Source organism: Dipodomys spectabilis, unplaced genomic scaffold (assembly GCF_019054845.1).
Source record: "Dipodomys spectabilis isolate Male_0828 unplaced genomic scaffold, ASM1905484v1 ptg000307l, whole genome shotgun sequence".
Lineage (NCBI taxonomy): Eukaryota > Metazoa > Chordata > Mammalia > Rodentia > Heteromyidae > Dipodomys > Dipodomys spectabilis.
In genome coordinates, this window is record NW_024870984.1 from 1,229,506 (window position 1) to 1,301,594 (window position 72,089).

The window sequence follows — 72,089 nt, forward strand, 5'->3', positions numbered from 1 at the left end:
ATTTTCGCTTGGACTCTCTTGCCTTCTCAGAATATGTTTTTCTTTGTGTTTGGAGTCTCCATGAATTATTTTGCTGATCTTTGCTTGTTCTCATCTTGTTCACAAATTTCCTTGTAGAGATTTTGTATCTTTTCATTAATCACGTTTTTCAGCAGAATTTGTAATGTATTTTGAAAACTATCTTCTAGGTAATTGATTGTTCTAATGCCTGTTTATTTACTGTGTGAATTATATTAACTTGGCATGAGTTTTCTCATATTTTTCTGATTTGTTCTGTCCATTTGAAGTACTTCTTGGCTTTCATTTGGTGAAATTTATGATCTTAATAGGTGACTATCTATTTTCTTGGATGATTTGCCAGGTGTTGCATTGGTCTTCTGTTGTGATTTGTTTTTCTGGTATTAAGTTTTTGTCTAGACCATTAAGTGTAGGAGAAGTGATCAGTTGTGAGAGATGTTGTCAAATTAATACTAGTGGTTCCAACGACAGTTCCGACTATTCAGTGATAAGGTGAATTATGTCTGTGTTTATATGTGACTGTCTCTTGTTCATGATTTTTTTTCCCATGTGGCCCTTTCATTTCCACACTGCAGTTGTGTTTTTTAATATGTTGGCCAACACAGTCACAGCAGTCTCCTTCCTGGCTGGGTAACTTTTCATAGACTTCGGTTTTCTTGTGAAGACAGTATAATATCATCTTTTGAATTGTATATCTATATATAATTATACCTAAATTGGTGTGACACTCTAGAATGGAATACCTTCTAAGACTCTAAATCTCTGTTTCATTAGAGAAATCTAGGATAATTTTCTGTTGTTATTGTGCTACTGTTTTCCCTATTCCTCTGGGTCATTTTTTATATTGTGGATTTTTTCACATAATTGAGGATTTGTGATGGTTGTATCAAGTAATTTTTGTTTTTCTGTTTGTGTTACTTTGAAATAGTGATTTCAAAGTATGTATGATGAGACAGTAATAATATGAAATGTGAAGACCTTAAAGCTTAAAGAGGCACAATGAAGGCCTAAGTAACTCCATTACAGGCTAGCAACCATCTTGTGAGGTATGAATTATGAAAATAACCATGGGTTGGACCCAGAAATGACACAAAAAGTAAAACAATTCCTGTACAACTGAGACATAAACACTCCTTGGGAAAGCCACAGGAATTTTCTCCAAATGCATTGACCAAACATTGGGTGGACATGCAGGACACTGTGACGCACTGGCCAGACACTTCCTGTCAATAACACCTCAATAATATTAGCCAATCACCTATGTATAGCTTACCTTGCTTAAAATGTTAATCAATCATGTAATTTCTCATGTACAACTTCATTCAAGTTGTTTGCTCAATACTATAAAAACTGTGCTGTTTCTATGCTTGGGGTCTCTTAATGTCATGGGTTACCGATTGCACAGAGTACCAGCCTGGAGCTTGCAAATAAAAGATGCCTTTGTTATTTCCATTGGTCTAGGTCTCTGGTGGTCTTCGCGGGGTCTTGAGTCTATGTAAAACAAATGTAAGTTATTACATTGAAAGAAAGAGTGCAGACATTTTAAGCTATTCGCTACAAGTAAATTAATATTAAGCAAAGCTAATTAACTCTGATTTACTCTTCAGAGGATGAGTATAGTACTCTTGCACATCTTGGAGAAAAAGACTTTAGACTGATTACAACTGATGCCTTTCACTGAAATTACTGGCTAAACATTCTTCTTCAGAAAGGCAAATGCTCCATTTTTTCAAATTAGTATTATAAAATCATAACATCTGCATGTTGAATTGTTTTCCTCTGCTATTTTCAATACCATTGTTCATCCATTAGGTATCTAGGGCTTAGAATGACCCATTCCTTAATATACCTATATTGCTTATATTGTGATATAAATCTCAGTAATATTAATATGAATTTATCTCTGAATCTCATCTTGAGCTACATTCATATGTAATTGATTCAGTCTCAAGCAAGAAACCTATTTTACTCTTTTCTATTCTTTAAACAATAAATCTATTATCTTTAGAAATATGTTCTAAAGAAAATATGTTCTTTTATATTGTTCCAGTAAACATCATTTATTTCTAGTACTTTTACTGAAATAAATATAAAGTATGGAACATGGAGAAACCCCTCCCCCTTATCACTTTAAAGTATATCCTTAGGGACTATTTTATATATAAAAAATAAAAAAGTGCAATGCACATGTTTATACATGAATCATCTAATGGTTATGTCAATTAGACACAAGAAGTATCATAGTACATCAAGTCTCAATTTACTTAAAGGCACCAACATATTAGTGTTCATGAATATCACTCATCTTTAGAAAATGACTAGTCACAACAAAGTTTATATTTCAAATTAAAAAAATAAAAATTACACCCAGATTTGATGTGAATATCCTGTTTCCAGGAATACATTTATTCAGCAAACAAGGGAACAAAAAGTAAGGGCTTGTCATATAGAAAGAAAGATGTAAAAGCATACTGTATTTCCTTAAGATGATACATACATGCAAATCGTGTCATTTATTCAAAGACACTATAAAAATTCATGAATGGATTTGTGATCAGAAGTGATAGGGAAACAAAGTAACTGGAAAACTCTATTTGTAAATAGTGCTTTCAATATATGATAACGTTTTCAATAAATAAGCCTATAGATGATGATTTTATATCTGTAACACACATCCAGTATTTTACATTTTAGACATACTCCCATTCTCATACCTCAATTCTTGATCAATATTCTTCTATTTTCATGATGTCAATTGCTACTAAAGTAACAAGGTGGGTGTTCTCTTGGTTTCTACATCCAATAAATTTTAGTATTTTGCAACGGTGTATAAACTCATGGAGTTTGACTTGGATGTGAAGTTCGAGGATAGTGTATTCAGGGTATTAATTGCCCTGAAGCAGTCAGGAACCTATTGTGAATACACAGACACACGGTATACTAAGAATTAGGGACTTGATCTCAGGGAAAGATTAGGGTCCAGGCAATATCTTGAAGCTGAGATAAAGCAATGCAGCAAACATCTATCAACTATCATTACAAGGTAATGGAACATGTCTCTGATGTGTCTGGATGGCAGCGATGTGTGTGTGTGTGTGTGTGTGTGTGTGCTTGTTTGTGTGTGTGTGTTTGTGTGTGCGTGTTTGTGTGTGTGTGTGTGTGTGTAAAGAATTTTAGTGTGGCTTCTATATTTACAGTCCCTAGAACATTACTTGTTAAGGAGAAAGTGCCCTTACCAGAGCTCTGATACCCCTGTCATCACTTTTTACTGCAAAAAAACATTTGCTTAATCTCTAAATAAAAAGAGAAAAATAAACTAACAACTTACATGATTGTTTTGAAACTTAATTGGCAAATTGAAGGCCAAAGGGAGAAATTGGAGATTAATTGGAGATTAATACAATCTTTTTCCTCACTTCTGATTATTAAACAGCAACAGCTGTGATTTTCGGGAATCTCTTGTAATGTACTTACTGATGAATTACTAATATGTTTAATAATATGAAACATATGATAGAGAAACAGATCAACCAGCAAGCACAAAGAATTAGTGATAAGATCGAGCTTTTGAGCATGGTTGCCACATCTTTTAGTAATGCAATTCCTTCATAAGAATTTCAAATTTTATGGCTTTCCCTGTGTGATTAAAAGGTAAGAAAGTACTCTAGAAACAAAAATTCCTGTTCAGCCAAATAGAAAGTGCTCATGTTCCCATCCTCATGTTGCAAATTTCCATTCCATAAAGACTCTTTTTTAGAGTACTTTCATTTAATATACTTTCATTTAATATACATTTAATATACACCATCCTTCCCTGTTGGAGACAGGAAAAAAAGATAATTTTGTTTGAATATTATCTTACGTAAGTTAGTGTGTACTGGCATGATTTGTATAATTACAGAAGTTTTTAATAAATATAAGTAGGGATCATGTAACAACTATAAAATATAATGAAAATCACATAAGACTAGAAGTCACAGAATTTTGTGCATAAAAGCATACATTAGATTAGATGCAGAATTTCTATTTTGAGAGACTTTATATTAAAGTAGAAAGCACTTTACTAAGGGTTGAAACATTTTATTGAAAAAAATATATTTCTTAGAGATATTTTTGCTTCATATTTTAAGAAGAAAAATGGTCCCAAAATAATTATTTTTTAAAAGTTATTTTCCTGTTTCAATGTGATTAACCTCCAAATTAGAAATCCAGATATTTAACTTAATTTAAATTAACCAAAAATATTTATTGAGAATAAGAATCTTATGTGCTCTACATTCTTCACACTTACTTTACCAAATAGGATGAGTCTCAAATAATCCGTCTCTTTGTGAACTGTGTTGATATTATTTACAATGTGAGCAAAATGTTTTAAAAGTAGTATTTAGTTTAGCTTAATTGCTCTGAAGAGACAATAAATGATATAATAAAAGGCTAAAAATGATTGGATTTAAAATTTAGAATTCAGGAAATATTTTTGACCACACTGGTTACTGGAGCCTTTGCAACAACCTCATGAGATAATTTATATTAATGAAGCAAAAATCCAAGAATTTAGACATTTACGAATACAAAAATCGTGTCATTCTGAATATGTAGAGTTACGTACCAAACATAGAAATTTTAGATTTTAAATACCTGAATATACTGATACATTTAATTGCAGGGGACTTATTCTGAAAGGAGATAAAATTGCAATAATTTTGAAAAGTAAACCTAAGTATTCATTTGAATGAAAGACAATGTTTAAACATCACTCATTCAAGAAACAAGATGTACAGTTAGTTGTTTTTCATGCCAATTATGTTCTTTAAAATAACTAGATTAGTAAACTTAAATCATTGCTTCATAGGAAAATAGAAATTTAGTTTCCTAAAATTAATGTCTATAACTTTTTCTCAAACAATTACTAAAAAACTGTTTTTTGCTTTTTTCATGGAATCTTATTTAATATATTTTTATTCATTAAGTTTAAATATTTAACCAATAACAATATAAAATATGCATGAACACCTTAATAGTAACAATAAAATTAATATTATTACTATTATTATTTTTTGTCAGTTGTGGGGCTTGAACTCTAGGTCTGGGCATTGTCCCTCAACTCTTCAGCTCAAGACTTTCCTCTGGGGGTCAGGGAGTGTGATCCCATGGCATATGTGTCTGTTTGCTACACTGGAGGGCCCATGCCTCTTCTGAAAAATCTAAGGCTTGGGGATAAGAGATACTAAAACTCAAAACCCAGCTTCCTACATCAGTAGGATTATAGGTCTGAGTCTCATGGACTCAACTTTTTTATACATACTATAGCAGTTTCATTATATTCTCTTTCATTACATTCACCATATAGACAGATATGTACAAATATATGTATATAATATTTATTTATAATCAGTGTTATATCTAGAAACAAACAAATATATATTCATATAATTATAATCAAATTTTATCACTACTTTCTCCAATAACATTTACACTAATGTTTTGTTCAAAAAAACACTCAATTCTAAAACTTTAAATGCCTTTTTAGTTTGAAAAATCATATTTAATCTTATATATTAAATAATATACTATATATACATAAAGAATATAATATGTATTTACATATAACTGATTTAATTGTGGAAATATTTCCTGATTTTTTGTTAGTTCATCTATGTAAGCCTTCTTTCTTCTATTGATGATACCTTTTACTTTCAAGCATACATACCTCCAATATATTTTGTCAAATATTTTCAGCCCAAAGTAGACTTTTTATATTATTGGAGCCAAAATTTTCTTCCATATTTGCCCAAAGAAAATGAATACAATGAAAATGTATACAGATTTGAACTCATTGTTGGAAGAGAGTGACACATACCAGTATAAGTATTGTGGTATTTGTCCCAATTGACAGAATAGCTTTCTAGGACATCTGATCTGCTATGTCCTAGAGCTTTTTTAGCCACCTTATCACCCCATGCAGGCATGGCCTGGCTTCCTTACTACTCTTTTTGCATTTAACAGCTCCCATTATATCAAGTAAGCTCTCTTCTACAGCCCCCTGTCACTCTGCTTCCCCACCTCCAGAACAGGTATGCACTATGCTTCAGATTGTAGGTTTAAAAAGAAATATATTTAGGATTCATGAATTCTAGAATATGTTAAAAACATTGACATTTTAATAAAGTTAGAAAAATAAATAGAATGAACTTTTTACAAAAGTCAGGACAAAAAGAAATATAAGGATTTTCTCAGGAAGGGGAGAAGGAATCTCAAAATCTAGATTGGCCTCTAAGTTGCCTTCAGGCAGAAATTCTGCCTTAGAGTCTTCAAAGGGATCTACTTTCTCATTAAAGACAGGATTTTCTTCCTGAGTCCAGGGAGGGACAGATTCTAATTTATCCATTGGAAATTGGATCCCTTTCAAGAGGAGAGACTGATCTGGGTATTCTGTGAGGAAAGCTTCCCTTTCCTCAACTGAATCTAGATTTTGGACGCCACTTATTGGTTTTCCTAAACATATACTGGGGTCATTTTCCATTAGCACACATTTACCCTGCACACCAAGACTTGTTTTTGTTTTTGTTGTTGTTGTTTTTTTTTTACTGATTTAGAGCTGATCTAGCTGGATTGTGAACATCAATGGAAGACATTCTGTATCGTCTTCTTCCTTGGTGGTATGTGTAGATACACCTGCATCACATGTGGGGTTCAGAATCAGTGGGATGTCCACAGGACTGAAAACCGACTTGGGCCTTTCTACAAATTGAAAAAACCCCTCTACCTTCACATGATTTCTGGAGATCAGCAATGGCTTCTGATCTCCATCAGTCACCATAGACGACATCACTGATGGGTTCTTTATCTGGAGTTCTACAGGAGCTTCTCTACGGTGATGCAAACCTGAGAATGAAAATAGGTACAGGAGTCTTTGAGTAGACCCTAGTAGTTAAGGTGTCACTAAACTTCCAAGAGGATCTAATGGGAGAAGCAGTAGAATTTGAGTTGGGACTGAACACTGATTAGGAGGTAGGCTGTTTCTAACGAGTGGCTACTTCCAAGTTATTTCAAAAGGAGAACAGACATTACCTGGCAAAGAATATCCATAAAAGGACATTTTGCCAAGCTGGGGAGAACTAAGGGCTGTTGGCCAATCAGGCACATCCCTAAAGACTCAGGTTCCATCCCTACTCATAAGCTCTGAGGCATCTAAACAAGGACTTCTTCCTCTTTTTCTTGGTCTCATAGGTTCCTCCAGCTGGTCCAGAAAAATATGTAAGCAGAAGAGCAGGTCTGAAGAGGGCATGTTGAGCTTGACATACTGTGTAAGTTCTTTCAGGGTGTCATTGTTCTTGGGCTCATAGAAATCATCAGTGAAGAAGTCCATCCACATAGGGAGGATGAAACAAACAACGTTGTGGGCAGATTTATGACAAGGAAAATGAAAGCCCACCCTCCCTATCCCATGTTAGGAAGTGGAAAGAGACTCCTACAAGCAGGATGCTCCTCACAACCCACTTCTAGTAATTTCTCAAACATAATCCTCTAAAATTCTCCCTGTAATAGGAAGAGAAATTTGTTTCTCCACTGGATCTGACTTGCTATACACAGCCCTCCCTGTCATCCATGAGAGTCCAAAAGCACAACCAAAACCACAACTCTTTAATCTGCTATCCACTGAAGTGCCAAGCCTCAACCCCCCTGGTGAAAAATCACAACTGGTGTGCAAAGAAGAAAGTTGATTTTGATTCAGAAACCTCAAAGATACCAAGTTTTCAAGGATAGAACATCTCTTTGTGCCAGCGTCCACTTACTTCTTCACTTGTTCATCTTCCTCCCAGTTACGGTAGAAGGATCTGTACCAATGGGAGGAGAGAAGGAAGTTAAATCTATGCTTCTCCATTTCTGAACTAACAGGACACACATGGGACTCGTTAAGTCACACATGGTAATGTAAACATGACAGACAAAAGTGGAGATATGTCTATACAACTTTATGGTAATTCTGTGAAGATTCTTATGTGCATCTGTCCAAATAAATGCCCAATGTCTCATGCCTCTAATCCTACTAATCAGGAGGGTGAGATCTGATGATCACAGTTTGAATCCAGTCTAGTTTGTAAAAACCTAAATATACTTACCTTCAATTAACCAGCCAAAGGCCAGAATTGGACCTGGGGCTCAATTGGTAGTGTGCTAGAAATAGGACAGCACTCAAGCCCCCAATTAAAGTCAAAGTTGCCTCCTTTCTTCTGTCTATATTCCTTCAAAGGCCTCCAAGATAGTGATTTCCTAGGTGAGCATGAACATTGGGTGCCACTGGCTCCTTCCTTAAATCTTAGTCTCTCAGCAAGCAAATTGTTAAGGCTCCACTAGCTTATGAGGCAAATGAAATGTTCTGGCAGCCAAGTCCTAAGGAATTAGCCAAGGACTGAACTTCTTTGTCTCAAGCCAAGCTCCTTTGATAAGACCCAAGTGAAACTGTCTCAGAGATGTACTGAGTATTCCAATACTCTGCCAGGGGGTCTCATCAGCCCTGGGTTTGAAGGAGGAACACTCACTTTATTTGTTGGTCATGGGGCTTGAACTCTGGGCTTGGGTACTATCCCTCAGCCCTTCAGCTCAAGGCGAGCACTCTACTGCTTGAACCACAGCACCACTTCTGGTTTTCTAGTGGTTTATTGGAGATAAGAGTATCATAGCCCTGTATCATAGCTCTGCCAGGGCTGGCTTTGAACCGTGAACCTCAGATCTTTGCCTCCTGAGTATCTAGAATTACAGGCGTAATTTACTGGTGCCTGGCTTAGGAACACTCACTTTTTGTGTGTGTGTCCGGTCATGGGGCTTGAACTCTGAGCCTGGACCCTGTCCCTCAGCTCTTGAGCTCAATGCTAGCACTCTACAACTTAAGCCACAGCACAATTCCGGCTTGTTTTCTGCTTATGTGGTGCTCAGGAATCGAACCCAGGGCCTCATGCATGCAAGGCAAGCTCTCTACCACTGAGCCATCTTCCCAGCCCAGGAACAATCACTTTTTAAACAGAATATCCAGCAACTGCTCCATTGTCCTCCTATCTGTGTAGTGGTGGAGGAAGTTTCCAACATAGAAGGGATCACCTTTCTGGTAGGCAGGGACCAGGTCCATTACCAGAATTTCCAGAAAGCCTGAGTCCAGGCTCCATATATTATAAGGCACATTCAGGGTTTGGGCTGACTCATTGTCACACTGAGGTGGTAAAAAAGAATGGATCTATGAAACATGGAAATGGGAGTACACTTCAAACTGAGTAATTGTAATAGAGTGGATTGAAAAGTGCACAGCAAATATTTTCTGGATACACATATAAAAGCACATAAGAAGAAGTTTCTAGTATGGGCTAGGATGAGATTAAATAGGTTTTCTGTCATAGTTATTCCTGGCCTGAATTGCCTTGTGATTTCCTTGGTTTCTTCTTATTAAAAAGTCCTGAGACATTGGATTCGTGGTTTGACACTGATCCAATGTCTGCATCATCGAGTGAGGCACTCACATTTCTCATGCCTGAGACCTGAGTCTCTTGACTTGAAACAACACAGGAACATCTTTCTTGTTCCTGAGCCACAGGCCAAGTGAGCTGGCTTGAGCTGACTGTAGTTTACAGTTGCGTGGCTCTCAGACTTCTATATTCTATTCCATTGTGAGGGAGGTAGTATCATCTCTCAGAGCCCAATGATCTAAACTGCTTGCTCACATATGACCATGCCAAAGACAAACTGGAGGCTGAAATCTCCCCTCCCACATCACTTTATACACATGTGGACATTGTCAAATCCCAATATCCTCAGCTAGGCCTAGATACAGGCATGTTTCAGCCTTATGGAATACTTCCTAGGTCAGATCCAGGCCTTATTTGTCACTATTCCTCTCATCCTGCACAAATCATTTTCCTCTCAGGGCCCCCTCGGTCTGCCATGTGCTTATTGCATCTATTTTTGACAGCTACTTCCTAAGACAATTTAGGTTTTTGTTTCCTAATCTTATTTGCCCTTGAGGCCCCAGTGTGCTGTCATCTGGAAAAAAGACAAGTTCTTAGCGGTGGGAAAATCAAACAAGTATTGGAAAACAAACATTACACATATAGTCAGACATTTTACAGGTGTATTTTCTTGTAAGAAAAAAAAGTATTTTTGAATCTTTTGTCACATTTTATGACAGAGGGGAAGGGGAAAAGGAAAGAGATGCTGCATTTTTTTAATTCAATGATTATTTTTTTAAAAAATATTATAGTTGAAGGAATGTAAGAGTTAAAGATAAAAACTGTGCTCCTGCACTTTTTATAAGCTAGTCGTTTATAAACTATTCCTCACTAAAGTCTTGTCGTCTGTGTCCCATGAACTATCCTCCTCCATCAAAATAATCAAGGAAAAACCTTTACAAATAAGTAGGCTGTTGTCCAATCTCTGGATAAGAATTTAAGATAAAACATTGCCTGGGACTTTGTGCGTGTACATGTTTGTGTGTGTGTGTGTGTGTGTGTGTGTGTGTGTGTGTGTGTGTGTGTGTATGAATGTGTGTCTGTGCATATTTGTGTCTTAGGGCTTGAACTCAGGGGCTATAGGACAATCCCAAGCATCTTTCCCTTGACCTTAGTGCTCTACCAATTGTACTACAGTTTAACTGCAAGCTTTTTTTAGTGAACTGGAGAGGAGAGGCTCATAAAATTTCCTGCTCAGGCTGTCTGAACTACATATCAGGTATCAACCTCCTGATTAGCTAGAGTTATAATTATGAGCCTCCAGAACCTGGTGATAAAGCATTGTTACTGGAGGCAGTGGGGTTCCAAGTTTCAGTCCGGCTTCACAACACTCTATATCATAATACAGCAACAGCAAAACCCTATATCAAAATACAATAATAAGTTGTAATTACAATACAATTTAGTGATATAGTCTGCTAGCATAACTTTCTGGAAACCTTAGTTTTAAAGATTTAGCAACACATAACCAAACAAAATGAGCTAATTTTAGGAGACTCTACGAATTTGTTAATTCCATCTTAATAATTTCAAAACATTATAAGAAACAAGAAAAAATTCATACTTATGAGAATGTAAAAAGATAAAAAGATGGCAGATTATGAAATGGAAAATTCTACGCTGCAGGAAAATTATTGTCATGGTGAATATATGGTGGTATTGTTATGATGAATATATGACAATTTTCTTCAGAGCAGCAATAGATAAATATATATATTTACTAAACATAGTCTAACTTGTCTATATCTATCAACATCCAATCTTCCAGTGCACATTATCAATGTATTCATGTTTATGGTATATTCAAAAAAATGATTAGCAGAGTCAGGAGGTTACCAAAATATATTAGCTGCAATGTTTTAGGAGATAGACTTGCTAATTATATTGACTATTCTATATATTAAAGATGTAGTGTGTTATCATCTTATCTCTAAGTATGTACAAACACTACTTCAAAGTGAAACGGAATACAAAAAGGTTTTGAAGGCATATGCCAATAAAGCTAGCTATTTGGGACATCATTTCAAGACCAGTGAAGTTTTACCTGCAATGATCCCCAACCACTGGCTGTGTGTGATGGAATACTTCTATCACCCAGGTCCATGGGGACGTGAAATTAGGAGGATTTCAATTACATGACATACAAGGCAAGAATTTCCACATGGCTCCCTCTCAACCAAAGAAGGTTCAACACTGGCTAGCACCTATCTCCCCCACCTAGGTAAAAATAAAACTAAGAGCATTGTATTATAAGAAAAAAACAATATTAAAACATGCCAATGCAAAGCATCATGAACAATAAACACTCAGTGTTTGTTTCTTATACCTTTATTCCTAACTATAGTTTGGATTATATATGTGAGCCAGAGGCACTAAGCAGTTCATCATTATAAAATGACTATTTGAGTGTCTGCTTTGACTCCAAGGTCTTTGGTCCATTTGGAGTTGATTGTGGTGCAGGGTGATATATAAGGATCTAGCTTTAGTTTTCTACAAGTAGTTACCAAATTTTGCCAGAACCATTTACTGAAGAGGCTGTCTTTCTTCCATTCATTTTCTTAGCTACCTTATCGAAGTTTAGATGGCTATATGTCTGTAGTTCATTTCTGGGATTTCAGTTTTATTCCATTTGTCCTGCAGTCTGTTATTTTGCCAGTACCAAGCTGTTTGGATTACTATGGCTTTGTAGTAGAGTTTGAAATTTGATATTGATATTCCTCCAGCACTGTTCTTTCTGTTAAGGATAATTTTTGCTATTTGGGGTCTTCTATTGTTCCATATGAATTTTTAGATTATTTCTTCTATTTCCTTGAAGAATGAAGTTGGAATATTGATTGGTACCGCATTGAACTTGTAGATAGCCTTGGGAAGTATTCCCATTTTCATGATGTTGATCCTTCCAATTCAGGAGAATGGGAGGTTTTTCCAGTTTCTACGTTCTGTTTTGAATTCCATTAACAGGTTTTTTAAAGTTTTCATCATAGAGGTTCTTTACTTCTTTGGTTAGGTTAATTCCTAGGTATTTTATTTTTTGTGGGGCTATTATGAATGGAGTTGCTATCCTAATTTCAGCCACGCTTTTCTCATTGCTGGCATACAGAAAAGCCATTGATTTTTGAGGGTTAATTTTATACCCTGCTGCTTTGCCAAAGATTTGAATCACCATGAGTAATTTGGGAGTGGAGTCCGTGAATAAGAGACTACATATGTCTCCTTGGAACAGGACGAAACTTTCTCAAAAGACACCCAGAAACACAACGAATCAAAGAAAGGTTAGACAAATAGGATTGCATGAAATTGCAGAGCTTCTGCATGGCATAGGACATAGCTAGCAAGATCAATAGATCAACCACAGATTAGGAGAAGATCTTCACTAGCCATACAACGGACAAGGGTCACATATCTAAAATATGCCCGAAACTCAAAAAATTAAATCCCCCAACAACAAATCCTTAAAGAAACAACTGCCCAATAAATAAGTGGGCTAAAGCCTTAAAGACAAACTTCTCTGAAGAGGAAAGAAGGATGGCCAGTAAACACATGAAGAAATGCTCAACCTCCCTGGCCATGAAAGAAATGCAAATCAAAACAAAATTTAGGTGCCACCTCTCCCCAGACAGAATGGCTATAATCAAGAACTCTAATAACAACAGATGCTGGAGGGGATGTGGACAGAAGGGAACCTTACTTCATTGTTGGTGGGAGTGTAAACTTGTTCAACCACTTTGGAAAATAGTATGGAGGTTCATTAAAAGAGTCCACATAGAGCTTCCTATGACCCAGCAATCCCACTTTTGGGCATTTAACAAAATGATCACAAACAAAACCATACTAAAGCTACCAGCACAACTATGTTTATTACAACATAATTTACCATAGCTCAGATCTGAAACGAACCCAGATGCCCCTCAGAGATGAATGAATCAAGAAAATGTGGTCTTTATACACAATGGAATTCTATGCCTCCATCAGAAAGAATTGCATTGCCCCATTTGTTAGGAAATGGAAAACCTTGGAAAAAATTATATTAAGTGAAATAATCCAGGCCCAAAGAAACATAAGTCCCATGGTTTCCCTTATTTGAAATAACTGGTATATGTCTGAGACATGCAGAAAAGATCAGATAAGTTTATGTTGGATGAAATAAACCCTAAGAGAAGAATTCTAATATTTTTTTTCTTTCTTGCGATTGTTTCAAACATATTCATAAGATGATTTATTTGTTGTTTTGTATGTCCCTCCCACACAGTATAACCCCTGCTTTCACTGTATTTGATGTTGATATAATTTGTGGAAGGGAATGAAAAAACACATTTTTAAATAAGGATACAGGTGGACCCATTGCAACAATGAGATGTACAAGTCATTATGTCGAAAAACGAACTTTACAACTTTGGCCAGGAGGGGTGGAGAGTGGTGGTGGGGAGTGGGGAGGTGTGTGATGGAGATAACAAAGTATTGGAAGGGGAAACAAAGGATGGGACAACAATGCTTGATAAGAAATGTATTCAATACCTTGTCTATATAATTGTTAATTCTCTGTATATTATTTTCAAAATAAAAAAAGTCTATGTGAAACCAGGTGCCAGTGGCTCATGCGTGTAATCCTGGCTACTCACAAGGCTAAGACCTGAGAATTGCAGTTCAAAGCCAGCCCAGGAAGAAAAGTTCCCATAAGACTCTTATCCCCAATTAACAACTCAAAAACTTGAAGTGGCTCCATGGCTCAATTGACCAAGTGCTAACTAACATGAGCACAGAGTCTCAGAGTCAGTGCCCAGGCCCTGAATTCAAGCTCCACAACTGACAAAATAATAAACATATAAATGTTTGAATTTCTTGTGAATTAAAATGACAGCTCTGGTATACAATTCTACAGTCTACTACAGATTTCATTATATTTGTGGTTAGAAAAAGGAGCAGCAATTGAATAAAGGACATTTTTTCATAAACTAGGGCAGATTGGTCCCTAATTAGAGGAAATTGCTGGACTCATACATAATATTTTTGTTTGGTTTTTGTTTTGTTTTTAAGATAGGATGAGAAACCTTATTTCTGCCAATGGCTATGTGGATATGTATGACATCATTCACAGGTCATGCAGAATTAACAGTAAAGACAGGACACAGTCAACTTGCAGTAAACTTATTTGTCTTTATGCGATATTCCAAATTATTTGTTTAGCTTATATGTCCCTATGGCCTATAGTTTCCTACTCCTGCCTTCCTCAAATACAAGCATGTTCCACCAATTTAGATTTGAGCCAGGCAATATGTAGTAGTAGTGCCAAGAGGTGAGGAAAATTGTAACACAACCAGGAAAGCACGAAACCAACTCTTTATTAGCTGGACACTGGGGAGTCACGCCTAATCCTAGCTACTCTGGAGGCTGATGATCACAGTTCAAAGCCAGCTGGAGTGAGAAAATCTCTGAGACTCTTCTCTCCAATTAACAACCAAAAAGCAATAAATGGGGCTGGGGCTACAGACGTAGAGTAGCCTTGCTTACAAAAAGTCAGAGGTGGGGGCTGAGAAGGTACCTCATTGGTAGAGCGCTTGTCTTGCATGCATGAGGCTCTGGGTTAGATTCATCAGCACCTCATAAGCAAAAAGAAAAAACAAGAAGTGGTGCTGTGTCTCAAGTGGTAGAGCACTAGCCTTGAGCTGAAGAGTGAGGGAGAGTGCCCAGGCCCAGAGTTCAAGCCCCATGACTAGACCCCCCCCAAAAAAACATCAAGGGCAGCACCCAATCCTGAGTTCAAGTAGAAGGTCAAAAACAAAAACAATCAACAACAACAAAAAGCAGAAACTAGGAGAAAGCTCAGGAAAGTATGGAGTTGTCTACAAGACAAATATACACATTACATGAATTGTGAAATGGTAACCTCACTGTATAATTAGTAACAATTACATTTTTAAAAAGTCCGAGAGACTCGAGGTTCTGGGAAGATGGCAAAGGAGAAGCTAGAGGCTAAACAAGCTCTCGCATAGAAAGCAGGTTTAGAGTTCCAGTGAACAGTCCTAAGCCAGAGAATCACACAAAGTGTGCCATCACAGAACAGAGACTTAGGCCAGAGAGGGAAAATCCAGGCAAGGAGACAGATCTGAGCTCTCGCCATCAGCTGCCGCAGCAGCGTGAATGGTGGCAACAGTGGCCGTACCTCCATACCTGAAACAGAGAGAGCCTGAGCCAAAGGAGCCAGAAACAGCGGGCAAGTGGATTCTACACAACACCAGCAAAAACCAACAAGGAGCAAACATCTTCATCCTGAAGTTCACAGACCAGAGAAGACCCAGGAACCAAGACTCGGCATCAGTAGAAGCCTGACGTCCTCACTCCTTCTCAGGGAGCAGAGGAGGGAAGGCCACCCCTCCACGCCCCCCCCTACCAGAGATTACCATCTTGGATACCGACAAAGCTCGGCGGAGCTGCTAGCTCCAACTCAGGCCTGGGAATAAAACTAGAGTCATTTAGCAGGTCACAAGAGCCTAAAATGACCTGCCAGACTCAGCTACACTCAGGGAAAAGTCACCCAGCTCTGGCGCCAGCCCTAGCAGTGGCTTTCTTCACTGGATAATCAGAGCCAGAGGCTGCGCCTCCCTTTAGCAGTCTTGACAATCAATTGAAATTCAGTAAACAGAAACCCTGAGAGTGGCTCCAGCCTGGGATCTGTGAGTTTCTCACAAACTAGCCCCCGGGAAAAGCTACTGTTTGGTGAAAGGCCTCAACTCTACCCAGAACCTAGCCTCATTACAGCATCTCCAAACTTGAGTAAAAAGCCATCTCCCTCTTTTGTGATACTCAAAAGCAGACCTCCCTCCCATTGAACTAACCTGGGTGGAGGATTGCAAAATCCTGGGTAAAGCAGAGCATTTTTCTGCCTGTTCGAAAAAAAATGACTTAAGAAATCAACCAAACCATAGGACCACAAGCAGACGAGAGATTCCAACAAGAGGCTGGTTACAGACACAAGGGAGATACAGGATGTTTCCCACCCCTCCCAAAAAAATTAAAGAACTTTTTTTTTTCTTCTTCATTTTTTTGTTTTGTTTTTTGTTTTCTTGGTACCTTTTATTTAAAAAAGTTTTTTCTTCTCTAAAACTTTTTTTAATTTTTACCTTTTTTGAAAAAAATTGTTTTCTATTCCATGCCTCCATCAGGAAGAATGACATTGCCCCATTTGTTAGGAAATGGAAAAACTTGGAAAAAATTATATTAAGTGAAGTAAGCCAGGCCCAAAGAAACATAGGTCCCATGGTTTCCCTTATTTGCAATATCTAGTATATGTATGAGTCAAGCGGAAAAGGTCAGATAATGTGATGTTAGGAAAATTAACCCTTAGATATGTATTTTAATGTTTTTTCTTTCATGCATTTGTTTCAAACGCATTTATAAGATTAGCTCTTTGTTGCTTTGTATGTCCCTCCTCCACAGTATAACATCTATTTTCACTATATTTGATGTCAGTATAACTTGTGGAGGAGATGGGGAAAAACAAGTCGTTAAAGGATACAGGTTAGCCTGTTGCAACAATGAGAAGTACAAGTAGTCATGTCGAAAAGGAGCTTTACAATATTGGTGCGGGGGGGGGGGGGCAAGAAGGCAGTAGGATTGAGTGGGGGATAGGGGGGAAGGCTGGCTGGGAAGGGATGTGAAGGGTAAAAAAAGGAGGAGGCTGCAATGTTTGAAAAGAAATGTACGCATTAACCTGCACATATAATTGTAACCTCTCTGTACAGTGTGTTCATAAAAAATAAAAAAAAAAGAAACTGTAATCCTTCTGTAGAGTATCTTTACAATAAAAATGAAAATATTAATAAAAAAAAGAAAAGGAGTTTTACAACATTGGTGCGGGAGTGGGGAGGGGGGTAGGATTGAGTGGGGGGTGGGGGGGAAGCTGGGAAGGGATGTGAAAGGTAAACAAAGGCGGAGGCTGCAATGCTTGATAAGAAATGTACACATTATCCTTCCCATGTAATTGTAACCCCTCTGTACAGTATGTTCACGAAAAAAAATAAAATAAATTGTTTTCTAGCAACTTTTTTTTCCTCTTATAATTTTTATTTTGGGGATATATCTGTGTGTGCATTTTTCTTTCTTTTTTCTTTCTTTTTAAAAATTTTCTTTTTGTTTTTTGTGTAGCTCTACTGAACTTCTGATCTTTTTTTCTTCCTTTCTTATCCTTTTCACCTTTTCTTCTTTTCGTTCTTCTTTATGCGACTTAATAGTTGTCCTGCACATCCTCAGATAAACCCATGTTTGACTATTAGACCCTATCCCTCATTGCGTACACAATTAATTCACAAATTTATTACTCAGTTCAAAACCTCTGAGACTTAAATTCCTTAATAGCAGTACTACCTCTTTATACCTATATACCATTTTAAGTATTTTTATTTTAAAATTTTTCACATCTCCTTTATATCCCTCCCCTTCTCTCATTATATTCATGTTCTTCTCTGAATAGCTTGTTTTCATATTTGCATAATATTATTAATTTTTATTTTTCCATTTTTTCTGGTCTCTTTTCTTTTCCCATTCTTTTTCTTCTTTTTTTCTCTCTCTCTACTTTAGCCTATCCAACCTATTTCCTGCTTTGAGAATAGGACTTAGTTAATTTAACTCTCCCTGTGCCTTCCCACATCACTCTATTCCTATTTTTTACACACATCTCTCCCTAACCCTAATAATTTCTGGTTTTCAAAATTCTTCTTTGCTGTTCGTAGCCCATTAATATATAGTTGTTTGATGTTGAATAGATGTATCTGTTGAACTAGATTGTATCTGCAGACTAATGACTGTGCAAATTCAGATTTTGGATGATGCTTGCCTTAAGTTAGTATTCTAGCACAATACTGGTGTAATTTTCATCCTAAATGGGCAGAGTAAGCTGGAAAAAAACAGAAGAAAAATGGCAAGTCTGGGTATCTCTATTCCCACTCATGATAATCAGTGGACAGAACAGATAATGAATAATCCAGAGGAGAGTTCCCAAATAGCTCTCCAAACACTGCTGGAAAACATAATAAATGAAAATATTGCAAACATACAAAGGACTCTGTATGAACGTGATAGGGAAAGAGAGGAGGAAAACAAAATGTCAATGCAGGAAAAGATTGAAAACCTACAAAGGACTCATTATGAGCATGAAAGGGAGAGAGAGGAGGCAATCCAAAGTTTTATACAGGAATATCATGAGTGTGACGAAGCTACTCAAAAACTGATACAGGGTTTTTGTAAGCAGCTTGAGAATACTCGAAGAGAAAGATAGGAATGGCGTGAACAGGCTGAGAACACTCAAAGAGAACTACAGAAATGGCATGAACTGGAGCGGGAGCTAGCTAAGCAAAGAGTAATACAGGAATTGAGAGAGCAAGATGAGAATACACAAAGATCACTAAAGGCATTCATGGGATATATTAACAAAGAGCTGAAGGAAGTCAGGGAGACCACAAAGGAAATGCTGAATGGAACTCAACAGAAGGAATGGGAGTCCAAGGAAACCATAACCAATCAACTATGTGATTTGAGAATAAACACTGAATACCAAATTAAGGAAGAAAAGAAGTTCACACAAGGTCTAAAACAGAGCTTCAACAAAGAATTTGAAGCCATCAAAGCTGACCATTAGAAGGAAAAAAAATAAAAAAGAAAAGTAGAAATCCTTGACAGCAGGTTAGACCATGCAGAAGATCGAATCTCGGGGATTGAAGACAGCCTAGATATTATAGAGAAAGAACATACAACCATCGAAGACAAGTCCAAGAAATATGATAGATCTATCCAACACTTGCAAGGCACCATCAGAAGGCCTAATCTAAAGATAATGGGTGTAGAGGAGCACCTAGAAAGAGAAGTTAATGGTCTAGGAAATTTGTTTAACAGCATCCTAGCAGAGAACTTCCCAAACATGCAAAAAGATAGGCCTATTCAGATACAAGAAGTTTTTAGAACACCAAATAGACCGGACCAGAATAGGACATCCCACCATCACATTATAATTCAAACAAGATCAAGTTGTCATGTCAAAAATGAGCTTTACAACGTTGGTTGCGGTGGGGGGGAAGGATTGGGTGGAGGGGTGGGGGGGAGGCTAGGAAGGGATGTGAAGGATAAACAAAGGAGTAGGCTGCAATGCTTGATAAGAAATGTATGCATTATCCTGCCCATGTAATTGTAACCCCTATGTACAGTATGTTCACAAAAAAATGATATAAAAGAAATTCTCTCCCCCCCAAAAAAAATCCAAAGAGTTTGTTATTCGAAAAAATTAACAAAACTGACAGATCCTTAGCAAATCTTATCAAAAAAGAAGAGACCACACCCAAATAAATAAACTCAGAGATGAGAATGTAAACATCACCACAGAAAAAAACCAAGATTCAGAACATTATAGGGGAATACTTCTCAAAACTTTATGCTAATAAGTTTGAGATCTTGACAGAAATGGAACTTTTCCTAGCAAATATTGACATGCCAAAACTAAACCAAGATGAATTCAACCATCTTAAGAGGCTCATATCAAGCATTGAAATAAAAAAAGCAATAAGAGACATCCCAGCTAAGAAAAGTCCAGGACCAGATGGTTTTACAGAGGAATTTTACAAGGGCTTCAAAGCAGAACTCACACCAATACTCTTCCAACTCTTCAATGTAATTGAAAGAGAAAGTTCACTACTGAACACATTCTATGAAGCCATCATAACCCTCATCCCAAAACCAGGCAGGGACTCATCAAAGAAAGAGAACTATAGACCCATTTCTTTGATGAACATTGATGCAAAACTTCTCAACAAAATTTTGGCCAATCGACTTCCAGAATTCATCCAAAAAATCATACACCACGATCAAACAAGTTTCATTTCACGGATGCAAAGCTGGTTCATTATACACAAATCAATTAATATTATTCATCACATCAAGAGAGCAAGGATAAGAAACACATGGTTATCTCATTAGATGCAGAAAAAGCGCTCGACAAGATCCAACACCCCTTTATGATGAAGGTTTTGGAAAAATTAGGAACCCATGGGACATTCCTCAATACAATAAAAGCTGTATATGACAAACCGACAGCCAGCATTATACTTAATCGTGAAAAATTAAAGCCATTTCCTCTTAACTCAGGAACAGGAAAGGATGTCCACTCTCTCCACTTCTCTTCAACCTAGTATTAGAATGCCTAGCTACAGCAATAAGAAAAGATGCAAACATAAAGGGGATCCAAATAGGGAAAGAAGCAATAAAACTCTCCCTCTTTACAGATGACATGATCTTGAATTTAAAGAATCTCAGACTCCACTCCCAAATTACTCAGGCTGATTCAAAACTTTAGCAATGTATCAGGATATAAAATTAATCCCCAAAAATCAATGGCTTTTCTGTGTGCCAACAATGAGAAAAGAGTGGCTGAAATTAGGAAAGCAACTCCATTTGTAACAGCCCCACAAAAAATAAAATACCTAAGAATTAACTTAACCAAAGAAGTGAAGTACCTCTATGACGAAAACATTATAATCTTGAAAAAGGAAATCAAAACAGAACTTAAAAAATGGCAAAACCTCCCATGCTCCTGGATTGGAAAGATTAACATCGTGAAAATGGCAATACTTCCCAAAATTATCTACAAATTCAATGTGATACCTATCAAAATTCCAACCTCATTCTTCAAGGAAATAGAAGAGGCAATCCAAAAATTTATATGGAACAATAAAAGACCCCGAATACGTAAAATGCTCCTCAACGGAAAGAACACTGCTGGAGGAATATCAGTACCAAATTTCAAACTCTACTACAAAGGCATAGTAATCAAAACAGCTTGGAACTGGCATAAGAACAGACCGCAGGACCAATGGAACAGAATTGAAAACCCAGAAATGAACCTACAGTCCTATAGCCATCTAATCTTCGATAAGGGAGCTAAAAACAATAGAATGGAAGAAAGACAGCCTCTTCAGTAAATGGTGCTGGCAAAATTGGTTAACTACTTGTAGAAAACTAAAGCTAGATCCTTATATATCACCCTGCACCAGAATCAACTCCAAATGGATCAAAGACCTCAAAGTCAAAGCAGACACTCTGAAAACATTACAGGATGGAATAGGAGAAACCATAGGTCTCCTTTGCTCAGGCCAAAATTTTCTGAATAGAGACCCGGAAACACAACAAATCAAAGAAAGGTTGGACAAATGGGATTACATGAAGTTGCAGAGCTTCTGCAAGGATAATGACATAGCTAGCAAGATCAATAGAAAGTCCGCGGATTGGGAGAATAGCTTCACTAGCCATACAATGGACAAGGTTCTCATATCTAAAATATACTTGGAACTCAAAAAATTAAATCCCCCAACAACCAATCCTCAAAGAAACAACTGCCCAATAAATAAGTGGGCTAAAGTCTTACACAGAGACTTCTCTGAAGAAGAAAGAACGATGGACAATAGACACATGAAGACAAGCTTAACTTCCTTAGCCATAAAAGAAATGCAAATCAAAACAACATTGAGATACTACCTCACTCCAGTTAGAATAGCAAAAATCCAGAACTCTAACAACAACAGATCCTGAAGGGGATGTGGACAGAAGAGAACTTTACTTCATTGTTGGTGGGAGTGTAAACTTGTTCATCCACTTTGGAAAGCAGTATGGAGGTTCCTCAAAAGACTTCACATAGAGCTCCCCTATGACCCAGCAATCCCACTTTTGGGCATTTACACAAATGTTTACAAACAAGACCACACTAAAGCTACCAGCACAACTATGTTTATTGCAGCATTATTTACCATAGCTAAGCTATGGAACCAACCCAGATGCCCCTCAGTAGATGAATGGATCAAGAAAATGTGGTATATATACACAATGGAATCGTATGCCTCCATCAGAAAGAATGACATTGCCCCATTTGTTAGGAAATGGAAAGGCTTGGAAAAAAATTATATTAAGTGAATTAAGCCAAGCCCAAAGAAACATAGGTCCCATGGCTTCCCTTATTTGCAATATCTAGTATATGTATAAGTCAAACACAAAAGGTCAGATAATGTGATGTTTGGAAATTGAACCCTTAGATATGTATTTAAAGGTATTTTTATTTCATTCATTTGTTTCTAATGCATTTATAAGATTATTTCTTAGTTGCTTTGTTTGTCCCTCCCCCATAGTATAACCCTTCTTTCACTATATTTGATGTCGGTAAAATTTGTTGTGGAGGTGGGGAAAAACAAGTCTTTTAAGGATACAGGTTGACCCGTTGGAACAATGAGAAATACAAGTTGTCTTGTAGAAAACGAACTTTACAACTTTGGTGCGGAGGGCGGGAGGATATTCGGTGGGGTGGCACAAGTGGAGGCTCGGAAGGGATGTGAAGGATAAACATAGGAGGAGGCTGCAATGCTTGATAACAAATGTACTCCTTATCTTGCCCATGTAATTTTAACCCCTCTGTACAGTATGTTCACAAATAATAAAAATTAAAAAAAATCTGAGAAATCCCGTAGCCATTGGCCCTTATGATGTGCAAATACTTTCCAGAATTTCCAAGCACCATCATCTGAGCTGGCAGCACACTGGTTGTAGCCCAGGGTGATAAGAAAATATAAAACCAGAGATCCTTTCAGATTGTCCTGACAACTCTTTTATTACTTTAAGCAAAAAGCAAAATAAAGGAAAGCAAACAAAATAGACTTTATGGTTAATTAAGCTGTTATTAAATATTCCCGACAGAATTATACTGTTAAATGATGAGTTAATGCACATGTTTTCTAAGTACTGAACTCACATATGTCACAAAAATATCCATGGATTCATAACTAGAAATTCTGAAGTGTAAAGCATACTAATTTGTTGAATTTCATTAGGTAGCCAATGACGAGAGCACCACACGGTATTAAGCCAGATAAAGTAGTTTATTTACTGAACTGCTGTCCATGCCATACATGGTGGAATCATATGTACAAAAAATAGGGCGACCCAACCTCGGGCCAGGATGTATCTAGGCAAAGGATCGGATGAGGTGTGGCCAGGGGGGGGGAAAGACTAGCCATACTGTATTTAGATGTGACTTCAGGGCTTGGGACTCACCTCCGGTCAGATGGAAAGTGTGATCAGAGGCTGACCAGGTCGTGACTTAGCGGGAGGGGGAGGTGGCTTCTTCCAGGTGTGCCACATAACTAGATAACACATAAAGGGTGGAAACTTAGCCAAGAAGTGAAAATGCATCTGCATAGGGTCTGCATGGCCTGGGGCAGACCTAATATTAAATACAGGTAGGACCTCTGCCATGTGGCTCCAGACTCTAAAAAATTCATTCTCAATCATTTTCTTTCTCTCTTTCTCTTCTTTCTTTTTTCTTTTCCTTCCTTCCTTCCTTCTTTTCTTCCTTCCTTCCTTCCTTCCTTCCTTCCTTCCTTCCTTCCTTCCTTCCTTCCTTCCTTCCTTCCTTCCTTCCTTCCTTCTTTCCTTCCTTCCTTCCTTCCTTCCTTCCTTCATTCCTTCCTTCCTTCTCTCTCTCTCTGTCTGTCTCTCTCTATCTCTCTCCTTTCTTTCACTCACCCTCCCTCTCTCCCCTACCTCAGTATTCTCAACTCTCAAATAAAGAACACTTGCTGAGTTGAACTCACAGGCTGGGAAGAGCAGCTCTATTAGTGAATGTGAACTTTAATTTAATGTTTCCTTATATATCTCTCTCCTTTCTTTCACTCACCCTCCCTCTCTCCCCTACCTCAGTATTCTCAACTCTCAAATAAAGAACACTTGCTGAGTTGAGCTCACAGGGGGAAGAGCAGCTCAATTAGTGAATGTGAACTTTAATTTAATGTTCCCTTATACCTCTACCACAGATCAATGGAATCAAATAATGAACACTCAGCAGCATGGAATATTAAGGCATTTAGGGGAGTAAAGTAAGCATGCTCACTGCATTCTGTGAGGTCCAATCTGGGAAAGTGTGGCAGACTCCTCCGTCCTCTTGGGCAATCTCAGCCCCTTTTCTGCATCAGGAGAGGTGACTGTCTCCATTTGACCCAGTTACCTAAGTGGCACAGGTACTTGGCAGAGACTTAGCCTCTTGTTGTGCTGAGATTAATGGCATGCTACAACATGATCCACTAATTTGTTGAGACTGGGACTTCCTAATTTTTTGGTTAGCTTATGTTCAAATTGTGATCCATTTATTTCTGATTGCTAACCAGGATTATAGATGTGAACTAACACATCAGACCACTCAAAGTCATTTATCACACATGGAAGACATGAAGTTTATTTTCCAAAATGACATACAAGTTGACAGACAGCAAGAGTAATTCCTTAATTTTGGTCGAGATGAGTTTTTAATGTGAAACAAAATTACTTAGCCAAATATCTGATTACTGTGATTATACTTTCAAACTTACCTTCATGTTTATATCAAATCACCTATATTAATCAATGACTAACTCAAATTACCTGTAATCATTTATTTCTGTCATATCTTTTAGAAGTAGGCAGAACTGGAGCTCACACCATAAAATAAAGTGGTAGAATTTGAGAGGATCACAGTTCTGAATCAGTCTACGATGGAAAAGAAACACTCATATCAACCTACTCGGTAAGGATATTGGAATGCAATCATAATCCCTGCTTTCTGGGATGGGTGCAAAAATTGCTACTCTAAGAGTAAAGTAACTTAAATGAGAAAGGATTGATGGAGTGGCTCCAGTCGTGGAGTACCTGTCTGGCAAACACAACATCAAAACTCAAATCAACTTCCTAAAGATAAAATAAGAAAAGGAAAGAAAGAACAACATACTGACCATGTGTTCAATGTAAAGATTTACACTAAATTATCATAGTAATAAATGCCATCATTTATTTCTAGGGCCAAACATATTTTGCGTCAAGCCTAAATTAAAAATAGCACACTTGCCAGGCGCAGGTGGCTCACCCCTGTAATCCTAGCTACTGAGGAGGCTGAGATCTGAGGATCGCGGTTCAAAGCCAGCTCGGGCAGGAAAGACTGTGAGTCTCCTATCTCCAATAAACCACCAGAAAACCAGAAATGGCGCTGTAGCTCAAGTGGTAGAGCGCTCGCCTTGAGCTGAAGAGCTGAGGGACAGCTCCCAGGCCCAGAGTTCAGGCCCCACGAACGACCCCCCCTCCCCCCCGCAAAAAAAATAGCACACTATATATAAAGCTTTGGTAAAAGCCGGGCACTGGTGGCTCACGCCTGTAATCCTAGCTACTCAGGAGGCTGAGATCAGAGGATCGTGGTTCAAAGCCAGCCCAGGCAGGAAATACCGTGAGACTCCTATCTCCAGTAAACCACCAGAAAACCGGAAGTGGCGCTGTAGCTCAAGTGGTAGAGTGCTCGCCTTGAGCTGAAGAGCTGAGGGACAGCGCCCAGGCCCAGAGTTCAAGCCCCACGACCTACAAAAACAAAAAACAAAAACAAAGCTTTGGTAAAACACAGGTCTAGCTTACAATGATCAATGATGAACACTTAAGTTTGCATGTGCAGTGGTGTTGCAGGGTTGTTAAGGTTTATGGAAGTCCATCCTTTTGATGAACTTGACATGATGAAATTACCTAACCATACATAACCAGACAGTTTACTGGACAGATACTGCTGATACACACACACACACACACACACACATACACACACACACACACACACACACACACACGCACACTTGTATGTATTTATATATTAACATGTAAATAAAAATAAAAAATTTGCAATGAATAAATTAATTGAACAGATACCTTTCTCAAAGAATATTTTACCTGAACCAATTCATGTCTTCAAGTCTCCAATGCTATATCACATTTACATGGTTGCTGATCGCTATCAGCTTTTTTAGGATATTGTTTTTTTCTTTGTTTTTCAGATGAAAAAAGCCTGCCAATAAATATACTTGTATGACCTTCCTTTCTTTGGAAAATGAAAAGCAGGTTGTGTTATCTGGCTCTTTGTGTATCATCAAAATATTTTTTTATAATTTCAAGTACATATTGTCTTAGACTTAAATTTCACTCATTCTCTTCCAATAGTATCTATGGGAAGGAGAAAATGAAGGATCATACTGTTACTTTGGGAGCTTCGGTTATTAATCACTGAAATAAATATTATGAAAATGAAAAAAAATATTTAGAGAGATGACTTGAAAGTTAACTTTCAACACACTCATGCTACTCCCTCAACTAAATCATAGAACTTAAGTACCATTTTAGCTGTGTGCCAGTGGCTCATTCTTGTAATCTTAGCTACTCAGGAGCTGGGATTTGAGGATGGTAGTTCAAAGCTATCCCTGGCAGGAAATCTGTGACACTCTTACCTCCAATTAACTACCAGAAAACCGGAAGTGGCACTGAGCCCAGGGACAACGCCCAAACCCAGAATTCAAGCCGCATGACCAAGAAAAATAAAAAAGGAAAAAAGGAGGAAAAAGTAATATTTTACAATTAATGTGCATGTATAAACAAAAATTTTCTAGAAATAAAACTATAACAGTCCCTGGACTGGCAAAGAAAAAGAGATGAAAGTGAAATTGCCTATAATCATTCATTTAGACCATCTATACTGAAGGCAGGCTACTGGAACTCACATCACTAATTGAAGAGGTAAAACTTGAGAGCATCACAATTCGGAACCAGTGTGCAAGGAAAGTAATAAAAGTCATCATCCTAAATCCTGGCATGCTGGAACGCATTTGTGATCCCAGCTACTTGGCAGACAGAAATGAGGAACTTAGCCTCTGTTTTGCCCTCAGCAAAATTGATAAACTATGAGCAAAGTAACTAAATCAAAAAAGAATGTTCTAATTGTAGAATACTTGTTCAGCAAACAAAATATCTAAATTCATACTCATTTCCTAAAAGAGGAAAGAAAAAGGAAGGAAGAAAGAAAGAAAGAAAGGAAGGAAGGAAAAAAGAAAGAAAGAAGGAAAGAAAGAAGGAAAGAAAGAAAGAAAGAAAGAAAGAAAGAAAGAAAGAAAGAAAGAAAGAAAGAAAGAAAGAAAGAAAGAAAGAAAGAAAGAAAGAAAGAAAGAAAGAAAGAAAAGAAAGAAGGAGGAAGAAAGAAAGGGAAAAAGAGAAGTATAAACAAAAACTTCACCATGCATTAGATGTTAATAATGACTTTAACTAATTTTAGCTATAAATGTCATCATTTAATTCTGGGCAGAGACATTTTGTATCAAGCCTGAATAAGCCATAGCATACCACATACAAAGCTTTTGTAAAATACTGGTCTGGCTTACACTGTTGGACCAATAGGAATGTATGTCTAGTGGTTGGGGTCTTCATAAAAATTTTGTTATGATCTCAAAATGCGTCTTTATTTCTGGAATTTTACCTGAGTAATCTCACTTCAATCTTTTCCAAAGGGCACTTTAGTGGAAGGAGGAAAATCATTGATTCTGGTAGACAATTTCTGTTACTATAAACTCCAGTATATAGTAAGGGAAGCAACTCCAAAATTATCCATTAGAGAGATGAGTTGAAAGTCATCTTTATACACACTAACTCTTTCCTCAACAAAGCCAGAGGATTTAAAATAACTAATATTTTTTCAGTTAATGGGCACAAATGTGCACGCATTTTCCAGAAATAAAATGATCACTCATGAAACGTTACTAATACTTCAAAGAATGTTTTCCAATTAGAGGAATCATCTTCATACATTTTCACACAATGTGTATCTGCTTGGTAACAGATCCCCCAACTAGACTAAGGTATCTAATAAAATTTATGAGGTGGTGTGGGGTTTCTGGTGGAGCCCTGTCTGGTTCAAAGGAGGAGTTGGTATTGGCACAGTCCCTGTGGTGGAGCAGGGCGGGGCTTTGAGGATGAAGGCCAGTCTGTGTAGGATTTTGAGATAGTAGGGAGGGGACAGGAAGGACTAGATTTGTTGAGTAGGTGGGACTTTAGGATGGAGGCTGGCAGGTAGACGGGTTTTCAGTGGAAGAAGACTGGGTCACTGGGGAAGGCTGTTTGGGGAAGAGCTTTGAAAAGGAAGAACAAGGCTACAAAGGAGGAGGTTACTTAGAGGAGGGGTTCTGGTGAAGCACTGTGAGCCCTAGTAGGATATGTATGGTGGGATTTCCCATAAGGCAGGGAACGCAATGGAGGCAAGAGGCTGACAGAAGGTGGAGTTTCTGGTGCAAGAATACGGAGCTATGAGGGAGAGGCTTTTCAGAGTCTGGCTTTAAGAGGGCAGGGCAGTGCTAGGAAGAAGTGGGCTAGTAAGGGGCATGGTTTCTGGTGGAGAATGGCAGGCCTTTGGGAAGTGTGTTAGGGAGGAGGTGGGGTTTCTGGCAGAGCAGGATGTATTCACAATGTATAGAGAAGCTTTTCAGGACCAGGGCTTTATTAAAGCAGGGATAGGATCCAATGTACTAGACTAGTTAAGACGGGTTTCTGGTGTAGCCAGTCACCACTTCAAAAAGAGGAGTAAGGTTGGGTGGGGATTTCAGTGTTACAAGGCCGGACAAGGACTTTGGACAGGGTTTCCAGTAGTGCAAGGCAACCTTCAAAAAGGGACTATGGAGGGACAGGGATTTACAGTTGAGCATGGTGAGGCTTCCAGAGGGAGGTCAACTGGTGCAGTGGTTTCCAGTTGAGCAATGTGGGTGTCATGAGATGGGATAGTGTGGTGGCGGTTTGTTAGTGGGGGTTTTTTAGAGCAGGTGAGGGCTTAGAGCTATGGGACTAATTGGAGGAGGGGCTTTGAGAAGGAGTGGAATGTCTACAAAGGTGTAGGATAATTGCGTCAGGATATCTGTTGGAGTAGTGTGTGGATCTGAGGGAGGATCCAATAGGGTCAGATTTACCTGGGGAGCAATGCAAGGTATTGAGAGAGTAGGTATGGGAGGTGGAGAGACTTGTGATGAAGCAGGGCTGGTTTTCCAGGCAGGAGATGGGCTATGTGAGAAGCTTCTGGCCAACCAAGGCTGGGCTTCAAGGGCAGTTATTCGGAGGTGGAGGGTTTTTGTGTAGCATGATGGGCTTTGTGGGAAGAGGTAGGTTCGGGGCTGAGTTTGACAAGTTAGGCCACTTAGAAGCAGACAGAGGGGGGTAGAGTTTCTGATGAAACCAGAGGGGCTGGAGGGAGAAGTCTGGGTGGAGGTGAGGTATGAAAGGGAAGGGGGGAGCTTGGAGGTACTAAGTTATGGGACCAATGGTTTTATGAGGAAATAGAGTAGTTAGGGGCTGGGTATCTGGTGAATGAAGTGAGGATTCGAGGGAGGACCCCGATGTAGGTTGGGTTCTTGGTGGAGCAAGGAGGGACATGGAGTAGATATGGATGTGGCCTAGTTTCTGGTGGTACAGAGCAGGGATTCCCAGAAAGGGTGGAGTTGAAGAAGGCTTTCCCTGTAGCAGAGGAGGGCTTTCAGGAAGTAGTCTGGTTGCAGTCAGGCCTTTGAAAGTTTACAGCAGGACTACCAGTGGATAGGTTAGTTAAGTTTGGACTTTTGAATGAGGAGGCTGACTGGAAGTTTGTTTCCAGTGGATCCAGTCATGTTTTATGGGACGGGGGATAGGAAAGTGGCAAGACTTAGTGAAGAGTGGGGCGACAAAAAATAAACAGTTACTCCAAATAGGAACACCATTTTCTGTCAGTATAGAATTATATTACTTTTATGTATGCGAAAGATATTGGAGAAAGTAACCAAGTAATAATTCTTTCCTAGTGAAAATTTTCTTTATTCCAGTTGAGTGAAAATAAAACCACAGTTCACATCAGGCTCAGAGGAACACAGTAGACTAAGACAAATGAAGTACTGGACTTGATTCCCCAGCACAACTTTTAAGAACCACAAATAAAAAAATTTAAATGAGTCACTTGGTCATAATGGACACTCTATTGACTTAAAATTGTGAATGAATGAAACTTTTACTCTGACCATTTTAGAAATCCTAAAACTATGTAAGTAGTAGTAATGTTTTAACTTTTCATAATATTGGAAGGTATACTAAAATTAATTAGGAAAATATAAAATTGTACACAGCTTGTTCGTTCTCCAGCATCAACTTTAATCTAAAAGAATTTAAAACAATAAAACTGCCATATAGTGAGATTGCAGCATGGTTTTTTCCAGTCATCATAATGGTGACTTAAACAATGTGTATTTATCATTGGATGCATCGCTGTTAAAACATATCTAAGAATGTAAAGCACTTGTATAGAGACCCTGAAGAAACTCAGAACAATCTGTGAAATGATGTTGGAATATAATTAATGACAAATTACAGTAGGAATTGATTCTCTCTAGGCCTAAAAATATTTTCCAGAAGAAAAGACTGCATTGAAAAATAAACAATACAACGAAAAGGAAGCAGGCAGGCAGACCTTGAAGTAAAAATTATCCAATGAACAATATCTTTTGAGGCATGATTGCAATCTTCTTTTATCTAAGTTACAATTACTGACCTATGTTCTTCCCTAATGCTAAATAATAAAGCCATGAAAATGCAATAATCATTTTCAAAGCATTATATTTTACACAAAGAATTCAATGAATGTATGGCTAGAAAGTAAAGATAGATGTCTGAGATAAAGAGTGAAGAACATATCCCCAATTTCTGGCCCTTCAAGATGAGAGGGTTACAAGCCAGAGCACAAGGAGAAAGGGCAGAAGTACATTAGTGCATACCTGTAGTTCCCAAGATGCAATAATTAATATAACAGGGGAGAAAATCAACATGACCATCACAGGATTTAACACTGGAGAGTAGAGAGAAGAACAGTGAAAATGCATGGAAAATTACAAAGGATGCCCTTGCATATTTGGCAGAAGAGTGCATGGCATTGAGGTCTAAAATATGTGGAGATATTATAGGAAACTAATTGTTCTCAAATAATGCCACGAGAAGTGATAAACTTGTGATTTACAGGACATTGAATAATCATAAAGGTCCTGCTTGAGTAGTGCACAGTTAAACCTTGATAAATTCTGTTTTGAAATACCTAACACATTATAAAACCAAGACAAAAGATTCTAATTATATATAAGTGACTTGACTGCAACAATAGAGTTCAAAAAATCAAATTACATAATGTGGATGCAAAAGGAAAAAATTATTAAGGTAATCTTTAAGCAACATATTTTATGTGAATAGTCTTGATTATAAACTATTTATTTTCCTTACAAATTTTGGATGTACAAAAACAAAACAAAACAAAGGAAATGACACTTGGCAATATAACTGGATGCCAGTATGTCATCTCACGAGGCTGAGATTGGAAGATCATGGTTCACAGATTGCTGGGGTAGCAATCCAGGAGACATTTATGTTCAATTGTTCAATCAAGACAGAGTGAAACCTTGGTTCAAATAGTGCAGACTCAGTCAGTCATAAGTGAAAAAAAACAAGCAAGATTTTGAGGCTCCAAGTCAAGTTTCATCACTGCACACACACACACACACACACACACACACACACACACACACACACACACACTCACATACACACACACAAATCGAATGAGAGAGGAAGAGGGAGAGAAAAAAATGGAATATTAAGAGTTTAAAAAGTGAACCTATCTGCCAGGAATATCCTAAGCATATATTACTTAATACAAATGAGGGAAAACATAGAGCCTATGTTTCTTTGAATCTGGCTTCGTTCACTTAATATGATTTTTTACAAGTCTTTCTATTTTCTTAAGAAAGGGGCTGTGTCATTCTTTCTGATAGAAACATGAAGTTCCATTGTGCTTATATACCACATTTTCTTGATCAATTCATCTATCGAGGGGCATCTGGATTGGTTCCATATCTTAGCTATAGTAAGAGTTGTGCTGTTAGATTTAGTGCGTTTTAGCTTGAGATCATTTCTAAAAATGCCCAGGAGTGGAATTGCTCGCTACAGAGCTATGTACATTTGATCATAAAAAATGATGCTAATTGAAATGTACTCCAAGACATAGAAACAAGACTTTTTTCTTTTTCAGATGTCAACCTTGATGTAGTGTATCTAGATCTTATTTTATTTTATTTGTCTTTTTCCATTGGTTTATCCCTGGCAATCTCTGTCTTGATTCTGGTACCTTCCATCTTGTATATACATTATTTGATTTGGAGAAAGAAAGGGAAATAACATAATGATGAATGAAGTACAAAGAGTGACCCATTGCAACAATGATATTCTCAAGAAACTATATCGGCAATGAATTTACAACTTTGGGGTGGTGGGAGGTGTGGAAGGATCAAAGGAATAGGAGAAAAACAATGGAGTGGGTCACAATATCCAACAATTAATGTACCTTACTCATGTAACAGTAACCACTCTGTACAGTAATTTTAAATAAAATAGAATTTAAAGAAGTGAACCTACCCTAGAAAAATATCCTTTTCAAAATAATACATCTGTAACAGTACTTGTGAGGGATTCTAGAGTCAAGTTGTTAGATCTTAAAAGGGATATATTAGGAAGCCATCTCAATTAGCAATGAAAAGCAGAGCTATGCTCTGGAAGGGTCAAACAATCAAGGGAAGACAGGGGTTATTACCTCAAGAGTATTTAAGTTAGAGCTGTTGGACACTAAAAGTTTAAGATTTTGAAAACAAGATGGATGTCTGTGCTGCGGTTGTAATGGTCCCTTCTGTTCCCTAAAAATAAGGGATTCAATTATCACTATACATACAAACAATACCTAATCTTAATAGTTATAACCACAAGCTAGATTGATGCCTTATTTTGTGGACATACCTGTAGCCACTCACCCCCCCCACCCCTATAGTGGAATGTATATAAAGCATGTTAAGCAGGATTTGGGGATCCAGAAGCTGGCAATGAGGCTTTGGGTCCTCTGGTGTCTTCTTTCCTATAACTTCCTGTGATTTCTCATTTTTTGACCATGTATCTTTGCTGTTCAATGGTTGCGGTTAGTGACAGTGCTGATATTCTGAACACCTCAAAATAAACTATGGAAAAACACTTCCTCAGAGAAGATTCACAACCATATAGGAGCACCTGGAAAGATACCACACATCAGCAGTCATCCTGTGATCTTCTAGCAAGAAAGTATAATTCAGGAGTATTTTTACTTCTGATATTTTTTTCTTATTTATTTTTTTTTCTTTTCTTTTTTATTGTGTAAATACTGTACAGAGGTGTTACAATTACATGGGCAAGATAATGAGTACATTTCTCATCAAGCATTGTAGCCTCCTCCTTTGTGTCCTTTTCCCATCCCTTCCCATCCACCACCACCCCCCACCCAATGATCTCCCCTCCCCGCACCAAAGTTGTAAGTTCATTTTCCACATAACGACTTGTACGTCTCATTGTTGCCATTCCATACCTCTAAAGGTTTTACATATATTACAGTAATATACACCTGAACTGCTTAGCACTCATGGCATATTGGTGTGTTATAATTTTCTTCAGATCAGAAATGTGCTAGAGCTTAAAATAGAATGATGGGCTGTACATTTTCAACGCAAGAGTGATGATCACCCCCTACAATTATTCTCAGTGGAGAATTCTTCCCATATATTTTACTGACTTAGCTTCTACTCTATGCTTTACCATTATCAGGGAGGGTCACACTGTATCGTGCTACAATACTGCAGCAACCTTAGCTGCCTTTGAATTTTACCTCCAATCTTGATCCCAAGGTCAGCTCTGCAACCCTAATCACATACTTAGTGATTAAGCCTGGTTAAAAATTCAGCTATCATTGCTCATTGCCAGTGTTAAAGATTTAGATTTATTGTGTATCTTCTTGTATTTCCAAAACTGCCTTAGATGTTGGTTTTTGAAGTAGAGCTTTAGTTTGCATTGGATTTATGGAGGTGTTAGTGATGCCAGTTGCGCTGCATACATTATAATGTAAGTAATTTGATGTTTTGACAAATGAATTTAATTTTGGCAATTGAAGAAGTGAATACACAACATTCAAATGTTTCTTTATATGTACTGGTATTGCTTTATTGTGAAATTCCTAAAAGCCAATCATGGGAATACATGTCCCTAATCCCATCACTTCTGTCAGTGAGACAAGGCTTGAAAGGTCCAGATCACTTGGCACTTCACAGCGAGAACCTTTCTACAAAGAAAGGCGAGAGAATAGCAAAAAAAGAAGATGAATCTTCCAACAGTTTTGTTATATGTTCTTTACACTTAGCCATTAAGACCACCATAATAGCATTTTTTATGACTTCTTACCTACTCTTTTCCTGTTCTAAGCAGTTTTATTTATGGATCTCTAAGAATTCATATAAGAATAATATAAGAAATCTATATAAATCACATAAGAAATCATAAAAAATAGTTTGCTAGGGATATATAACCTAAAAGGAATAATTTCAGTAAACTATTAAGCACATAAAATGTAATGCATACCTAAAAATGACTATTTATTGAAAACTTCAGCAGTTGTAGTTTATTCTGATAACAAAGATTATAAACTAAGATACCATAGTATTCCAAATGGAACACAGAAATAGAAACATGGAGGGTAGCACTAAAGAGGGTAGCACTCAGTGCTACCACTGAGTAAGAATGAAATTTAGGCAAAACTACTTCATAGTAAAAGCCACAGGACAACCTCAACATTACTTTCATTGTTTCATATGAAGAAAAGACTTTTTTTTAGTAAAGACAAATTTTCACAGATATTAACATCAATTGGGTTTATATTTCTTAAGGTCTTCAGGAAGGATGCTGTGACCATGTTGTTAGAAGTTGACTTCTCTGGGATGTGCTACACCATGTTCAGACACCATTCCAAGCACTGCACCTGCATTAGGGTACTTTTAGTGCTCATGACAGTTCTTCCAGTTAGGAAACGAATTAAGTATTTTAGTAATAACAGAAGTAGGCAAAAAGTCCAAACAAATTTCCCAAGTACCGAATATTGACCAGCTGCAGACCCATAATTCAAATCCATGTTTCCACCAGGCATATCTGAGGATATTTTTAAAGTGTCACATTCATTACCTTTCAAGACCTATGGAGGAGATGAACCCACATTATCTTCCTAAATATGGTTATAACGGCAATAACATTGCTACAGAATATAAATATCTTGAAATGAAAAGGGTGTGGGTAATGACATTGTAAGTGATCTTTATACCAAATATACATCGGTTTAATTTCTAAAGAAATACATTAATGAACATCATTCAAATTCCACTGTTTAGTATCCTGGAGTAATTACTTAAGGAGAACAAATCCATGTCAAATACACCTGGGCTGATGAACACAGGTTTTATCATTGAGTATCTTGAATACCCAGGAAATAGTTTGTTATGGATAGATCATCCAAAAGGAATATTTTGTAACTAGTTACTTCCTCATTGTACCAAAGAAAAATCTATTCCCTATTCTAAAACATATATCAATTAAATGGATGTTAGTGTTGTTAGTATAAATTAGGCATGCATATTTGTAATCTATTATATTACATAACATATAAATGATGTATTTATATGTATAACTACTGATATTCTATAAGGACTATAATAAAGTATGTGTAAAACTGGTTTTGGTATTATACTGTGAAGGATAAAAGGAATGACAACTTTATGTAAATAAATATATTTGTATGTTTTAGTTGCATAATTTATTGTTGTGCTAGGGCAGGCTTGAACTATGGTCTGGGTGTTGTACCTCAGCCATTTCACTCAGAGTGACTTCATATATCTATCTTCAAATCTCAGCACCTAAGTAGTTGGGATTACAGACATGCATCATATTATATTTTTTAATTCCATCCTTTGCATGTTCTTACATAATTATTTTTGAATGTTCAAGTATATTATGGTATTCCATCTCTAAACCAATTTAGAATAAATAACTACTTATTGGGTAAAACTATGTGTTGCAATAGAAATTGTAAGGAACCTACTTTACTATCAATTTTCAAAGATATTGGTAGTTTAATTCCTGGACAGACAAGTAGAAAAATTAAATTAAGTGTTCATAATATATGTAACATGTTATATTACATAATATGTGACTGATATATTTATAATACATGCATAATTAGTTATATTCTATAATTACTATGAATAATATATTTATAAAACTGATTTCAATATTATACTGTGAATGATACAAGGAATGACAATATCCCTATCTTAACTCTCTCATTTTCAACAGCAGAACAACTATGCTATAAACATATAGCTTCAAGAAAACACACCTCTGGAGTTCTGGGAAGATGGCGGAGGATAAGCTGGAGGCTAAACAAGCTCTCGCATAGAAAGCAGGTTTAGAGTTCCAGTGAACAGTCCCTAAGCCAGAGAATCACACCAAGTGTGCGATCACAGGACAGAGAGTTAGGCCAGAGAGGGGAAACCCAGGCAAGGAGAGAGATCTGAGCTCTTGCCAGCAGCCCTCGCCGCCGCCACAGCAGCAGTGGCGGCGGTGGCCAAACCCGCCATACCTGAATCACAGAGAGTCAGGGAGAAGCAGCCAGATGCAGTGGGTGAGCAGATTCTACTCAACATCAGCAAGAATTGACAAGGAGCAAACATCTTCATCCTGCAGTTCACAGACCAGAGACGACCCAGGAACCAAGACTCGGCGTGAGTAGAAGCCTGATGTCTTCACTCCTTCTCAGGGAGCAGAGGAGGGAAGGCCACCCCTCCATGCCCCCCATACCAGAGATTACCATCTTGGGTACCGACAAAGCTCGGTAGATCTGCTAGCTCCAACTCAGGCCTGGGAATAAAACTAGAGTCATTTAGCAGGTCACAAGAACTTAACCTGACCTGCCAGACTCATCTCCACCCAGGGAAAAGTCACCGAGCTCTGGCGCCAGCCCTAGCAGTGGCTTTCTTCACTGGGTAATCAGAGCCAGAGGCTGCCCTACCCTTTAGCAGTCTTGACAATCAATTGAAATTCAGTAAACAGAAACCCAGAGAGTGGCTCCAGGCTGGGCTCTGTGAGTTTCTCACAAACTAGTCCCCGGGGAAAAGCTACTGTTTGCTGAAAGGCCTCAACTCTACCCAAAACCTAGTATCATGACAGCATCTCCAAACTTGAGTAAAAAGCCATCTCCCTCTTTTGTGATGCTCAAAGCAGACCCCCTCCCATAGAACTAACCTGGGTGGAGGATTGCAAAATCCTGGGTAAAGCAGATCATTTTTCTGCCTGTTCAAACAAACTGACGTAAGAAACCAACCAAGCCACAGGACCACAAGCAGACGAGAGACTCCAACAAGAGGCTGATTATGGACACAAGGGAGATACAGTATTTTTCTGAACCCTCCCCAAAAATACCAAAGAACTTTTTCTTTCCTACTTCATATATATATATATATATATATATATATATATATATATATATATATATATATATATCTTTCATAATGTTTTTTTTCTTTTCTATAATTTTTTAATTTTTACCTATTTTGAAAAAAATTGTTTTCTAGTAACTTTTGTTACTAGAGAATGGAGACATCACCATGGAAACAACCAAGATTCAGACATTATAAGGGAATACTTCTCAAAACATTATGCTAATAAGTTTGGCAGAAATGGACCTTTTCCTAGCAAATATTGACATGCCAAAACTAAACCAAGATGAGTTAAACCATCTTAACAGGCTCATATCAAACATCGAAATAGAAATATCAATAAGAGACCTACCAGCTAAGAAAAGACTAGTACCAGATGGTTTTACAGTGGAATTCCACAAGGCCTTCAAACAGAGCTCACACCAATACTCCTCCAACTCTTCAATGAAATTGAGAGCGAAAATTCACTACCGAACACATTTTATGAAGCCATCATACCTGATCCCAAAACCAGGCAGGGACTCATCAAAGAAAGAACTGTAGACCCATTTCTTTGATGAACATTGATGCAAAACTTCTCAACAAAATTTTTGCCAATCGACTTCGACAATTCATCCAAAAAATCATACACGACGATCAAAGCAGGGATGCAAAGCTGGTTCAATATACGCAAATCAATCAATGTTATTCATCACATCAACAGGAGCAAAGATAAGAACCACATGGTTATTTCAATAGATGCACCAAAAGCATTTGACAAGATCCAACACCCATTTATGATGAAGGTTTTGGAAAAATTGGAATCCATGGGACATTCATCAATACTATAAAGGCTATATATGACAAACCTACAGCCAGCGTTATACTTAATGGTGAAAAACTAAAGCCATTTCCTCTTAACTCAGGAACAAGACAAGGATGTCCACTCTCTCCACTTCACTTCAATCTCATATTAGAATGCCTAGCTACAGCAATAAGACAATATGCAAACATGAAGGGGGTCCAAATAGGGAAAAAAGAAATGAAACTCTCCCTCTTTGCAGATGAAATGATCTTGTATTCTAAGAATCCTATAGACTCCACTCCCAAATTACTCAAGCTGATTCAAAACTTTGGCAAAGTAGCAGGGTATAAAAATAACCCCCCAAAATCAATGGCTTTTCTGTATGCCAACAATGAGAAAAGTGTGGCTGAAATTAGGAAAGCAACTCCATTTGTAATAGCCCCACAAATAATAAAATACTTAGGAATTAACTTAACCAAAGAAGTGAAGGACAATCTATGATGAAAACTTTAAAAACATGAAAAAGGAAATCAAAACAGAACTTAGAAATGGCAAAACCTCCCATGCTCCTGGATTGGAAAGATTAACATAATGAAAATGGCAAAACTTCCCAAGGCTATCTACAAATTCAATGTGATACCTATCAAAATCCCAACCACATTCTTCAAGGAAATAGAAGAGGCAATTCAAAAATTCATATGGAACAAAAAAGAACCCGAATAGCTAAAACGCTCCTCAATGGAAAGAACAATGTTGGAGGAATATGAATACCAAATTTCAAACTCTACTATAAAGCCATAGTAATCAAAATAGCATGGTACTGGCACAAGAACAGACCTCAGGACCAATGGAATAGAATTGAAACCCAGAAATGAACCTACAGACCTATAGCCATCTAATCTTCGATAAGGGATCTAAAACAATAGAATGGAAGAAAGACAGCCTATTCAGTAAATGCTGCAGGCAAAATTGGTTAACTACTTGTAGAAAACTAAAACTAGATCCTTATATATCACCCTGCTCCAGAATCAACTCCAAATGGATCAAAGACCTCTGAGTCAAAGCAGACACTCTGAAAACATTACAGGATGGAATAGGAGAAATCCTAGGTCTCCTTGGCGCAGGCCGAAATTTTCTTAATGGAGGCCGGGAAACAAAACAAATCAAAAAAGGTTGGACAAATGGGATTGCATGAACTTGCAGAGCTTCTGCCTGGCAAAGGACATAGCTAACAAGATCAATAGAAAGCCAACGGATTGGAAGAAGACATTCACTAGCATAAACCGGACAAGGGTCTCATATCTAAAATATACTAGGAATTAAAAAAATTAAATCCCCCAACAACAAATACTCAAAGAAACACCTGCCCAATAAATCAGTGGCCTAAGACTTAAAAAGAAACTTCTCTGAAGCAGAAAGAATGATGGCCAATAGACACATGAAGAAATGCTCAACCTCCCTAGTCATAAAAAAATGCAAGTCAAAACAACATTACGATAACAACTCACCCCAGTTGGAATGGCTATAATCAATAACTCTAATAACCACAGATGCTGGAGGGGATGTGGATAGGAGGGAACCTTACTTCATTGTTGGTGGGAGTCTAAACTTGTTCAACCACTTTGGAAAGCAGTATGGAGGTTCCTCAAAATACTTCACATAGAGCTACCCCATGACCCAGCAATCCCACTTTTCGGCTTTTACCCAAATCTTTACAAACAAGACCACACTAAAGCTACCAGCACAACTATGTTTATTGCAGCATTATTTACCATAGATAAGATATGGAACCAACCCAGATGCCCCTCAGTAGATGAATGGATCAAGAAACTGTGGTATATATACATAATGGAATTCTATGCCTCCATCAGAAAGAATGACACTGCCCCATTTGTTAGGAAATTGAAAGGCTTGAAAAAAATTATATTAAGTGAATTAAGCCAAGCCCAAGGAAACATAGGTCCCATGGTTTCCCTTATTTGCAATATCTAGTATATGTATGAGTCAAGCAGAAAAGGTCAGATAATGTGATGTTAGGAAAATGAACCCTTAGATATGTATTTAAATGTTTTTTTTTCTTTGATGAATTTGTTTCTAATGCATTTATAAGATCATTTCTTTGTTGCTTTGTATGTCCCTCCCCCACTGTATAATCCCTTCTTTCACTATATTTGATTTCGGTATAATTTGTTGAGGAGAAGGGGGAAAACAAGTCGTTTAAGATTAACTGTGGACCCGTTACAAGAATGAGAAGTACAAGGTGTGATGTCGAAACCAACTTTACAAACTTTGGTGGCGGGGGAAGGATTGGGTGGGGGGACTGGGGGAGACTAGGAAGGGATGTGAAAGGTAATCAAAGGAGAAGACTGCAATGCTTGATAAGAAATGGACTCATTATCTTGCCCATGTAATTGTAACCCCTCTGTATAGTATGTTCACAATAAAAAATAAAAATTAAAAAAAAGAAAAAAAGAAAACATACCTCTGAAATCACATGTTCATCTTCATCGCTATGAACATCTTCTAAGATTGGCAACATTTATTCAGCCTATCACCACAAACACTTCGTGATACTTTCTGGATAAGGTTGCTTGTCCTCATCCTTATCAACCTTTCAGCATCTTCAGTGCAGAGCATTTTCTCCTGCTTATCCTGTAGATGATATCTTCCTTTGTTATTTCCCATCAAAGAAATTGTGGCTAGTAGGCTTCAGCATTGAAACATTCAGAGGTTCTTTGGTTGTGAATTTTTCCTTTCCTTTCTTGGTAAGTGAGCTGGAATAATGAAAAACATTTAAGGCAATGTGTTTTAGCGTAAATAAAAACATACTGATATGAAAATACTACAAATTATCGTAATTTAAATTTATTTTTAATTAACATATAATAAGGGCGTTGTTATAAGGCTGAAAACAGAGGATCATAGTTTCAAGCTAGACCAGATAAATGGACCATAAGTCACTTATCTTCAACTAAGAACCAAAAGCTAAAAGTGGAGTTGTGGTTCAAATGGAAGACTGCCAACCTGAGCAAAAAAGGAAAATTAAAGTACTTAGGCCCCAAATTTAAGTCCTAATACTACCACGCATATACCATATATATTTTTTTTCTAAAATATACAGTGAGTTAATTTCTCGAAACCTAGTCAAAGATTAAATATGAGGTGTGATAAAAATATGTAAGTCTGAAATGACTCAAAGGTATTTTGTCAAGACAACTGGAAGTGTTATCACTTAATCATATAGCAATGAGGGATTGGTTTGTAGATAAAGATCAAAGCTCACTTTGGGATCTGTTGAGTTTGTTAAAATCAGTAGCTAGTACTTGTCAGTAGACAGGATGCTATTAAGGACCTGAATTAAAGAAAGAACAGAGCTGGAGAAAAAAAACAGAAATAATTACATATACTCAATGCTAACCACCATGAGAAGGAATATTACAGAACTAAGCCCTGGGATGCACAAATATGTAAAACATGGCAAATGAAGAAAAACAGTAATGAGTATGTAATGCAGACTTGTATAGATAGGTATTTTTAATGTTTAAGGGCCATGAAGTGATTGTGTGATGACCTAAAATTTAAAAAATTGGTAAGGTCAACAATACCTTGGGCCAACTATAGCTGATAGTTTAAGTAAAACGAGGACACAATAGTGTGTCATGATTTACCAAAGTGAAAACAGGACAATATTTGGAAAGCCATTTTTGGACATGTGGATGGAGTGACAATTACTGAAATTTGTTCAAGTGTCAGTAGAAGGTACAGTTTTAGCACAATGATAGAAATCTTTCAGGGATCTCGTAGATATTCCCTCTGTCTTCAATTTCCCTTTTTTTCTGAGAACTAAAATATCATTACTGCAAGCCAGTCACAAATTGTGCCTTTGGCAAGTTACAGATAGTCGGTCTATCACATGCCCAAATAATTGAGAATGGGAACAGGTCTACATTGAGCACTCTTAGTAGACAGGTCTCTGGACTTTCTCAGGAAGAGCTTTCTGCTATTGTGCGATGGATAGGGCTGGATAATATACAAAATAGAAATCATAGATTGAAAGTATTCTGCTAAGTTGACATTTAGGTATTGGATGTTTTAACTGCTTTGTATTGAAGTTACTGAATCAGTTAGTCAGATTCTTTATACCATATGATTTTACTACACAGAGAAATGCATGCTTATTGTATTTCCTTTGTGTAACATATAGTATGTTTTGAAATTTGATATAAAATATTCGTCTTTTTATTTTTTTTTAACATGGATTACTCCTAGTTCTCAAAAGTGGGGAAATGTCCTGGAACTTCGTAACTTGAAATCATATATTGCCATGTGTCCTATTTTCCTTGTACAGACTTGGTAATAAATTATATGTAATTTATATTATTATTTTTATTTTTTGTCTATTGTAGCACCCGACTATATGTAACTTAAACTGTAGTTTTCTTCAAGTGTTTCATCCTACAATGAAGTTTTTTTTCTTACAAGCTTTCTAATAAGTATGTAATCTACTCAATTTTGAAAAGTACTGCTGTACCTCCCACTTATTTCTGGCATTTCTGAAATCTAAGTTCCTCTGTGTGGCGGTGCATACTTTTGCTTGTAACAAGTATTGTTGTTCAATACATAACATCTGATACTTAGAGAACAAAGGATGTGAAGCTACAGTAGCCAGATAAAGGACTTCCAGGAAAATTCTAGGGCAACTCATGTACTTTCTGTGTAGATGAATAGGTAGCATAGAAAGAAATTATTATACTTGAAAGCATTTGAGTATGTGTACACATAGGTGTCCACTTATTTATCTGTTGCTATAATTTTACACATTCACTAGTATAAAGTAATATTTCATATATATGTATGCATATACATATATATATGTATGTGTATACATATATATATATGTATATATATACATATATATATATATACATATATATGTATATATATACATATATATATATATATATATATATATATATATATATGCTGACCATAGTTTCCAAAATCCAAAGAACCACCTCCATGGGCATTGCTTTCCTATGTTGCTGTTTGGGTAATAAGAATGGAACCTGGTATTTGCTTGTGGAAAAGAAATTGCTCAGAGACTCATGCATTTTTCTTTCTATATGTTGCTTGTTCCCAACTCTAAAATTAGGAAGTCTGTTAATATATAATATATAATGTATTGTATATTATAATATATATTATATATAATACCTGACAATATTATATATTTATAAGGAAAAATACAACAAACATATCAATTCCATACTTTCCTAGACATGATTAGGTTCAGTAGAGTTAGGTGCATTACATCTGAACAAGAAAACTCTACTGAAATTCTGTTGATCTTGAGCTAGATAAGGAAAATTCTGGTAAAAGGAGCCTCTCCTCAATTATGAGGAAATAAGTTTGGAAGCTTTTGCTTTGTTTGTTTGTTTGTTTGTTTTTAGTTGGTCAAGGGGCCTGAAATCTGGGCCTGGGCACTGTCCCTCACCTCTTCAGCTCAAGGCTAGTTCTCTACCAATCCAGCCATAGCTCCACTTCTGGCTTTTTCTGCTTATGTGGTGCTGAAGAATCGAACCCAGTGCCTCATGCATGCAAGGCAAGCACTCTACCATTGAGGCATGTTCCCAGCCCAAGTTTGGAAGTTTTTGAGAAGAGGAATTTGGCATTCATTTTGCATCCTTCATTAGTAATGAGTAAGTATCATTTTGCTCCAAATTTTACCTCCTTTTATGTTTCCTAAATAGTTAGACTTGATCATCATTCCATCACATATCCTTAAGTCCTTCTTTTGTTTTGCTGATCCTTGAACTCAAGGCCTAGACAGTGTCCCTGAGCTCAAGGGTAGTGCTCTACCACTTGAGCCACAGAACCACTTCTGGCTTTTTATGCCTGGGCTTGCTTTGAATCATAATACTCAGATCTCAGCCTCCTGGGTAGCTAGGATTACAGTTGTGAGCCACCAGTGCCCAGCAAGTCATTCTCCTTTAGATATTGTTCTAAAAGCCTCCAATCCAAGGTCACTCTTAAGATAGTAAAAGGACCTATGCCAATAGTTCCTTCACATTCTCATCTCCTGTTATAGCTATGGTGTGACTTTTCCATCGTATCCTGAACCTACTTCACTGTTCTCTTCCTAATCCATCATTCCATATGTGTTACTAATAAATAACTAAATTTTGTAGCTATAAACCCTGAATCACTCAACTATTAATTTCATTTAATTTTTTTCAATATGATTGTTCTTCAGTACAAATCTGAGCTTATACTCACCTCTTACATCTACCTCTTTGCATGAGCAGCGCCTGGGTCCATTCTATCTCAAATAGAGGTTAACCAAAGAATAGCCTACAGTATTCCTGTCTAGGAATCAGGACAAATAGTTGAGTGCGTGAAAGACGCAATGCATTCCTGCATGGGAAGGGTTGAGAGAGACAATAGCCTAGAGAGCAAGTTGGAGGTCACAACACTTCTCCCCAAAGGAGAAACTGACCTCCTGCAAATTGGCAGTGAGATAACTCACCTAGTGAATTTTCATATATGAAGTTGTCAGGTCTCACTACTCATCTCACTTGTAGTCAAAGAGGATAATTCTTTTGTGTCCTTCTTAGGCCCACTCTCAGTTTATCTCCATCTTATATTTTGCTCAGACTCTATTCCTACCAGAAGATCCCTGATGAGGATCAAATGTGATCTCTGACTGGCCCTATGGGAACTGAAGCCTCTTTTAGTTTTGAACCTGTTCTTTCTGACAATGGGAAAGCTCATTCTCTGAATTGTGCCCTAGTACCAAATCTCTTCAGAGGAAGTCAAGGAATGACAGATTCTGCCTGAGGGACTGAGTTTCTCCATTACCAAAGAGGTCAATTCATATCTGATTCTGAGGCCCAGTTGGAAGTCCTTCATCAGATCCTCTAAGTGGGAGTGGATGTTAGCTCAGACTCCTGGCCATCCTCATATTCTCCAACTCTTTCTCATGAACAAAAAACTCACAGGAGTTGAGTTCAGAAACAAGAAGAAATGAAAGTAGCAGAAGAATCATTGTTAGGGGGAGGAATTAGAAACTTTGGGTGAAAAAAAGGGCTCAGAAAATCTAGGATCACTCACATCATTTGGGAATAACATCATAAAATTAGGGAATAAAAGTAATAAATTTCTACCTAAATTAGTAACTCCACTACTCTATATTACAAGTGTTCTGCCAAAAGGTAGCTGTCCTAGGTCTATTTTGATGAGGAAAATGGAGCACATTCTTTCCTCACAAAGTTCTACTGAGTATCTTCATCTATACCCCAGGTTGTTCTTACTCTCTACTTCTCTGTTACTTTCCTCTGCTGGATTTATTCAATGACACTTGAAAGTGTTATCATCTTCAGACATGTAATTACATTTTCTTCTAATCTATTTGTTATAAAATAAAACAAATGATGGGGAAATATAGTCTATGTTATATTTTCTTCCATGTCATAGTTATTTGATGTTAATAAGTATTATTTTAATAGTTTCATTTTTTAAACTTGAGGCAAATGTTTTGTTACTATTAGCACTAATTAGTTCCACATTTTTTTTGTATTTTCCATGTCTGTGTATTTGTTATTAAGCTTTTAACATCATCTTTTTCACCAACTGTTGCCTTCTTAAAATTGCTTCAAATTATAAACTATATATGATGATCTTTTATGTGTTCATTGATATATTTAAATTTTGATCTAATATCCACATATTATAGGATATTGTAAGTGTTCTGAAAATCAATATGGAGGTCCCTCATTAAAGCAAAAATAGAATGCCACAAAACCAATTAAAATTAGGATTAAGTATATATCCAAAAATATTTAGCAATGATACAGTAGATACATATTTCTCTTGTATACCAGAACATGTTTATAGCTATGAATAGCACATTTTCTTTATGCCCTCTTTCTGGTGCATCTAGATTGATTACACAGCTTGGTTGCTATGAATATTGCTGCCATGAACATGGATGTTCATGTTGATTCATATTCCTTCAATATGTATCCCATTGCAATAAAGGTCATCAATATATGTGTCTTTTTGGTAATGTGTAAACTTCCATTATGATCTCCATATGAGTTGCACTAGTTTACAATGCCACAAAACCCTGCTGTACATAGCTTCCTAGCACCTGCCCGGTCTGCAGCACCCTCAACAGGCCAGCTCCAATGGGCAGGTCGAGGCTGTGCCATATGTTCCTGGTGCCTGCTTCATGGCTAGAGCGATGCCTAACCCACAGCAGAGCTGGCCCTCACTCACTTCCAAGGGTGTCCAGAAGGGCATGACAACCACAGCCCCAGCACTGATGCCCTCCCTGTCACCAGAGTTTACCTATAAGTCCCTGTCTTTGCTCTTGAAATTCTTCAACCACTCGTCTCATTTCTCATTGTCTGCTTGGGTGGGACTTGAGACTCCTTTATCTCCTCACCAAGAAAACAGGCCCCATTGGATCCACCTCATATTCTATACCTCACAGACACTCGGCAGAACACAGATGCCTTTGGGGCTGCTGCTGCCTGAGATGCTGGCCTACTCCCTCCTTCCTCTCTTCACAGCCTCTGCCAGGGCCTCTGGTTCTCTCTCCACAGCCCCCAGCTCGACCTGCCCTGTGGCCTCCACCCTCTCTGCACAGCCCCCATGCCCAACCCCAGTAGGGCCACTGCTATGGGGAAAACAACTGTGGACCTGGCACAGCAGAATCAAAGGTGTCACAATGTGCAGCAGGCTGAGAATTGGAGGCAGCCTAGGTCTCTGATCACTGTCTTTCAATTCACTTACACATGTATTAATCGTATTAATTTGGTATTTAATATTGTATCTTGTAACTTCTTATTAAGCCTTTGTAGAATAGCTGGTAGAAATATAGTCCCAAAAGTTGGATTGTCTCTTGTTTAATTCTTTCAAGATTAAGAGATGTTTTAAGGAGTCATAACAATCATGAACTCTCATTTCCATAGCAGAGTGCTTTTCAGAAAATATTTGCTTATGCATCCACTATAAATTATTTACAACACTTGAAACTTTTAAAGATTCAAATATTACAGGAAGATCTTTGATTCATGTTGAATGAATGTGAGTAGATTGAGCTGTTGCATACAGTCGTGTGTGTGTGTGTGTGTGTGTGTGTGTGTGTGTGTGTGTATAGGGGGGTTATATGTATCATTGAAATCAAGGATAAGAAACTTGTTTCCTTTTTATGAGACATACATTATGGTGTTTCTTTCTTGGTGGTAGGCTCTGATTGTTTGCCTTTTCCTGATGTACACATTCCAGCTCAATTTTTCAAATAAAGCTTCTTATTTATTATTGAGCATATAGGACTCTGATATTGCTTTGTCTTTAGTCTTTCGTCTAGGATCTTATTTTCCTCTGTAAATATTAACATTCAATATAAATTTTATCTCCTGTCTGATTTTCCCCTTTAATTTGTATTTTGAAATAAGCATTATAAGACCTTTTATCTCTGTATTCATGAAGAAAAACCATTTTGAATTTTCTGTTTCATGTAATAACACCTGGACAGATTAGTTAGTACCAAAATCTTAAAATTTCTTTTGCAGTTTTAGTTTAAAATTCCCTCTTACATGTTTTTAGCATGGAGAGACAAACAGTTCCTAGTAACAATGATAACAGTTTTATTTATTAAAATATCAGATAATTCATAACTATGAATATCTACTGACAAATTAATACATTTGCTCAATAGATTTGCTTGATAAACCCATGCACAAAAATACCACTCATAGGGGCTGAGAAGGTGGATCAGTGGTTGACAGCATACCTTGACTGCACGAGACCCTGGGTTTGATTCCTCAGCACCACCTAAGCAGAAAAAGGTAGAAGTGGCACTGTGGCACAAGTTGTAGAGCATTAGTCTTGAGCTGCAGATTTGAGGGATGGCAATCAGCCCAGCGTTCACCACCACCGACAAATTAAATCAATAAATAAAACTCCTACTCAAGTACATTAATCTCAAAGGTTCATTACCATTTTAGGTATGGGCAGGATGCCAAGATATAGCAGACCTTTATTGCAAAGCTTTAAGAAGTATTTCAAAACCTGACAAGTACTAAAAACAAAAAGTAAAAGATTAACTCTACCAACAACATATAGAATTGCCACTCAAAGAGAAACAGGTACTAAAAATGAAATACTTTTTTATTACATTTCTTAAGAGATTCTGGATCTACATTAATTATCATATAATGTGACCTTCAAAAACTCCATAGGTGGGCCTGAGTCTTAACGGCCCCTACAAAAACTGGAGGAGAGAATCATCCACCCGGATTTTGAAAATTGTTGTGGTTAAGGTAGTGTACATACGGATCATCATTTTGTAAGTCGGTAATGAGTTCATTTCTTGTTGGACAATCTCATCACTTCCTTTTCTCTCTCTCTGATTTTTCCCTCCTGTCCCTGTTCACAAGAGGTATAGCTCAATGCGAACATACCTGCAGAGCACAACTGCTGCATTTGTTTTCCTGTTCTCCTTGAATTTCTGTGGCTTCCTCAATGCCCATAAAAGGATAAACAACAAGAGGAAAATCCCTCTTGTTTCCAATTCCTGGAATTCATTTCAATATAAACAAATATAAACATCAGTAGTTTTATGAGAGTGTCTGTCCACACATCACGAACAATTATACTTCCTGCACCAAGTAATAACACCCACTAGATTCTAAGGTCCACAAAGGAATTCTTTTCACTTTCCACACAGGAAGAAGCTGAGAGTCAGAAAGATTTAGTAACTTACTGGAAATATTAGGCTGAGCATAGTGGCTCAGATCTGAAGATCATAATTTGAAACCAACCTAGGTTGACATATCCATTACATGTTTCTCTCCAGGTAACCAGAGGAAAGCAAGAATTGAGTGTTTCAAGTGATAGAGCTAAGAACCAATGCTGTCCCATATGGAATCTCAGACAGCACACACACACACACACACACACACACACACACACACACACACACACACACCCCTTTAAAAAGATGTTAATACTGAAATCCAAATAGTTTTTTTTATTTTTATAAGTTGTATTTTTTAGCTTTAGTGAGGTTTGACTTGAAAGTTTCTACTGATGAGCCACAACTTAGAACTTTGTTATAATTTCCATATCTATATTCAGAGAAACATTCTCCTAGTTAACACTTCCTCCTTTTCCAGCAATGATAAGTTTTCTCTTCTTGGCCCAGTTTCTGCTTTTGGGACTCAAAATCTTAAACTTTTCTGTCTTGCATGGTTTGTAAGTTCATTGATCCAGTAGATCTCAGACACACTAATAACCAGGATTATAGGTTGCAACTATAGTACTGAAGAGAACCTGCCTTGGGAAAAGAGTTCTAAGTTCATTATTCAGTGGAGATAGTTAGTACTCATCCATAATCACTTTGTCTTCAGAATTGGGAACTTGTTAGGTCCAGGAATTCAGGGGAAGCACTCACTGTGTGCTATTTCATTTTTTTAATTTAAGGGTAGTTTCCCCCTATTATCTACTTTAAGCATTGTGTGAAGAGAAAGATTGTTCCAAAGAGGCAGAAGCACTCTGCTAAGTGTTGATCTCAAAACACAGGAGGAGGAAAAGGAGTTCTGAAGGAACCATATAGACACTGAGGTTTTAGAAACTCAAGCCGCCTTTTATCTTACCTTCAACATAGAAAGTCAGAGACTGGAGTGGCTTTTAAGCTGCATTTATATTCCTGAGCATGGGGCTCCCTTCCCCTTTGCCCTTCTGACCCTGTACATCAGGAGCAGGCGGGAAGATGTACCAAGAACACCTATAGTTTAGGCCTGGGATTAAAAACTCCATTTTGTGATCATAAACATTCCACCACTTCCTGAATTGGATCTGAAGGGCAGAAGGAAGTTAGGTAAGGTATTCATAAACATAATCACTTCTAAATTTGTTATCTAAAATCATCCCTTCCCACCCCTCAGCTTTACACTCTGTTCTCCTTGAGCATTTGAGTGTGGGGCATCATCTGCTTCTTATGAGTACTGATTTACAACTGGAGATTTTCTCCTAGACTCAAAATGATTTAATTGATGGGGACACTGTGCAATAGGCTAAACAGAGTTTGTTCATGTGTGCATAAACTAGGTAGGACTAGTAAGGGCTAAGAAGTAGTCAGGGCTCACTTGCTGTCAGTGGTATTGCTCTGGGGAATTACTGTCAATGTTGCCCACAGTACCTAGTCTAAGGCTTCTCAGAAAGGCTCCAGACCCAAACTGCTTGAGTCTCTCTGTGAGTTAATCATCGTTGAGCAACTATATTCCATGGTTTTGAGACATTCACTTCTGTGAGCATATGCACATGAGGGCCCAAGAAGAGACTTAACTGGAAGGAAGGCACTGGGATGCAAAACGTCTACTACGACAATGGAAACCCATGGTTGGGCATGAACTAACAGGAAAAAAAGACACACTAAGAAATCTGCCACTTATGCCAATTAAAAAGATATGGTGAAGTTCAGAGAAAGTACATTGATTTCATGGTAGTCATGACAGATAACACCTTAGCGTATATTAGAATATTAATACATACTCACTTTTCTATTCACCCATGTCATTAGGTCTGAGTTGTATGTAGAAATTCCTCAGGAACTTTATAACAGGAAGATCCAGGGGAGAGCCTATGATTGGTCTGCCATTTTGGACATAAAATAACTAGGTTGATAAAAGCCCTTAGTTGTGTCCTACAAATATGTGCATTTACCCTACTACATTTGATAAGTATCCCCTCACTAAATTATTTTTGATTGGGTCACTTGCTGACATATCAGCTGTCTGGTAGCTCCATTGTGACTTCACTTTATTCTGCTGAACCAGAAATGGAGGAGAGACTGACCACAAGACATTTACATCTTTCTCAATGAGCAGTGAATGCCAGGGGAGTGTTTAAGATGCTCTCCATGTTCTTAGTTAGCTAGTACCACCTTGGATTCCAGCTCAAATCTTGATAAAGAGATACGGAACTTACATGAAGCTTGTTGTGCCAGATTCACAGCTAGAGAGGCAGATAAGATAGTAGAAGGGTTTGGTGTGAAAGCCACAGGTTGATATGAAGCACAATTCAAAGGATGTGGAGATGAAGCAAGCTACCTGGAGGGAAAGGGAGAGGCAGCTGAAGCTGATGAGCACCTAGAGAGAGAAGACAGAGAAAGTTTGAGGCCATCCGGAGATCAAAGTAACCCGTCTGAGGTACAACAGTCTGGCTATTCAGACCCTCAGAGAAAAGTTGGAAGAGCATAAGCAAGTGCTCTTGCATATTTCTAGGGAGCTCCCAGAATGCCAAAGTTAAATTGGTAGCTTCCCAGATCACTGCTGCTGACCACCTATCAGATCCCTTGCTACCATGATAATTGAAACTGGAGAGGAGCAGCGAGAGGTGTATAAGGTGATTGCAACTCAATATATGGAGCCTGTTCTGCAGCATTGTGGAGTGTGGTCTCTCAGGATGCTTAGGGAAAGATCCTATCGCTGGTGTCAAAGAATGCAATCTACTTGCATTAGACATTTATAGATGGCACTGCATGAACACAACAAGCTGATAATGAGCTGCTAGAGATAGTTCCCTAAAGATCTAACAGCCAAAACTGGACAGTCAAACCCAGAGCTCTGCACCACATCAGTCCACTATGCCAATTTCTTCTACTCTAATATTGTCTACCCAGTTTGAACACCCATGATCTTGTTACCCTAATTGTGTCCCACAATCCCTCACAACTTTTATCTTTCACTTTGTTTATGCTTCTTTGTCCCTGCTAAATTTTTCTGGATGCCTGTATTAGCTACCCCAACCCCTGCAAAGATGTTGCTTCTACCCAATTTCCAGCCACTGCAACTCTGCAATTACAGTCACAATTACCGTTTCCCTGGTATCCTACTCTCTGCTACTCTTTTCTGCTACCCATAATTCTTAACACCATGGTTCCAGCCACCTGATCCCTGACACCCCTGTCTCTGATCCCCATTCTGAAACAAAGCAAGACAAGAGTGGGCACAGACACTCGACTTGGGTACTCCTCTTGCAGGCACTTTGGGACAAGTTTTTTCTCAGGTCTTTAAAATGAGGGTCAAACTGGTGGTGGAAAGGAAAGAGGTTACCCAGAGGTGACTAAAATCCAAGGACATCAACTTATAACGCGTTACTAGGAAAAAAAGGCCCTAAGGTGAAAGTTAATGAGAAAAGAAAATTTTAGAAAGAATATTGGGGATGATGCAAAAGGTTTAGCTTAGTATCTTCTAGTGATGTGAATTATTTTATGAAATAGATATGTAATTACTTTGCATTTTAAAATATATATGAAGTTGCACATTTATGTGGTACTTCTATTAATTTATGTAATAGTTACATATGATCACGTTAATGATATTCAATATTTTATGCTCTATGATATGCTCATGAGTCTGCCTTTGGCAATATGAATTGAGCTCTCTAACAACAAATGGAATTTCATGTCAGATACTATAATGAGATTACTTAGGCTAGTACCAAAATGAAAGCTGAAATAAGAAAACTGAATAAAGCTACAAGTTTGAAGGGAAAAGGTCAGTAGTAAGGGCTATGGTAAAAGACAAATTCTTCACCATGGAATCTTGGAAGAACAGAATGTGTCTTTTTGATTTACTAGCTTTTTAAACCTCCTGAGAAAGCAGAACATGATTTTTGCTTCTTGGTTTTTGGAACCTCTTTAATGAGTGGCTTAACAAAAAGTTATCAAAATGACTGCAAGTTCACTGACGGGAATTATTAGATTAACATTATACTCAGAGTTTTCTTGAGATGCAGGCAGGCTGGATTCCTTTTCTATTAAATTAATCTAATAAGCTTCCTCTTTAATGGTTGGACAGTCCATGACACTTGTTCAAAAACAAGAAAAGATACTGAAGAAAAAAAAAAAGAGGAAGGAGTGTCAAGGCTGCTGAAATTAGTATATTTCCCATTTGGAATTTAATGGGTTGTTTCTACAATGAATACGAATTTCATCTTAATATAATAATTTCAAAGTGGATGTGCTATAGGATAGCTTCTAAATGTAATATTTAATGCTGTTGGATTACTTGAAGACAAAGGTTTACAGAAACCTTTAAATTCCAGAAAAACTGTAATGTACCAATAAATACCTAGAAGAAATATAATTTAAAAATTCACCGTTCAAAGCAAACCCTGGCAGGAAAATCTGTGAGACACTGATCTCTAAACAGGAAGTGGCACTGTGGCTCAATTGGGAGAGGGATCTCCTTGAGCTGAAGAACTCTGGGATATGTTAATACCCAGGAGCTGAGCTCAATCCCCATGACAGACAAAGAAAGGAATTTTAAAAAATTAAAGCATTAGGGCTGGGAAGGAGACTCAGTAGTAGAATGCTTGTCTTGCATGCATGAGACACTGGGTTCAATTCCTCAGCACCACATAGGCAGAACAAATTGGAAGTGACTCTGTGGCTCAAGTGGTAGTGTGCTAGCCTTGAGCTAGCACCCAGAGTTCAGGCCCCACTAACAACAACAACAACAACAAAAATTAAAGCTTCAAACAACCTGAAGATGTTGTCCAGAATAATGAGTGAGGCATTATCTATTTATATGACTTAGTGACTTGAAACCCAGTTTACCAGGAGAGGTGGTGGGCTATTTGTGTGTTTGCCAAAACCTGTAAAATTATTTTGTACTTTACCAAGGGTGGAGAAAGGAGTAAATGGGGGGAAGAGAGATGTGATTGTTGGCCTTGCCTTTTGTTTCACTGATTGTTTTCTAAAGTCAAATTCAGAGAAATTTTGCTTGTAAACCTAGTTGCATTGGGAATTAAGAAGCCATGTCCTGGAAGTGATTTTGTCCTGTCCTTGGCCTGGTTCCAACCACCACTGGATAATCCAAGTCCCACTTCAGGACCACGATGCCTTGAAGACTACTGATCCACTGGACAGGTGGAACTAACCACAGCGAGAAAAGGCAGAAAATGCAATGCCAAGGGCAGCTCTGGAAATCTACACCAGGAAGAGATTTTTTAAAATATATTTTTACTGTAAAAATACTGTACAGAAGGCTTACAGTTACATGACTAGGTAATGAGTACATTTTCCTATCGAGCATTGTTACCTCCTCTTTTGTTATTCCCCTATTACATTTTCCTTCCCCACATCTCCAAATCCTCCCTCCTCGACCCCTGCCTGACATTGTAAATTCATTTTCAACATACTGTCCTGTACATCTCATAGTCACAATGGGCCAACCTGCATCCCCATTAAAGCATTCTACTATATCCCTTCCACTCCCCAAATTACAAAAAAAAAGTGTATATAATTGCGACGGACCAGCTCGGCTGGAACACTGGTACCAGCGAGACAGGGATCTTGGGATACGTGGGCAAGGAGTTGGCAAAGTGACAAACAGACACAGACTCAAAAGAGTTACATCTGAGTTTGTCTTTATTGAAGAGAATTAACATTTTTATACAATGTGTGATTGTGACATAGATTCTTTTGTTATTTAAGCACGTAATCAATTTTTAAGAAAAGCAAAGCTTTGATGGATTACATGAAAATTGATGACTATCCCACCAACTGTTTGAGCTAAGTGGTGCGAAACAAGTCTAGGATATAGTTTAATAGAATGCATCAATTATTCAATCTTTTATGTTTAATGATTAACAAACCTAAGACAGGGCTGTACATATATTGTACTCTTTTTATTTTTTCCATATATTTTCAAGTTCCTCTGAAACCATCCTAAAAACCACTTCCAGCTTGAATCAGGCATTCTACGTTTTCTATAATTTTAATCCCAGTATTTGTTCACATAAATTTCTAATTGTTGTTTTAATCTATCTTGTTGTTGTTTTGATAATAAACACCATAATGATCTAGATCTACCTAATCTTTGCATAAAATCTAATGAGTTCCAAAATATCCTTTCTCCTTTTACATTAATCCATTTATTTTCATCTTTATAAACTCCTGTGTAAAGCAATGGTTCATCAGTCGGCTCAGAAATGTGATGTCACTAACTTTATATTTTGTGGGAAACCATCATCTATTCCCTATAACGTAAGTGGGACTACGCTTAGTCATAACAGTTGCGGGAATCTTTTTTCCCTTTTATTATCATGGGTCCCTTTTTCTAGAACTCTCTGTACTTCTGGTATAACTCCATCTAGCTTAGTTTAATTCATTAATCCTGCCTGTTGTAACATATATGGAAATTTTAATTTCTATATTTACTATGAGTGAGCGGCAAAGCTGCTTGTGAAGTTGTAGGAGTCTCTGGAGGCAGTGTCACATCAGGTGATAGATTGATTGGGGCATTACCCATATTTAATATTTGTTCCTAGTCTTTATTATTCAGAGAAGCCATCTCTATTGGACTGGAAAGAAACAACATGCTCTGTTCGCGGATCAATTAAAAAATAGCCAAAACGAGAATAAAGGCAACGAATGTACAGCCAAGAAGAATATAATAAAAATAAAGGTCGAGGCTATAAAGTTGCAGCCAAGTGTATGGGAAGCCTTGAACCAACACCTGCTTCCTACAGGCATGCTTCCTTGAAGCTTATGCTTTGTCTGGCATGATCTCTCATATAGACTTAGGAGGTGGCGAGGCATATAAGATGCAGAACACTGGAATCAAATACAGTGAAAACAGAGGTTACACGGTGGGATGAACCTACAAAAGAATCACATAGTGCATTATAAGTATATTAAAAACAAAAGCAAGAAAGAAAAAAAGCACACTTGTGTCTCTTACTTGGGGTACATTTTGCTTAACATTATCTTATATGGTCATAAGTAACTAGCCTTTGATCTTCTCTGCTTGTCCTAGACATGTATTAGTCCTTGCAAACAAGGGAAAACAAGGTAAACTATGGGACCTATGTTTCTATGGGTCTGGCATACTTCACTTAATAAAATTTTTAACAAGTCTTTCCATTTCCGAACAAATGGGGCAATGCCATTCTTTCTGATGGAGGCATACAATTCCAGTGTGTGTGTGTGTGTGTGTGTGTGTGTGAGAGAGAGAGAGAGAGAGAGAGAGAGAGAAAGAGAGAGAGAGAGAGAGAGAGAGAGAGAGAGAGAGAGTGCTCGCGCTTGTGTGTGCACGTGCAACACATTTTATTGATCCATTCATCTACTGAGGGGCATAGGAGTTGGTTCCATATCATAGCTACTGTGAATAATGCTGTAATAAACATGGTTGTGCTGTTAGCTTTGGTATGACCTTGTTTGTGATTATTTGGGTAAACGCCCAAAAGGGGGATTGCTATGTCATATGGGGAGCTCTATGTGGAGTCTTTTAAAGAACTTCAATACTGCTTTCCAAAGTGGTTAAACAAGTTTACACTCCCAACAACAATGCAATAGGGTTCCTTTTAGACACATTTCCTCCAGCATCTGTTGTTATTACATTTCTTGATTATAGCCATTCTAAGTGGAATGAGGTGCAATCTCAATGTTTTGATTTGCATTTATTTTATGACTAGAAAAGTTGAGCATTTCTTCATGTGTCTAATGGACATTTTTATTTCCTCTTCAAAGAAGTCTCTCTTTAAGCCTTAGTCCACTTAGTTATCGGGCAGTTGTTCCTTTGAAGATTTTTTTTGGAGGATTTAAGTTTTTGAGTCCTAAGTATATTTTAGATATAAGACTTTGTCCATTTTATGACTCATGAAGATTTTCTCCCATTACGTGGTCTATCTATTGATCTTGCTAGCTATGACCTTTGCCTTGCAGAAGCTCTGCTGTTTCATGCAATCCTATTTGTCCAATCTTTCTTGATTTGTTTTGTTTCTGGGTCTCTGTTAAGAAAATTTTGGACTGTGCTAAAAAGCCCTAGAGTTTCTCCTATTCCTTCATGTTATGTTTCCATGGTGTCTGCTTTTATTTTGAGGTCTTTGATCCATTTGGAGTTGATTATGGTTCAGGGTGATATATATATATATGGATGTAGCTTTCTACAGGTGTTTAACCAATTTTGCCCACACCATTAACTGAAAGGGCTGTCTTTCTTCCATTTTATTTTTGGCTCCCTTGTCAAAGATTAGGTGGCTATAGGTCAGTGGTTTGATGTCTGAATCTTCAGTCCTATTCCATTGGTCCTCGGGTCTGTTCTTGTGCGAGAATCAAGCTGTTCTTATTACTATGGCTTTTTTTTGTAGAGTTTGAAATTTGGAACTGATATTGTTCTACTGCTGTTCTTTCTGTTAATGATTGACAAACCTACAGCCAGTATTATACTTAATGGTGGAAAGTTAAAGCCATTTCTTATAAATTCAGGAATGACATAAGGATGCCTGCTCTCTCCACTACTCTTCAACTTAGTATTAGAATGCTACGGGGGCAATAAGACAAGATACAAACTTAAAGGGGATCCAAATAGCGAAAGATGAAGTAAAACTCTCCCTCTTTTCAGATGACATGATCTTATATTTAATGAACCCCATGGACTCCACTCCCAAGTTACTTGAGCTGATCAGAAACTTCAGCAAATTAGCAGAATATAAAATTAATCCTCAGAAATCAATGGCTTTCCTGTATTCCAATAACGATAAGAGTGCAGCTGAAATTAGGAAAGCAACCTCTTTTTAATAGCCGCATAAAAAATAAAATACCTAGGAGTTAACTTAGGAGGTGAAGGACATCTATGATGGGAACTTTAAAAACTTGAAAAAGAAAATTAAAACAGAACTAAGGAAGTGGGAAACCTCCCATGCTCATGGAATTGGAGGATTAACATCATGAAAATGGCAATACTGCCAAAGGCTATCTCCAAATTCAATGTGATACCTACCAATATCCCAATGTCACTCTTCAGGGAAATAGAAGAAGCAATCCAAAAATTCATATGGAACAATAAAGACCTTGAATAGCAAAGAAGTTTATTGTGATTCTCATTTTGTATTACCACTTTGATTCTACAAAGTAATCTATGGATTTTAACTTTCTTTGCCCCCTTTGGATAAAGCTCACAAAAATCCTGCTTCCAGCTCTCAAGACACTTAACTCTTAGGTCTGGACAATTGTTCCTAGATATTCAGTTACTTAATTGTATTTTGAATGCATAAAACATGCATATAAAACTAGCACATTTTGATCTCATGAGAAAACAGCCTTTTTCCTCCTCTCAAATTTATTTGGTGATAGGCATTTTTAGAGAGAATATGTTTTCATTTTTAAATGAAAAGCTTGTAGGAAACTATGTTCATAATCTGACTCCTTCTCTCATACCTCAACACCTAAAACACAAATTTCACAATGCATTTCCAAGAAACAATACAAAAACCAAACACTGGGAATGCTCAGATGCAGAATGTTTTACAAAACCCAGAATATAACTCTGTTGTCTGAGGAGGGATTCTCTGTATAAATTAACATACAAACCCAAAAAAGCAGCCAGGAGTACTAGACCTGAGTGTCCTTGGCTGCTACTCCATGGACAAGGAGCATGGAAGGGCTTTCTGAACCTGCTGGAGAATGCATGGAGGAAATTTTCTTTACAGCCTGAGTAAAAAAGTTGGCTTCACCTCACTTGGGCCTCTCTTTCTTGTTTTCTCCCCACAGTGGAGCAGAATTGTCCCCTGCACCATCTAGAATAAATACTGTACAAGCTGATCTGCAGAGTGGCTTCTGTTTGGTCTGCACCGTTCCTAGGTGGGCAGCCCCCACCCCACTGTGTGTGTGTGCTCCCAAGGGCTGATCCTCAGGGCCCAGGCCCACAGGGCAGGTTGGTGCTACATGTGAGTCAGTGGCTGTGTCATTCATGCAGCAGCCCCTGGGTAGCTGCCCTAGCCCAACAGCAGGTACACACTGATCTTTCTCCCACAGTCCCAGGCAAGGTACCCACAAGGGCCCGAATTGGGCAAGTTGCCACTAGGATCCTACTTCACCAGAGGGCCCAGCATGCGAGATGAAATGGCTGCCACCTAAATTACTAATTATCTTATGGAGCAGTTTTAAACAAAGTGATACACATTACTGTATGATGTATAATGCTATATCCTTGAGTCTCTAGTCTCCAAAATCATTGACCTTGATGATAGCAAGAATGGATTTTATTGTTTGTATTTACAAGTCCATTATGGCAAACTGAAACAAAAGTACAACAAAATTCTTATCCAATAAACACATGATTAAATCTCAGAATTTGAAAAAAAAAGTATATACATAATGCAAATGAAGTTATGTTAGAAAAGTAAATTACAACAAGATGTATTAGTTACATTCAAAATTAAAATAAGTAATTACAGAAAGAATTCCTACTGGATGAAAAATATTACAATGGTTTAACAAGTTGAAATGATATAAGTTATATATTTTGTTTTTATAAAACTTATTTTTATCTCCCCGTTCTGTTTATCTCAGTGAAGGAAAATGTTAGGAAGTAGAAATTATATGTGGCACCTCTTGCTTTCAGTACTACAAAGGGGAGTGGCACTTCCTAATTGGAGTCCTGGGATGACACCCACACCCAGTCCATGTAGACCCATCAGTGGTCCATGTGGTGACCCTGAGGGAGTCCGGGACACCACATTACTGCTGCAGCAGGTGTGGCACTTGTGGTGGGCTGAAACCAGCAAGGTTCCATCAGTGACCAAACCAAGCAACCCAGTCTAAGGTGCCAAAGCCAGAAGTGAAGGCAGGGCAGCCCCCAAGTCCTGTTTTCCATCTGTGCGGCCTACACTGCCAAGGCCAGACCCATTGCCCTGCTTTGGAGCCCAACAAGGGTAGGGGGTGAGCCCATTGCCTTCAAACAGAGCTTCCTCAGAATGGCATCCAGAGCTGGGCCTACGTGGACCAGAAGAATGATGGAGGAGGCTACAAAGCAAATCTAAAGGCGCTTTGGGTCCCCGGTCTTGCAGCTGGTGCTCTGTAAGTCCTGGTTCCTCTGTCACTGATGGGCATATGCAGGGATGGCCCTGAATCCGAGTCCACAGGGACCAGGTAGTGGAGGTCCGTGGGCATGCTGAAGGGGCTCCAGGCTGCTCAGCTTCGGCAGCTTTCACAAGCCTGCTGGCAGAGGAGCAAGCACATGGCTCCAGTCTCCAGACCACCTTAAAGACTGATGAGGTGAACCAAGGCTTGGCTGCCTGGTCCCATGCAGGAGGACTGCATGCCCAGCCTTCTTTCTCCCGTGGGCTGTGCAGTGTACAAACATGGTGTCTCCCCACCCCCCCACCAATGGGGTCAAGCATTGACCCTAGAACAGAGTCTCCCTGGCATGGCACTCTCACCCAGGAACACTTCAGACCATAACCAGCAAAGCTGCAGGAGGAGAGGGCAGCAGTGGACTCAAATCCAGCCCCATGGCTGCCAGCTCCTGGGAGAAATGGAGGAACTGAGACTGGGAAGAGAGTTGGGTAGTTGGGAAGTGCTCATCTGGAAATGCTGGGTAGCATGCACAAACATCCCCTCACTGCACATTCACCACAAGGGAGGGGGCCCCTTTTCAACGGGTAAACTTAGGAGGCACCCACACCCACAGGAAATACAGAAATGGGTGTTCACATGGTGACTTGGAAAGGGCCCTAGGACACAGCCTTGCGGAAGCACTGAACATCTGTCAAAAAAGAAAAGGAAAAGGTCCACTAAAACTTTTAATCAATGATACCCTATTATACTTTAAAAACAGTTTTACTTTCCTCTTTTCCTATATTTTTGCATGGGGCCCTTTGAATTAAATAGAAATCTCCAGGATTTCTTCATGCACACTAATAAAAATAAATATAGATCCTATTATTTTTTAATTAAGGGAGGTTGCATTTAGTTCTTTCCCATATTAGATTCATAAGAAAGAATTTTTTTTGGGGGGGGTCTTGTCGTGGGACCTGAACTCTGGCCCTGGGTGCTGTCCCTCACTCTTCAGCTCAAGGCTAGCACTCTATCACTTGAGCCACAATGCCACTTCAGGCTTTTTTCTTTCTGCTTATGTGGTGCTGAGGAATCGAACCCAGGGCCTCAGGCATGCAAGGCAAGCGATCTACCACTGAGCCATCTTACCAGCCCCCATGGAAAAGAAAATTTGAAGTGCATTTGTAAAACACCAAACTCAGGATTTTTTCTGAACTCACTGAAGAAAGAGAATAAAATGACCCTGCAACAGGTATCACGCGTATTGTTACTGTGCTAGCTCTCTATCTCTGATGAGAAAAAAAATCCTGCCATGCACATGCTGATTACTTATGAAAAATGTTTCCCAACAATTCTTGGGGTTATATTGCATTTATCTCCTTCCCCCTGTCTCCCCTCCTGCTCCTCTTCCCCAGGGTCCTGTTTCCCTCTTTCTTCCCTCCTCCTCTCTACTTTCTCCCTGTCCCCTCCTGTTCTTCTTCCTGCTATGCCCTTCCTCCTATCTTACCTCTTTCTCTTTCTTTCCTTTCCTCTTTCTCCTACACTTTCACTTTCTTCTACTTCTTTTTTATGGTCCTGTGGGTTGGACTTACACTAAGCAGATGCTCTGGTGCTCACTACAGTCTTCCAGTCTGGACTTCATTTCAATAACACTCTATTTCTGATTTGTTTTTAAGTAGCAAACCCAGCAAAGACTTTTGATTCAGGATTTAATTCATTGTATATATTCTACACCATAAATATGTGCTACTTCATACAGTGTGGCTAATAGCTTTTGATTATGCTTTGGGCTTCAGATAAACTCATCAGAAACAATGTGTTTGAAGGCAATCTAATGCAATCCTGTGTTACTCCCAAATTAATGAACTGATAAATTTGTAACTTGCACATGTACGTCCATATTGCTCCTAGTTTAATGAACTGTCACTTTGTGGTAGCACCCACAGTAACACTAACCCAAGGATCGCTGGGGATCAGAATATTAAGTCCAGACAGACAAATCCATGAGATATATATCTCAAATTAACTACTAAAAATCCAGAAGAAGACCTGTCACTATGTAGTTTAGTGCCTTCCTTGCACAGAATAAGCTGAAGACAGGACCCATGCCTGAGTTGAAGACCACACACACACACACACACACACACACACACACACACACACACACACACACACACAAACACACACACACACACACACACACACACACACACAATTTCCCAGCTGCAGCAAGTAGAATATCTGTTTTCCCAATAACATGTCTGAGTTTCTAGCCTATGTGTTTGGATATATTTGAAAGTTGTATCATCAACCTACCTAATTGTAATAAATGACACCATGTTCACTATTATTTAATCATGGTTGGAAAATATTTTAAGACACATTTTCATGTAGAAAATTGTGTTTGTTCCCAAAATAATGACGGTCTTGGTTTATAAGAAAGAAAGAATTGTGCCTTTACTTCATTAGTTCATAAATTAGAAAAGTAACCCTAACCCTAGAACCAATTGCCTTTGGATTCTAAAAGGCACACAAATGCATTAGTTTTAGTCATCCTATCTTTGATTCAACTCATCTTTCTTAAAATAGTTTGTAGTTTTACTCAATATCTAGCCATTTTTCTAAACTGAACCCTAACTGGAACATTCAGGCTAACCCTCACACTAATCATACCCTAATCCTAATATTATTAGCAGTTTCCTATTTCACATTCATCCAAATTCTAACTTGACTTGTTATTCGAAGATTTACTTTAAGTTTGACCCTAAATTTTCCATTTCCCTAATACTAACACTAACCCCAGCTGGAACTGAAACCTAACTTTCACCCTAATGATAGTCCAATTCTAATGTTTAAGCAAAATTCTCTAGTTTTTATTCATTCTAATGAATACTCCTGTTCGCCCTCTGGAAATGAGTTTTAATTTGTTCTATTTTCCACAAATTTCCTGACTCTATCTCTGAAGTTATCTTGTTCCCTAACATGAACCATGATATTATTGGACATATTATTATATGTCCAATTTTATGTTCTCAGATTCTTTTATCCGGAAAGATACTGTAGTTTACATTGATCCTACCTGTTCCTGAACCACTGTACCCTAAAACAGTTTCAGATTTACTTACCATTTTGTCCATTACTTAACGCTAATTCTGAACCTAATCCTGGCTGGAAAACTCTTATTAATCATTACAAGAATGGTCACTGAGAAATAAATATAATGCTAATGCTCTAGTTATTATTCAATCTCACATTTTTTGTTTCTACTTGTTAGTAAAAACTGAATTTTTTTTGGTCGGTCATGGGACTTGAACTCTGGGCTTGGGCTCTATCCCTCAGCTCTTCAGCTCAATGCGAGTGCTCCACTGCTTGAGCCACAGCGCCACTTCCGGTTTTCTAGTGGTTTATAGTAGATAAGCATCTCACAGACTTTCCTTGCCCGGGCTGGCTTCGAACCGTGATCCTCAGATCTCAGCCTACTGAGTAGCTAGGATTACAGGCATGAGCCACTGGCGCCTGGGTTGAAAACTGAATTTTATACTAAAAACTTTCCTACTCATAACACTAATCATAATCTGAACAAAGTGCTGACCCTAATTTTAATCCAAATTAAATATCCATACTAACATTAACACAAGTAACACAAGTAAACTAGTTTTCACTCATCCTAACTTGATTTAAATAAGCCTTGCAAACATAGGTTTCAATTTTTTCCCCCAATATCTTAGTCATTTTCTAACCATTAATTAATCTTAACTGGAACATTGAGAATAACCATAAGCCTAAGTGTAAGTAGATTCTAATATTAATAGCAATACTCTAGCTCATATTCATTCATTTACCTGGCTTAATCTGAAATTTACCTTCAATATGACCCTCATTTTTTTTCTCCTATACTCTAACCTTAACCATGGCTAGAATCCTAATCATAACCTTAACAATGGTATCCCAAATCTAAAATTTATGAAAAATGCTTGTTTTGTGTCATCCTAACTGAAATTCCACTTGTAATTCTTGAAATAAATTGTAGGTTTTCCTAAACCCTATAGATTTTCTCACTCTTAACTTTGAACCTATCTTGTTCCATAAGAGGAATCATTATACCCATTTATCTCAAATCCTGATGTTGTGAAATACATAGTACTTCGATTATCCCAGCTTTCATGAATTCCTAGAACCTAAAATAAGTTCAGATTTACTTAACATTTAACTCATTCCTTTTTTTTTCCTTTTTGTTGGGTGTGTGGTTTGGTCTCTGGGCCTGGGCACGATCCCTGAGCACTAGGCATGGGCAAGATCCCTGAGTTCTTTAGCTCAAGGTGTGCACTTTACCACTTGATCCACAGCACCACTTTCAGGTTTTCTGGTGATCAATTGCACATAATAGTCTCACAGACTTTCCTGCCAGGGCTGGCTTTGAACTGCAGTCCTCAGAAATCAGATTCCTGAGCAGCTGTGATAATAGGTGCAAGCCACCAGTTTAACCAAATTCTTTACTCTTTCCTCAACCCCCTTTCACCAGAAACCTAATCCTAATCACAATCTGAATTAACAACAAATGGTTAATGTAAGGAAAATTGTCTGGATTCTATTCAATCACACATTGTATTGTTTCTGCTTCTTAGTAGAAAACTAAATTTTACCCCAATGCTTATCTTTCGCTCACCCTAACAAGAACTAAAACAGCAATTCACAATTTAAACCAAATCATATCTGAATGTTAAAAGCAACACAGATGTTGGTTTTCATTCATTCTAACTTTGATATCATTCATTCTTCTTAAAATATATTGAAGTTTTACACGAAACCTTACATCTTTTTCTCATCCTAACCCCAGCTCTACCTGAAACAGCTTGCTGAATCCTAAACCTACTGATGACTGAACCAAAATGTTACTAGCAAGCCTCTATTTCACATTTAGCCCAAACTCTTGCTAGGCATGTAGGTCTAAATTTTACCTGCATTTTCAACCTAAAGTTTTTAAAATATTTTTCTATTTCCTGTCAGTGTTTTTTTTATATATATTTTTCTAATTTTAGTTATTGTAAAGAGGCTTACAGAGGGATTATAGTTATATGTGTAACGAAATGAGTACACTTCTTGTTGAACATTGTTACCCTCTTCTTTGTTGTTTTCGCACTATACCTTCCCTCTCCCACCTCTCTCACTCCTCTGTCACCATGTTGTAAAGTTCATTTTCAATATAGTGTGTTGTGAGTATCATTGTTGCAATGGGTCATCTTGTGTTGAACCTAAATTTCTTTTTCTTTAACCCTAATTCTAATTGTGTCTGTGATCCTAACCCTAACCATAATAAAAATAATAGCCCAATTCAGAAGATAAGAAAAAGTATTCAAGTTTTTTTTTCATTCTGTTAATCCACTGGATATATTGAATTAAGTTGCAGTTCACCTTAAATCTTCCAATTTAGATTATATGTGCATATTTTAAAATGTAATATTATGTGAAAAACAGAAAACTTTGGAGGAAAGAGTAATGAAAAGGAAATAGAGGGATTATAATCAAATGCTTTAAATATATTTTGGAAAGAGCATAAGGAAACTGCCACTTCTGACAATTAATAACCATTAACAAAATAACTAAAAATTAATAAGTAAATAACACACTGCCATCTAGTGTTCTTTAAGAGAGCCACAATATGTCTTGTGAATAAAATACTTACGTTAGATAAAATTTGTTCATGCATAATTCATATAGCTATTGGCCAATTATTTAACTTAATCAATAAAAATATATCAAATAAAATTCCATGATAAAAATATAAATCAGTTAGTAATTGAGAAAAAGTAGTCCTGACTTGTAATAAACTAAATTTCTATTTCCCTACAAAGCAATAATTTACGTTTACTAATCTAGTATTTGAGTAAGTTTATAGAAAATGATTGGCATAAAAAACAGCTAAATGTACATCTTCTTTCTTGAATGGGTGATGTTTTTATTTAAATGAATACTTATGTTTACTTTTCAAAATAAATGCAATTTTATCTCCTTTTATCTCCCTGCAATTAAATCTATTACTATATTCAGGTATTTAAAATCTAAATTTTTCTGTTTGTTATGTAACCCTACATATTCAGAATGACATGGTTTTTCTATTGGTAAATGTCTAACCTCTGGCATTTTAGCATCAGTAACATAACTTATCTAATGAGGTTGTTGTGAAGGCTCCAGTAAACAGTGTGGTAAAAAATATTTCCTGAATTCTAAATTTTAAATCTAATCCTTCTTAGGTTTTGATTGTATCATTCATTGTCTTTTCAAAGCAATTAAACTAAAATAAATACTATTTTTTAAACATTTCACTCACATTGTAAATAATATTAAAATAGTTCACACAGAGTCCAACTATTTCAATCTCACTATATTTGATGATCTTAGTGTGAAGAATGTAGAGAGTAGAAGGTCCTTATACTCAATAATATTTTTGTTTAAATTAAATCAAATCTATATATCTGGATTTCTAATTTGGAGGTTAATCACATGGAAAGAAGAAAATAATAAGAAAAATGATTACTTTGGGAGCATTTTCTTCTTAAAATCATGCAACAAAAATATCTTAAAATATCTTAAGTATATATTAAGTATATTATATATATATTAAATATATTAAAATATATTTTTAATAAAATGTTTAATCCTTTGGTAAAGTGCATTATACTTTAATATAAAATTTATCTCAATAGAAATTCTGCAACTAATCTAATGTATGTTTTCATGAACAAAATCTTGTGACTTCTAGTCTTGTTACGTGATTTTAATTATATTTTTAGTTGTGACATGATTCCTAATTACACTTAATACTAACATCTGTAAGCATACAAATCATGCCTGTACACACTAACTTATGTAAGATAATATTCAAAAATTATCTTTTCTTGTCTCCAAAAGGGAAGGGTGAGGTATTGAAGTATATTAAATAAAAGCATTCTAAAAGAGATTTTTTATAAAATGGAAATTTTTAACGTGAGGATGGGATCATGAGCTCTTTCTACTTGGCTAACAAGAATTCTCATTTCTACAGTACTTTCTAACCTTTTAGTCACACAGGGTAATCCACAAAATTTGAAGTTCATATGAAGGAATTACATTCTTAAAGATGTGACAACCCTGCTCAAAATTTCGGTCTCCTCACTAGTTCTTTATATTTGCTGGCTTATCTAAGTCTCCATCATATATTTCATATTATTAAGCATATTAGTAATTCAGCTGTAAATACATAGCAGGAGACTCCTGAAATCACAGTTATTGATTTCCAATTCCTCCCTTTGGCTTTCAATATAACAATTAATTCTCAAAACAGTCATTTAAGATGTTAGTTTATTTTTCTCTTTTTAAGTACAGATTAAGCAAGTGTTTTTCTCAGTAAAAATGATGAGTGGTATCAGAGCTCTGATATGAGCACCTTCCCCTTAAAAAGTAATGCTCTAGGGGCTGTAAATATGGAAGCCACACTAAAATTTTCTCTCTCTACACACACAGGCAAAGACACAGAAACAGACACACACAGACACAGACACACACACACAGACACACACAGACACACACACACACACACACACACACACACACACAGCTGCCACTCAGACATATCAGAGATCAGTTCAGTTCCTTTGTAATGATAGTTGATTGATGTTTGCTCCATTGCTTTTTCTTTTCTTGAAGATCTTGCCTGGACCTACACGTTTCTCTGAAATCAAGTCCCTTGCTCTTAGTATACTGTGTCTAAATATTCATAGTATGTTCCTGGCTGCTTCAGGCCAATTAACAGTATTCTGAATACAGTACCCTCAAACTTGACATTCAAGGCAAACTCCATGAATTCATACTACTATTCCAAAATACTAAAATGTATTGGATCTAGAAACCAAAATATACCCACCTATTTATATTATTAAGAATTGACATCATGAAAGTAGAAGAATATTGATCAGGAACTGAGGTAAGAGAACAGGAGTATGTGGGAAAATGTAGAACACTGGATGTGTATTAGAGATACAAAATCATCTTCTGTAGATTCATTTATTTTTTTTTAATTTAATTTTATTTTATTTGAGAACATACTGTACAGAGGGGTTACAATTACATGGGCAGGATAATGCATACATTTCTTACCAAGCATTGCAGCCTCCTCCTTTGTTTACCCTTCACCTCCCTTCCCAGCCTCCCCCCTCCCTCCCACCCAATCATACCCCCTCCCCCCCCCCACCGACATTGTAAAGCTGGTTTTGACATGACATTTTGTACTTCTCATTGTTGCAACAGGTCCACCTGAATCCTTAAATGACTTGTTTGTCCCCATCTCCTCCACATGTTATACTGACATCAAATATAGTGAAAGCGGGGGTTACACTGTGGGGGAGGGACATACAAAGCAACAAAGAAATAATCTTATAAATGCGTTAGAAACACATGCATGAAAGAAACAAAAACATTAAAATACATATTTGAGGTTTCGTTTTCCTAACATCACATTATCTGACTTTTTCCGCTTGACTCATACCTATACTAGATATTGCAAATAACGGAAACCATGGGACCTATGTTTCTTTGGGCCTGGCTTACTTCACTTAATATAATTTTTTCCAAGCCTTTCCATTTCCTAACAAATGGGGCAATGTCATTCTTTCTGATGGAGGCATAGAATTCCATTGTGTATATATACCACATCTTCTTGATCCATTCATCTACTGAGGGGCATCTGGGTTGGTTCCATGTCTTAGCTATGGTAAATAATGCTGCAATAAACATAGTTGTGCTGGTAGCTTTAGTGTGGCCTTGTTTGTGATCATTTGGGTAAATGCCCAAAAGTGGGATTGCTGGGTCATTGGGGAGCTCTATGTGGAGTCTTTTGAGGAACCTCCATACTGCTTTCCAAAGTGGTTGAACAAGTTTACATTCCCACCAACAATGAAGTAAGGTTCCTTTCTGTCCACATCCCCTCCAGCATCTGTTGTTGTTAGAGTTCTTGATTTTTGCTGTTCTAACTGGAGGGAGGTGATATCTCAATGTTGTTTTGATTTGCATTTCTTTTATGGCTAGGGATGTTGAACATTTCTTCATGTGTCTATTGGCCATCCTTCTTTCTTCTTCAGAGAAGCTTCTCTTTAAGTCTTTCGACCACTTACTTATTGGGCAGTTGTTTCTTTGAGGATTTGTTGTTGGGTGGTTTAATTTTTTGAGTTCCAAGTATATTTTAGATATGAGACCCTTGTCCGTTGTATGGCTAGTAAAGATCTTCTCCCAGTCCGTGGGCTTTCTATTGATCTTGCTAGCTATGTCATTTGCCCTGCAGAAGCTCTGCAACCTTAAACAATCCCATTTGTCCAGCCTTATTTTGATTTGTTGTGTTTCCGGGTCTCTATTCAGAAAATTTGGCCTGAGCCAAGGAGACCCAGGGTTTCTCCTATTCCATCCTGTAATGTTTTCAGAGTGTCTGCTTTGAGTTCAAGGTCTTTGATCCATTTGGAGTTGATTCTGGTGCAGGGTGATATATAAGGATCTAGCTTTAGTTTTCTACATGTAGTTAACCAGTTTTGCCAGCACCATTTACTGAAGAGGCTGTCTGTCTTCCATTCTATTGTATTAGCTCCCTTATCGAAGATTAGATGGCTATAGGTCTGTAGGTTCATTTCTGGGTTTTCAATTCTATTCCATTGGTCCTGAGGTCTGTTCTTATGCCAATACCAAGCTGTTTTGATTACTATGGCTTTATAGTAGAGTTTGAAATTTGGTATTGATATTCCTCCAGCAGTGTTCTTTCCGTTGAGGAGCGTTTTTGCTATTCGGGGTCTTTTATTGTTCCATATGAATTTTTGGATTGCCTCTTCTATTTCCTTGAAGAATGAGGGTGGAATTTTGATAGGTATTGCGTTGAATTTGTAGATAGCCTTGGGAAGTATTGCCATTTTCACGATGTTAATCTTTCCAATCCAGGAGCATGGGAGGTTTTGCCATTTTTTAAGTTCTGTGTTGATTTCCTTTTTCAAGATTTTAAAGTTTTCATCATAGAGGTCCTTCACTTCTTTAGTTAAGTTAATTCCTAGGTATTTTATTTTTTGTGGGGCTATTACAAATGGAGTTGCTTTCCTAATTTCAGCCACACTTTTCTCATTGTTGGCATACAGAAAAGCCATTGATTTTTGGGGGTTAATTTTATAACCTGCTACTTTGCCAAAGTTTTGAATCAGCTTGAGTAATTTGGGAGTGGAGTCTATGGGATTCTTTAAATACAAGATCATGTCATCTGCAAAGAGGGAGAGTTTTATTTCTTCTTTCCCTATTTGGATCCCCTTTATGTCTGCATCTTGTCTTATTGCTGTAGCTAGGCATTCTAATACTAGATTGAAGAGAAGTGGAGAGAGTGGGCATCCTTGTCTTGTTCCTGAGTTAAGAGGAAATGGCTTTAGTTTTTCACCATTGAGTATAATGCTGGCTGTAGGTTTGTCATATACAGCCTTTATTGTATTGAGGAATGTTCCATGGATTCCTAATTTTTCCAAAACCTTCATCATAAAGGGGTGTTGGATCTTGTCGAATGCTTTTTCTGCGTTTATTGAGATAACCATGTGGTTCTTATTCTTGCTCCTGTTGATGTGATGAATAATATTAATTGATTTGCGTATATTGAACCAGCTTTGCATCCCTGAAATGAATCCTGTTTGATCGTGGTGTATGATTTTTTGGATGAATTGTTGAAGTCGGTTGGCCAAAATTTTGTTGAGAAGTTTTGCATCAATGTTCATCAAAGAAATGGGTCTATAGTTCTCTTTCTTTGATGAGTCCCTGCCTGGTTTTGGGATGAGGGTTATGATGGCTTCATAGAATGTGTTCGGTAGTGAGTTTTCTCTTTCAATTTCATTGAAGAGTTGGAGGAGAATTGGTGTGAGCTCTGCTTTGAAGGCCTTGTAAAATTCCGCTGTAAAACCATCTGGTCCTGGACTTTTCTTAGCTGGGAGGTCTCTTATTGCTGTTTCTATTTCAATGCTTGATATGGGCCTGTTAAGATAGTTTACCTCATCTTGGTTTAGTTTTGGCATGTCAATATTTGCTAGGAAAAGGTCCATTTCTGTCAAGTTCTCAAACTTATTAGCATAAAGTTTTGAGAAGTATCCCCTTATAATGTTCTGAATCTTGCTTGTTTCCGTGGTGATGTTTCCATTCTCATCTCTGAGTTTATTAATTTGGGTGTGTTCTCTTCTTTTTCTGATAAGATTTGCTAAAGGCCTGTCAATTTTGTTAAGTTTTTTGAAGAACCAACTCTTTGTTTTGTTGATTCTTTCTATAGTTTTTTTGGATTCTAATTCATTTAATTCTGATTTAATTTTGATTATTTCTTTCCGTCTACTGGATTGGGGTTTATCTTGCTGCTCTTTTTCAAGGAGGTTTAGATGTGTCATTAAATTGTTAGTTTCAGATCTCTCCAATTTGTTGATGTAGGAGCTCAGAGCTAAAACTTGCCTCTGAGTACTGCCTTTGCTGTGTCCCAGAGGAGCTGGTATTTTGTGTGTTCATTTTTGTTGAATAGCATGAACATTTGAATTTCCTTTCTAATCTCTTCCATGACCCACTCATGATTCAGCAGTGTGTTGTTCAGCCTCCATGTGATTCCGGACTTTCTTTGGTGGCTTTTGGTGTTGAGTTCTAATTTTTTTCCCTTGTGGTCAGAGAGAATGCAAGGTATAACT